The 72,089-nt window shown below is 33.2% G+C and overlaps 2 protein-coding genes across 4 annotated transcripts; one reads left to right on the top strand and one right to left on the bottom strand.

Moving 5' to 3' along the window:
- Positions 1 to 34,652: 34,652 nt before the first annotated feature.
- Positions 34,653 to 44,426, bottom strand: LOC127851572 (uncharacterized). Of its 3 annotated transcripts, none has more exons than XM_052385408.1 (6): positions 40,381 to 40,393; positions 38,776 to 39,071; positions 37,400 to 37,614; positions 35,788 to 35,890; positions 35,341 to 35,440; positions 34,654 to 35,133 (listed from the first exon to the last, which is right to left on the bottom strand). In XM_052385408.1, exons 1-6 carry the CDS (start codon positions 40,385 to 40,387, stop codon positions 35,081 to 35,083), a joined length of 774 nt encoding a protein of 257 aa, XP_052241368.1. In that variant the 5' UTR covers positions 40,388 to 40,393; the 3' UTR covers positions 34,654 to 35,080. The 3 variants fall into 3 exon arrangements, with proteins under 3 accessions (XP_052241369.1, XP_052241368.1, XP_052241367.1); XM_052385407.1 differs by lacking the exon at positions 40,381 to 40,393 and adding an exon at positions 44,304 to 44,426 and having other exon boundaries at positions 34,655 to 35,133; XM_052385409.1 differs by lacking the exon at positions 40,381 to 40,393 and adding an exon at positions 44,304 to 44,426 and having other exon boundaries at positions 34,653 to 35,440.
- A 1,418-nt stretch (positions 44,427 to 45,844) lies between these two features.
- Positions 45,845 to 60,207, top strand: LOC127850505 (uncharacterized). The gene is made up of 11 exons (XM_052383594.1): positions 45,845 to 47,490; positions 48,001 to 48,590; positions 49,614 to 49,735; positions 50,400 to 50,491; positions 51,296 to 51,336; positions 52,285 to 52,446; positions 53,203 to 53,319; positions 54,025 to 54,630; positions 55,355 to 55,418; positions 55,724 to 55,780; positions 57,417 to 60,207. Exons 1-11 carry the CDS (start codon positions 47,193 to 47,195, stop codon positions 57,689 to 57,691), a joined length of 2,424 nt encoding a protein of 807 aa, XP_052239554.1. The 5' UTR covers positions 45,845 to 47,192; the 3' UTR covers positions 57,692 to 60,207.
- The last annotated feature ends 11,882 nt before the right edge of the window (positions 60,208 to 72,089 follow it).

The raw sequence follows: 72,089 nt of genomic DNA, 5'->3' as shown, positions 1-72,089 counted from the left end.
GCCCATGGGGATTCCATATGCTTTTATATTTCGTACCGCTGAAAATTACAATTTCATTTAATACATAAATAAAAACAAGAGGGTGGATACAACTTATACGACCTTATTTGCTTGTTTTTTCTCAAGTGCGATCAAGTAAAATTATATAGTCCATGGTTGTGATAAGTTAAATCTTTCAAATCATATGTTAGATGTTTTATAATTCAGGTCATTCTCCATTAACATTGATTCAATTGGCTCAGTTAGTATTTTCCGGTATAACTATGTTCAATGAGTCACGTTCTGAGAAAACTAGACATAATGCATGTGCGTAAAGTGTCGTCCCAGATTAGCCTGTGCAGTCCGCACAGGTTAATCAGGGACGACACTTTCCGCCTAAATTGGATTTTTGCTAGGAAGAGACTTCATTTTAACGAAAAATGGCATAAAAGCGGAACGTGTCGTCCCTGAAAACGATGTGTGTTTGGATTGATCAGTTCTACAAGTAGCTTAATAACTTAATTTAAAACCAATGCTCTGTGTTAACCGTATGCGCTGTAAAATGTTGATGCTGCATTGCTTAATATGTATACGAAAAATTGTCTTATATGTAAACGTTCATATTTTATAAAAAATCGACGTTTGTGATCATTTATGCCGAAATTCATCTTTCAAAATATATATTTTATATAGAATGATGTCATATCATATGTATTTTTTGTATGAGTATGCATTCAGCTAGTCAATAAGACAATTAAACGCGTAACCCTGCGTTGGAATTCATATGGTACTCTATTCTATTAAAGCATGCCAATGACAGATAAAACGATTGAACGTACTTTACTTTTTAAAATTAGATACCCATGAAGTTTGTAAACCAGTTAAAGTTTCTAAACAATTATATAGACAATACTGTCATACATCTCAATACACTCCTATTTTATTTACGCATGCCAATGACAGACAACACTATAGTCCATTGAACGTAATTTACTTTTTAAAATGAGATACTCATTATGTTTGTAAACCGGTAAACGTTTCTAAAATAATTATATAGACAATACAGACATACACCTCAATGTTAAGTAAATATTGTCGAGAACAGTAATTGAACAAATAATACTCCGGGCTCCTCTTGATTTTTCATTGAATTGTTCAAGTTATATTAAAATGTGTATAGTATGGCTTTATATTGCCCAATCGGACAACATTATTAAAGATACAATGTCGCACGGACATGTGATGGTCTAGCAGTAAACCAGATGGGGGAAACAAGTGATACTCAAGATGGCGATATGCCCCTCTGTAAACTGCCACTGGAAACTGGAAAGTGCTTCCATTGGTTTATATTAGCCGATGGGCATGTTAGAACCCGCACTGAATACGAGTGCATCATTCATCGGTTGTAACTGCCAAATCACGTGAATAAAAGCTAACGAGGGGAAACCCCCAATAATGGAAAGATGTTCTTAGCCATTTAATAATATGTTAAGCATTTTTATCGGCATGTTATTTTTTAAATCATTGAAATGTAAAATTGTTTACACATGGCATACTGTCAATGAATCATCCAATACTTAAAGTATAAATATAACCAATGATATTTGCGGATTATTGTGTCTGTATTGGGACAGCACACTTAACTATAAACCATGTATATGTACATAAAACACAAAGTATAATGCATCAGTTGGTTGAATAATTGACTTCTATCAAATCATTTCAGAGTGTTAGACACTGTGAAAGGCGGAAACGTCTAAGTTGCTTTTAAAGTTTATTTCCGTTTTGTGCCTGCCAATCGGAAAGTGATTTTCTTTGTTCTTTAATTTAAGACACGCTACTGCGACCATCCCAACTTATAAATCTCGTATAATTTAAACCGCTGTTTGAAGTGATGCGTAAATATCCAAGCATGAATGGCGGAAATGCACCGTTTTGAATTTACTTTTTTCTTCAAATTACAATGTGATCGTGCCATTTCACTAGAGATTTAATTTTACTTGTATGTCACGAATGCTCAAGATATATTTATTTGGAGAAAACTTAAATAATAATAAAAATGTGATTAACGATATTTTAATATTAAAATATACGATGATTAACGCAATAATGATTATAAAAATACGCGTGATATTATAGACAATAACGTCATTTATTCAACAAATCAAATGGGGCGACAGTTTTTAAATATATTTATCACAAGTAAAACAATATTATATAACAATAGGTCATATATTCATATACGCCGTCAATTATGGTTTGTATGTGAATGCACGTGATATTGGTTACTTAATAAAAAAAAGTGTACATGCGTTCGAAAAAAAGTATGTATACTAAAACGTAATTTGCATGTATATATGTGTTTCTATAGACATACTCATATGCATACACGTATTTCGTATACGCAGTTTTGGAACACACAATTGTAAACGTATATTTCTGGTTTCGTTCATTGACATTATTCTATTCGCATGCCCTACGTATTATATATTTCGTTAATTTTACATCTAAAACGTTTTTAACAGAGGTTTAATAATGCATTTTCATATGACAATTTACATTAGGCGGTATATGAGATGGAAAGATTTGATGGCATCGTTGTATTAAAATAATCCATACACCGTATCGTATTAAGTAAGTTACAGTTACGGCATTATGCACATGGTTACAAGCATTCGTGTTTACTTTAACAAAAGCATTACGATTGACTTTATATGGCATTTAAATTGGTTCTCTCTCATATGAATTCACAAAGGGTGGCGGATTTGGCATTTCTTAAATTACATCACACGAACATAAGGGATCAACCTTTTTGTGCACAACGAGTCATTTTGTGTATGACAAGTCGAGTGCCTCTTGTGTTAGAAGAAGAAAACATGGTATCAGATTCCAACAACTTGTAATTACGTTTTCCCAAAAGTAAAAACAATTGTTTCAAGAAAATTGTTTTAAGTAAAGACATCATGTGCTGTTCACAAAGAAGTGGGATAATGTTTATAGGCACAGCTTTTTTACTTATATCAAATAATGGCAATAGGCGTAAATTTATGCCAGAACCGGAGAAATACACTTAATTGTCCATGTATTTAATCTCGAACGTTCGTATTATCCTTCCTGAAAACAAAGTGTTTGTGATGCTATATTTTTGTTCTCTTGTTATTGTGTTTTTGCAAGAAATGTTTATATCAAAATATCAAACAAATACATAAATAACATGCAAATTAATACAATCATGTTGTGCACTCAAATATATCAATCGTGTATACAACAACTATTTAGTAGTATAAATACATTTTTTAACAATACTTTTAGAAGATGTAAATTTTCGTGTATGTTATACGATCTTGAGGGTGAAAAAATACTTTTGCTAAACAATTTTCAGGCTAGAGCATACTAATTTTGGTTACAGTTTAACATAAGTTTAAGGTACATAATCTGTTATCACATTGAATCAGGTGCACACTTCAATTATTACACAATTACATGTGATTTTGTGTTGGAATAAAAAAGAAATAGAACAAATAAAAAGAAACAAAATACATTCCCAAGTGTGTGCAGACAAAAAGGAAAATATGTGTTGTAAAAACAGATGAAAATGTCATAATGAATCATTTGCTAAAACAAGTTAATAAAGGTTAAAACACATCTTTATTGGAGATAACATATCTTTAAAAAAAACGTAATTTCTTTACTCATTGAATCAGGTTACTTTTAGGTACATAATTTGTTATCTCGTTGAAACAGGTACACTTTAAGCATAACACATTGGCATGTGGTTTTTATGTTGAAAGGAAATAAATACACACGAAAAAACAACAAAAACAAACACACGCACAACACACAAATCCCAGTTTGTGTATTAGTGTTAAAAAAGTAAATATGAACACAGACTTAGTTAAATAATCAAGTAGAAACAATGTCATATTAATGAAAGGAAAATATTTTCCTGGTAACATTTCGACAATAATTGCTTAAGATGTATGCCATTCCCAGAAAACACGTTCTAAAGTTTATTCATTTTGTTTGCAAAATGAATACAATGGATCATCTGTAAGTTTTATTGTATTCAAAAGATTATTTGTGCCAAGTATCCTTTGAAGTAAAAAGTATTGGAACCACTGCACCGTTACATCATTTTTTATTACAACGGGTATCTCAAATATACAAATATATGACTGCACTTGTATATCGTGTTTTCTAAAAATGTAACTAAGACCAAAAACGTATAAGTGTGGTTGGTATTTCTAGCTGACGTGTATTCAAGAGACATGTTCAGCCTTTCACGCTTGGATAAAGACACGCTTTGTTTGTTAATAAGCGTGCAGTGTTACAGTTATTTTAACATTCTGTTATGTGTTATTTCATTTGATTTTAATCATCAAAAATGGTTCGGATCGGTCCGTTTTTATTGTTATAACATGACACACATTGTATGTCACGCACAGAATGTTGTTCTATTTATGTTATTATGACATGTTTAGCAATTAATTTAATATTTTTTGAACAACGAAGTGTCAGTTTGAAAATCAATTGAATTGCATTTTTCAAGCTGAACTTTGATTCTAAATTATATTTTGTTCATAGTATGTATTTCATCCAATTGGTAAAATTACTGCCTTTATGTCAAACGGGTGTGACTCTAAAGTAAACTTGACAATTATTTCCTCATTGTTTGAATCTAACTTTGATGCCTCAATCCAGCCCAGATAGAAACCCAAACTTGAAAATATGGACAATTGGGTCGGATTTGGCTAGATTACTAAGACACATTTTAATTCATCATATATTAATTGAGTCTTCGATAAGAATGATTTGTTAAAATAATATATGACCTTTGAAAGAAGTATAACTTTGATTCGTATCATATGATTACTCTTACGGCACATGGGTCTATAATGAAAGTTGAACAAACACGCTCGATACCCTAAATGCAGTATTATAATCCAACACTCAATCTTACTGCGGTTATAAATAAGTAATAAAAAAAACTAGAAGAAAATTTACTCGGCATATTTAGTACTTGTATAAAAATAACTACGAGTGTGCCAGCTAAAATCATCTGCACTAAGCACTCAAATGTATGCGTAACTTATGTTAACGTGACCTTTTGAAATGTTATAAGGCTGCTGATACTTTATGTCAATGTGGGTATGAAAGACAATTAATTTCGTAAAAACCCATACGTTGGTCATATTTATTCTAGAAAAAATGCGTCTTAAGGAATATAAAATATGCAGTGTTAACATATTTTTAAAATATTTTAATTTATTAAATCGCACTCATAAAGATAAAAAAGTAACGTTTTCAACATGATTTTAACTTAACGTAAAACATAAAAAAACAATATAAAATATAAAATGAATATCGCCGTTTTACTTCAAATTTAACTTATGAAACTAATCTTATAAATCCGTAGCTTTTAATAAACTGCTCAAGTGATGATAGATGCAAACACTTAATGTCGGATAAAAAAATCTTATTTTGTCAAAGTAACAAATCATGCAGCTTAAAATTCAGGCTTGACCTAGGGGTTCGGTCGTTTGCCTGCGAAGTTGCATGTCGAAGGTTCAAGTCCCAAGAGGGACAGGTTCTAACAGTGCCGATTACGGGCAGATAGTGTTATTAATGGGCACCTAGCGAAGCGCCCGGAACATTATACGAATCGGTAGTAAAGCTATAAATCGGAAATTGTGTCTAATAAGTCAAAATAGGCTGGCTTTTAATCGAAAGGGCTTGACACAATAATACGAAACACTTTTATTCCAGAGTAAATGAAATAAAGATAATAACCATGCATTACAATATAACCGATTATTGAAACTATTACACATGTATTACTATTAGGTCGTGATATACCGTCGAAACCGGATGTCTCGGAGTAGTTTAGCTCGAAATGCCTGTTGTATCTCTGTAAAAAATGGTGTTTGGCCCGAATTCTCCTCGTAGCACCAATTTTTATTGAGATATGTTCACATGAATGTATGTCGTTTGTTTCGAATTCAACAGGGACGCATCATCGAATGGCTTGAACTATCATATTTTGTTTGTTTGTTTGTTTGGCTCGAACTTGCTTCGAGTCGCATATAGTTGTTTATCGATTAGGATCACTTGATTATTACCATGCTATTATTCATACATCATCAATTGCAAACTTATTGTCCATACCATAATTTATTGATCGAGGAAAATATGTCATCGACTCAATTGGTAATGTAGCAGAAAATATAGGGGCAGGGGATACTGCTTCCGCATGCTCAGATGAAGTAGGCGACAGCCGACAAAATATCTTATCAAAAACGTTCGTGAAGTCAGCAGTGGTAGTGATTCATATAATCCGTCTTTTTTCTAAAAGAGTGCGAGGCCTAACAAAATCTTCAAAGTGGATTGCATATAATTTCAAACTTCATTTATCGACGACATAGTATCAACACCACACACACTGAAATCATATAAGTATAAAAAAACTAACGAACACATAACAAGTGATGCGTAAAAATAACGATGTGAAGTATCTCTGTGCTATTTCGTACATGTACCCGTCCATTTGCTTCGCAAAAACAAGCCGATCTAATAAATATGTATATTATAATATTTGTTTGATGTATGATTAACGTTGTTTCTTTTATTTTTTATTAATGAATGTATAGAGGATATTTGTTGAATTCGATGGAATAGCGATTTTAATTTACGAGTGATTATAGAAAATATGTTTTTCTTTTTCTTGTTTACACATTCATGTGAAACATTTAAGCACATATTATTTCCTATCGAAATGAAGTAAAAAAAATCCAGATATACACATACATATGATGTATATAAAGTATACGAATGAAGGATAGCAATAACATTTTAGATACGTCTATTTCCTGCAAGTGATTGCCATATATTCAGGATAAATCACTTGTCTATTTAAATTCAAGCAGCTTAATGACTATACACTTAAAGGCACAAGAAATTCAGAAATAGTAATGCTAGACAGGGTGCACAAGCATAGACGTTGAAGATATCATTATATGCCAGACGGCTTAAAGAGGATTGTCTGATCGCACACGTGCTATGAATGCCGATGCCATTTCAATATACTGCAGAAAACAATTTCGTTTTATAAAAGACGTTGTTTAGATTCGCGGTCGTAGACAATTGTATCACACACATTCAAAAATCCCTGAACGAATATCAAATTAAAATACGTATTAAATGCCTTTTCCACCGAAACAAATTAATGAAAGCTTAAATGTAGTGAGCTGCTATTGAGAAAGTTGGTGGTTATTCACTGAACTATATGTAAACGCAGTAGCTACATTATTTTTGTTTTCGAAAAATGAGAACAATGCAATTCCAGAAAACTTATCAGCAGAACAATACTTTTCCATTATTCTCTATTTAAGACAATGTTTCCAGTTAAATAAAGTGTACACTTGAACGTTAACCAAGTACGAACGTATCTGCACAAACGTATCTTACATGAGCCGTTCTCTGTGAAAATCGGGTTAAATGTATGTGCGTAAAGTGTCGTCCCAGATGTGCATGTGCACGCCTTATTTGGATTTTTGTTGAGAAGAGACATTCTTTAAACAAAAAATACCATTATAACTTAAAATGTAGTGCCTGATTATCATTTGAGAACACAGAGCGCAGATCATTTATTAGTTATTCCCAGAGGCATTACACTGTATTGAATAGACAATGAGCAATTATGTATTACACAATTGTAATAATTTTACCATTCGACTTTAATGCGATTTGTCTGTTGTATATTTTGATCGGTAAGAGGCCGTAAAAAAAGATTAGTTTAAAGCGTACTTTTGATACGACTTAACATATTAGATTTGGCAAACTAACTTTAACCGTTTCCTTAAGATTGATTGACGGTCAATCTGAATAATGAGAGAGTAAAATTAATCGTTGATAAATGCGGGTTTTAGATAAAAACATATCATTTGGATTTTTAACATTTATGTATTTTTTATAACTAATGATTAAAAATGACATATCTGCAGTGAAATTACAGCAGTGAAAGTTAACAAATTATTATTTTCAACTGTGAACAAAACACATTTTCGGAACTACTTTTTCTATTTTTAGATAATGATATAAAGATTTTCTTCAAAATTTATATATATATATATATTTATTTATGATCACGTGTGAATTAAAAACGATATTCCATCGAATCAAACAAATATTCTTTTTATTTTATTCTTTTTTACCGTAAATTTACATTGAACAACAGTTTTACTGGAGAATTTCGCTGGTATAATGACGTCATTTTGTAAATGTATTGAGGCACGCCACTGGAGAAAGGGTAACTTTTCAGCGAAAGGGAAACAGCGGATAATTATTTTCTTGAAAAAGGGGCATAAAAGAAACAGAAAAAGTGGTTCATGTCATTGTAAGATCGTTTGTTAGTTCACGTGTGATGATAGAAAATTAATATTTACTCATTGCTGCGCAACTCGTGAAACTATTTTTTCTATGATCACTCGAGAAATAACAAACGATCTTACACTGACATGAACAAATTGCCTTTATGTCTTATTTTTTACTCTTCACAGAACATACAAACGTAGCACAGTGTGCTATTCAATTGACATATTAGACGTACACCGTAATGGCCCCAACATTCACATCTTAGTGCGATCTAAAGGGTTTTGTCATGGCAGTGAAATACATACAGGACAATACTCGTTCAAACGTATATATCGTCTCATTTAAAAAAGAACGTCTTGGTCTAGACGTTTTGTAATGAACAGGAACATTAATGAAGCATAGAATTACACATTTAGCTGAATGCGTGGATTTTGAAATAAACCATTATAAACGTTATTTCCGTAATATAAGAGAGTCAAACAATCAGACAAATCATTTCATCGTTAGCAACGCATTTCACTTATATTCCGATTACGAAACATAAATGTTCTTTACAAGATAGAATATAATTGTCACTTTTACCATCATCACAACGCCTATGTGCATTTCGAAGTGATATCGGAAACTAACTATTGATTAAGAATATGTCATTAATGCGGCACTTTTACGAAGCATTACTTGATTTTGTCGGCCTAATTTGCGGAACGATAGCAAACCAACCTCTACTAATTATGTACTATATAATTCAGTCGATGATAAATATTGCTCGGCTTTTCCTTAAAGAGTCTATACAAATGATATTTTACGTTTGCAAATGATTTGCTTTTATTTGAAAAAAAAAATCAAGAGAAACCACTTGCGGGATCAATACATGCATTGTCAATTATGTTTGGTTTCAATGCATCTTACAAGGGAATACATGCCACTACAAAAGAAGTACGGATTCATGTATATCTTGTTCTGCAAACAACAATTTAACTGAACTCGTGGGTCACACACACTTTCAAACGCCCGATACTGATTACGTTTCTCGTTTTACATTAAAGGCCGAAACGAAAACAAAACTGCGTAAGACGTATTGACTATTTGATATAATTAAATATAATTAAATCATTTCACTTATAAATGATTTTGAAAGGAACAATTAACCGTATATATTTTTGAAAGTTATTATTCATGTATAATCCCGCTTTGGAGTATTTCAGATAACATTCACTGTAACGCTTTGTCAACATTTGTTAGGTTTCAAGAACTAAAATATGTAATTGAGTGGACACAAAAAAAAAACGATGACTTTGTAGAAACATACCGATTCGATGATTACAATTTATCTTGTAGAGTTATATAAGGTAATTCTTTCCTTAATAGTTTTAGCGTGAACAACTATGGAATTCTTTATCGGTTCTCTTATGCCTGGAGTATTTTAAGTTGTTTTGTTGTTACACAGGTTTATTTAATAGTTGCACTATTTCCAATACATTTTTAAACATTTACACTGAAAGTCTTATTTTTTTTCAGGGGATATTTCTTAGAGATTTACATAGATTATCGTTACCAATATCTTTTTCAGTTTGTAAATATGCATGGTCCAGTTTGAAAGCACGTATAATTCGACCTTCATTCAACCAGTTGATAGCCTAATTATTGCAATGCAGAACTAATCACTAATGGTTTTCCAGTTCGAGATTCGTAAGTGGCACTGTTTATATAAAGTATTTTAATTCGAATATACTATGTACACTGATTCAACGACTTTTTGTTGCAAATGATGTTCAAATATGCGCCAATAAACCACATTTCCTGGTATGATAATTGTCCATATGTTGATACTACTTACATGAATTGTAGCACTGAGATACAAAATGAATGAGACTTCACATTATTTATTTTCTTATGTGTTAAATTATGTGTATAAACAAAAAAGAATAAGAGGTTTTGGAAAGTAGTTTTTTTTTATAAAAAGACAATACAACAAATTACATGTATTGAGTTGAACCCAGTATTATGTGTATACAAATAAAGAACGACCCACTTAACCGTCATAGGGCGAGTTGTCTGATATATGGCATTACATCTTTACCACCTAAACGGAAGCTCATGTCTTTAAAGTGTCCTTTCTTGTGCGTTAATCTACGGAAAATGTCCTTATATCAGCGAATATTAAAGAGGGCCCGGATAAGAATATCGAATCATATTTAAAAAAAAAACATGTGCAGAATTTTTATTTACAACTTTAAGTTTTGTTAACATATATGGTCATTCTGATATTTGAATCTACTTTTTATGTCCCCCATTCCAGTCTATACTGGGGAACATATTGTATTTGCCCTCTCTGTGTGTTGGTTTGTTGGTTCGTTTGTTGGTTGCGTCAAACTTAAGCATTGGCCATAACTTTTGCAATATTAAAGATAGCAGCTTGATATTTGGCATTCACGTGTAGCCCATAGAGTTGCACAGTTTGAGTGTTGGAAGGTCAAGCTTACGGTAATCCTTCAAGGTCAAAGGTCAAATATATGGGGGACATGTTAGCTGTTAGCAAAAAGGTAAGAAAGAAAATGACACAAAGTACACTCTATTAAGAAATGGGATCAGCAGAATTCGATGTCTTAAGCTTTTCTTGTCGCACAGCATGCTATAAATGGACATTGTAAAGCTAAATGTGTATCTTGATAGTTAAATAATCCATATTAATAGTTTGAAGTACACACGAGAAAAGAATCTAAATGCGGGTTTTTAAATCTCTGTCATTTCACCAAAGAGCGTTTCAAATGATTTTAAAAGACACATTAACAGAACGGAAGCTGGGTCATACAGCGTAGATTTACTAGTATCGCTCGATATAAACGGAAACACAAATTGGCAAAATATAATTTAGTAATACACGTAAAAAAACAATTGAAATGACCGGCGAAATTGAAATACTGACTGAATGACAACTAAAATATAGATAATCTTGCTATGCAACAATAGTATGTTCGTCAAACAGGATACTTAACAATGTTATTTATGAGTGCATACCAGTACTGCCATATTTAATGGCGTAATAATAATAGTAACTCAATCCTTCAAGTGATATGTATATAAACAAATACATGTAATATTATGTCATATAGGTACAATAGGCACATTAATGAAAACATAACACTTACATGGCAAACGTATTAAATAAACAGCGTATACTATTCAGTTAAGCATTGTCCATGACTGTATTTTTGTACATGTCTGCTTGGTAAAATATGTATATTTAGTGTGTGTGTGTGTGTGTGTGTGTGTGTGTGTGTGTGTGTGTGTGTGTGTGTGTGTGTGTGTGTGTGTGTGTGTGTGTGTGTGTGTGTGTGTGTGTGTGTGTGTGTGTGTGTGTGCGTGCGTGCGTGCGTGCGTGCGTGTGTGTGTTTTATAACATGCAAGTTGACATTTACACATCTCCATTAGTTGCAAGGACGGATGTTAGTCTAAACGATGTTTTTTGTTCAGCACACCACATATAATAATATTCTTTATTTGTGTCTAGTTAGATGCCTTTGACCCACATTAGACAATGTAGAACATCCGCGTGTATATGTTATGGTAATTGACTTGGAAATGTAGCGAACTCTGAATGTATTCATTTGACAACATGTCATGTTAAAGATATTCACATTATTCAAATGATCCGGTCCGCACACAAAGTAATCTGGAACGGCTTTTCCCAACACATCTGATGTTCATGACTTTTCTAAAACAATTTGCAATTCTGTCACAGCGGCAACTGTCGTCTCTAGTCTATTGACTGCAAAGGCAACTCTAGACCGATACTCAGCCTTCATTCGTTAAGCTCGGTTTCCAAATATGCCATGCAGGACTAATTAAGTGCCTGGAAGAAGAATCCCCCAGGACTTTGTGACTGGTTGAGCATAATATTGAAGGACACTCCATATTTTTCCGCGCATTAGACTTTAATATACTCCAAAATAGATATTGCTGGGTTTGCGTAATAAACGTGTGCTGCACACTGCAATTTAATATCAATATTGATTTTACACCAGAAAACAACACACATTTACAACTTGAATAGGACATTTTGAATGCATTTGATACAGGGTAAAACAGAAGACTCAATACGTTTTGCATTTTAAGTGGACTTTTTAAAATGGTTGTGCACTTCTGGAAAACGAAATTAACTGTATGTACTTGCAAATGTATGTGCGGATAAGTCATTTATATTGCAAGAAAGAAAGGCAAATATGAAAAAGGCCCAAACCGTAATAGAACCTGTGACCATGGATAATATAATCTATCGCACTACAATTGGACCATTAAGGCTTTAAAACTTATGATTCAAACGGTGTGTTACGAATACACGTTCATTGTAAATCATTTATATATATATATTAAAATTGATATAAAACTAGGAATTCCACGATGAAACTAAGCAAAAAGTACAAACAGTTGGTTGTGTTTAAGTTCACATGGCTATAAATCAGAAAGGTTTGACAGCAAACCGAGTAATATGAGAAGTTTGTCTTTTTTGTATTTTAAGTAGGGTTGTATCTGAAGTCTTCATAAATCATTAAAAGAGTTGATTATTCAAAGCAAAAACAAAGACATAATGGCCTCACATGCACGTAATAAATTGGAAATAATCGTGCTTGTTATCGATAGGCAAGTTTGTAGAAACATCGCAACTAAATCATGCATATTTTAGAAATACCTTACCTGCTGTTTCATCATGTTTGATATCTTAAATATTTATGCAATTCACTAATCTCTAAGTTTCATCGATAAATGAGATGGGTAACAAAGCAATCCGAACGTGATCGCACTGTTAACGGCTCTAATTAAGATCGGCGTTACATTGTTTGAATTCCATTATTAAATAACCACATTTATATCTCAGTTACAAATAATCCGGTCGTCGGCTGATCTTCGATCTCCAGGTGTCGGAAGGACTGGGCACGTTGGAGTCGTCCTCCGTCCGATGAGTGACACAGTTTAATATCTCAGTCACAAATTGATTATTTTTAAACATCTGATCCAGCATTTGTAGAAATATAACACGATATATACATTTCTAGGACGGCAATTCATTTCTGCGTTGTATAAGACCAAGATCGTGAAAATCGCTGCACAATTAATGAAGTTATGGCTGTTCAAAGCGATGCATCCCGAAAACGATTTTGAGTTGGATACCTTGTTATAAATGTATTTGATAGTTAAATTATGTTTTTCAGAAAAGTTGAATTTTCGTTATAATATGATTATTTACCATTCAAAATGATGTTTTCACTAATTAATATCATAGCCACACGCTAAGCACCTGTGAATGTCTTCACATGTTTTTCGTTCTTAATGTAAACAAATATCACAGTTATATGGTGTCCAACGAAACCAGTGCTATTGATTTACCTCAATTTAATCGAATATTATTTTTATATAAATAGTGCAACAACAAACAAAGTTATTAGGCGAGAAATTCCTATTTGCTATTTTATTTCGGTTAAAGTAAACGAACATGTGCAAATGTATATATGCACTATTAGTACTTGAAAAACAAGATTAATATATTGGCATTTCTCTTGTTAATATTTAAAGTGGATTATTCTTAATTTAGCTCGTCAGCAATATATCTTCCGTTTTTTAAGCTATTCGTTTAATTTATTTGCATTCTTTTAGAAAGTTAAAGTATTTTATTTTTTATAGCAGAATAAAAACTTTCCTCAGTTATAAACGGCAAATAATATTGATTAAACGTTTAAGAAAATCACGAGTTTGTGTTTCTTACGTTTGGCATGTCTATTTGTGTATGCACATTCATAGCTACGTCTTAGTATCTCTACAGTGAAGGTATCCTGCTTTTAGGATAGTTTTGCAATTATGAAATCGCATTGCACGATTCAAAATGATAATGGATTGTGTGTTTGTTATCGATAATTAAAAAATTGTTAGCACTAAGATACAAAATTCGATTTCCAAAACTTTCATTTCTGGCGAAGATGATAACCATGCGATATAAATCGTGATTTAACGTTTTAATTCATTTATCCAGTCAAGAGTTCCAGTTATATTCAGAAAATAAATTAATTAATTTAGGCCTGTGATGTTAAATGTAATTGTGCGGCAGCAAAGGCTGTGTATGGTAATTAAGTAATACCTTTGACAACGACTGAAATCAGGAGCCATTCGTGTCTTTTCCGAATTAAAGAATCCCTCCGCGGTTACTTTTATTATTTCGGCCGCCCAAAATAATAATACAAAAACAACAACATGCGCGCACAGTAACAACATACACGTATACATAAACAGGAAATTTGCGCACTTTATCTAATATAACATATAAAAAAATAATTTCAAAATATGGAATTCATTTTATTTTGATAAAGGATCTTTCGATGAGTACATATATTGATATGATTATTTTGTAACGCAATTTATTTTGTTAAAGTGTATATTGATCGAGATAGGCGATATTACTATACTGCTTTGACGTGTATTACGTGAGATCTCATTAAACGTAAGCCTCAAACAAAAATTTATGAGAAAATCATTTTGTTTATGTAATGGTAGTTATCTAGGAAATGGAAAGGCGCACGGAATGCCTACATTTGATATACATGTTATGTCATGTTTTAGATATTTGCATAATGGAAATATGTAAAACAAGCCAAGAGCACGACCTTTGCTTGGACAACATAAATTGATATCTTATTACATACATTTATATTTTGTGCTAATTAACTAATGCTGTATTCGTTATTATAAGTCTACCTGTGTGTGGTCATTTACACAATTATATAGATATATTAATGAAATCAGGAACCATATGTCAATTGCAATTCGCACTTAATTAACGCTCTAAATTTGCGATCAAATACGTAAATGCTTTATTGAACAATCATTCAAGCAAACATTTTATAAACAACCTACTTTCCCTATTTCAAAATCGAAATTAACATCATTTCATGGCAAAGACGGATAACTGAAGTCAGTGTCAAAATTATTATTCTAAATATAGAATTCGTTATAAGGCATATGTTATATTCCTTTAAAAAAATATTATGAAAAAAACATGTGTGTACATACATATATTACAAATCTGATTTGGAAAGATACTGATAGAAATTATTGACAATTCCGTTCTAATGCGATACATACGTACATACCGACTCACTTACATGGGAGTGTACATATTGTAAGTATTGTATGATTATTATTAAATGACGTTAATGTAGTTTGGAAAAAGAAACATACATCCGACCATGGCGTTTTTACCATAATCTTTAATTAAAGGTTGTTGCGGCATTTTTTGTGAAATATATCCCAACAGTATATATTTCTTGAAAACGTGTTTGCAAATACTGTATAAATATACTTTAAGAAACAATAACTAAAAACATAGAGTCACCGTCCTTGTTTTGATTGTATTTCCATTGGCGTAATATACACTTTTGTATTTTAACGGCAATATTTCACAATTTAACAAAATCGTGAAACAAATTAGAATGGCATGTTTTTGTTGTTTTGAAGATTGATTACACTTATTAATATTCACATGAAATGCATTTCTTTACAACAATATTAATTAATCGTCATTTTATATATTTAAAACGACCGACAGAACCGATAATTGATTTATATTTCAGACAAATAACTGAGATTTATTTAAGTCTGTAATGATGTAATTACCCCATCGTGTCTAATATACTTTTCTTAAAATTCTTATATTTAACAAATATTATAATATATAGGTCATCGCATATGTTTTTGTAATCAAAATAAAAATGGTAGCACAATCCACCACTCAAGTGTCTCAAAATACCACCATTCCGCCTTTTAAAATTCACATTTTTAGGGATTTAATTCCCGTATGTTAAATAAATATCATAGTTAGACGATATTATTACATATTTTACAAAAATACACCAAACCTGACTAATAAAAAAAAACAACTAGCTTTACAACTACTTTCCGGACATTCCTACACGTCCGTAATATGACTTATTAATTTCTGAATATAAATTTATAATATTCATTTTCGCGGAAACAAATGGTGTTAACTGGTTTCTATAGATACGATTACGGAATACTTTTCTCTGTTTCGTTATGAAACGTTATGTACGGATTGCCTCGGCCGAGTTCGTTAGAAAAATAGAATAACGCATTGTCCGTACCACGTGCTATTACGTCATTCCTCCTTTTGCAATTGACTGTGTTGGTGTTCAAATCGTTAAAAAAACTTGTACAATGTTTATCTCAAGTACGCTTCAGAACAGCCTCGCGGCAGAAAAAGAAAGCACGCGGAAACTCTTGAGGAAAAATTGGAGGATAATAACACATTTCTGCAACCCGATCAAGGTAGTCATTTTATTGATTTTGAGGAGATTTTAAGTGCTTCAAAACTTGGTCCTATTTATACACAAAACGATGCGGGGTGCGGTGTAAGTGGGAAATCTGTAACAACATAAAGTCTTCATTTGGCAAATAATCTGGGTGGAGAATAAATTTGTGAAATTGATTGTGGTTGAAAAGTCTGTTTGCCAGGGGACGGATGGGCATGCGCATTTATTCTAAAACATTTATCTAAATGGACTATGTGACAACAAGCGTAGTATATCAACCTAGTCATTTCGGGTAATTCCAAGTTATTAAAGATTAAGCTTAAAAATAGAAGCAATACCGTAGGGGAAAAACGTTCAGGTGTCAAATCGATGGTTGAGCGATTAGTGGTATTTTAATGTCCGATTAAGTATGCGATAAGGGGGTATCGATTGTTGTAAACGTGTGATCGCAAGTGTACCGATAATTGATATTAAAAGGGTCAAGTAAAAGTGTGAGCGCAAGTGTAGCGAGTATTGATATTAAAAGAGTCATGTTAAAGTGTGATCGCAAGTGTAGCGATTATTGATATTATTAGGGTCATGTAAAAGAGTGATCGTAAGTGTAGCGATTATTGATGTGTGATCGCAAGTGTGGCGATTATTGATATTAAAAGAGTCAAGTTAAAGTGTGATCGCAAGTGTAGCGATTATTTATATTATAAGAGTCATGTAAAAGTGTGATCGCAAGTGTAGCGATCATTGATATTAAAAGTCATGTAAAAGTGTGATCGCAAGAGCGATTCTCAATTGTCAAACGATTGGCAGAACTAGGTTTAGCCCAGTCAAGTATATGTTTTTCCTAGTTCGGTCGCTTGATGAGCAACAGCATTTTTTTATTTTGGGCAGGCGGTGTTGCTGCTATAACGGCGTTACTTTATGTCGGTAATTTTAACGTGTGCTCATCCACCTCCGGTAGGCATATTTTTTCAAGTAGCAGGTTTCCACGAGTGAATAGCCGATCTTTAGGGGCTCATGGTTAACACCGGCTGTCACGTCTGTAATTTTAACGTGTGCTCATCCACTTCCGGTAGGCATATTTTTTCAAGTGGCAGGTTTCCACGAGTGAATAGCCGATCTTTTGGGGCTCGTGGATACCACCGGCTGTTTTTTCTGTTTAACGCTGCGGCCTTTATATCCCACTTTTTACATTGTTTTCTAATTATAGTGTTCGTGTTTAAGTACGACATTCATGTTTTATATGTTGTTTTGAATTAAATATCATTATTCCCGCAAAATGAATTCGGGCATTTGAAATCAATGGCCGCTCAAGACGAACAATCGCAAGTAAACAATAATCAAGATCATAAAGTGAAATCATGTTGTTTGTTATTTGCTAAAAACGTGTATTTGAATATCACATTAATCACATACGAACTCGCGATTTATTTTTGTTTAAACAGGCAAAATGAACATGGCTTGCTATGCAAAACAGGAAAACACTATTGTCACAGCTGGGATTAAGATAAACCTTACAACCAGCATAATTTAAATTGTTTCGTTTTTGTTCAGATTTGTAGTCGTGGGAAGGATGATAGAATATGAATTTATTAATTTAAATGTATAATATTTTATTTCAATGTCGAAAATTCATAAGCCCTTTTTTAACATAAATATTTGTTCCGCTATGTTTTATTTTGAATATAAAAAATGCAAAGGTATTTGAAGTTGTTATGATGCGCCCATAGTTATTGCCTACTATAACTCTTAGTGTTCGTGTTCCTATTGTGATCTTTTAATTCATAGTAAGTTTGAAAGCAAACACGTAACAAATTCATATTAAATAGCTCAACTTACAATTTCACTTAAAATTAGAATGATTGTTATTTCGAACGTGTGTCACCAATACAGGAGTGCTGTTTAAGTAAACGGTTTCCTTTTTCCTCACGTGAAGAGTGGATCATACAAAAATCCAACTATGTATAGCTATTTTTTATTTGAAAATCGGTATCAGTACACGTTGGGCAGCTTTATACACACTCAGCATATGCAGGAGCATTATAATTTTAGAAAAAGAAACTTTATGAGTATATGGCTTTTTAAAACCTACTTAAAATGTGCATTATTCCATGATATCTAAAACAAATAACGACTATTGGACCTCCAGACACAAAATAAAGAGACGAATTCGTGTTATTGCTCACGAGTTTTTTACTGCATGCATCTTCAATATTGAATCCACATTAAACAGCAAATTACAACCATTAATAATGCAAATTATTTTTAGGAATATTGCACCATTAATTTTAATGTCCTGTTATCTGCATTTGTGTTCATGAAATTAACAATTCTTCTTCTCGAGTTTAAATTTACAAGCGCTGTGTATTTGTTTTTATGTCTGTTAATGCTTTAAGTCTATTTTATAAGCTCAATTACAAAATCCCAAATGTTACGGTACATGTATTTATGTCACTCTATCGCCTAAACCATTTGGTAAAGGTTTACTGGGGTGTTTTTAGAATATTCCTTTTTACCGAAACACGTAACGATCGGTCATTTCTTGTCCTGTCGTGTTTTAATTTCTCAAATTTCTAACATAAATCTTGTTTAAGTACTATTTGACAAAATATATGGTTGCGTTTCTATAGTTCGCCTATGGAAAGACTATAATAAACAATCATTATTATGATAGTTTTGATATTAAATGCGCCCCCAAAAAGAACAAACCTCCATGCAGTTTTTAATTCGCCTGACAGGAAATGGAAATTTTACTTGTTTAGTTTTTTTCCTAGGTTAAAAACCTCGCATGTAACTCAATAAACAGGATCCTGAACTGTTTCTCCAATATGTGCATTTATGTTGCAGTGCCAGTTTCACTTGGTTTTGTTATAATTACAGTTTGTAAGACACGTAATTTATTACTTTAAACGCAAATTCTCTTTGTTAATCTCTATGTATGAAGCACAAGTATACTTTGTATATCCTTTGACTCTAGCTCGTGTAAATTGGAATAAATCAGTATGACTGCTGATATCATTGCTTCATTAAATGACTGAATTCGAAAATGGCATAACACATACACGAATACAATCAAAGAACTGACAGTACTGATGTGACGATGCTTTTGAAGAGGTTGGATATAACAGCATCAATTTAAGTTTATTTACATCACCAAAATTGTGAATGTGGGTACGAAAATTTTGGGAACGAAACAAAAATAGGTACGAAACTTGTGGGTACAAAAATTATGCCCTAAAAAATTGTTAAAAATAAATTTGGGTAGGAAAACATATTTGGGTAGGAAAACAAAATTTGGTAGGAAAAAAAATTGGGTACGAAAAAAAATTGGGTACGAAAAAAAATTTGGGTACGAAAAAAAATTGGGTTCGAACAATTTTGGTTAAGAAAAATAGTTTAGGGGTACGGGAAGTAGTACCCGTGGGGAACTTGACCCATTCAGCGAAACTGGGAGGCGGGTTACATTCTCGATCAAATATAACAATAAATATATTTAAAAAGATATTCGACGTGTATTTTCTGTACCATTTATCTTAAAAACGTTCTGTTACAGTAAAACTTTTGTGGGTTATAACATTACGATTCAGCAGATATATTCAAAACTTGACATGATCTTTAATTACACCATGCTCTTAAATTTATATATGTATATCATACCAAACTTTATATTTCGTTGTTTTCTTTTTTAAGTTAATGATCTCATGTGTACGGACGTGATTTCACATAATTTTTCTCTTTTGATTATTGTTTTTTCTCTAATTTAATAAGCTTGGGCATGTTTGTTCGTTAAGTATGGCAATAATTGCAGGATGATTCCCAAAAGTGGGTATGAGCACATAGTCGTAATAGTACTTGAATACGTGAGGTCGCCCATGAACACTAAGGTTGACTAAATCTCCGCGATACGACCTAATATGTGTTTAAAACAGCAAACAATATCAAACAAACGAATGAATTATCAAACATAGTATGTGCACTAATGTGGCTCTGTAATTTCTCTTTGAAAAGTTTAATAAATATGCAAAATGAAAAAGCACGCATAAGAGCGAGTTTCATAGATATTATATGGCTTATATGCTAATTATATACCATACTCGCTACAACGTTTACAAATGGCAGGTTTGAAAGAATTCGTTTTCTTTACACTCATGATTGCGATAAACGTTAATTATACACGTTTTTATTCGCAATTTATTTACAGAATCACTACAAATGTCAAATACAATACAGAAAATGCATAGTTGTTTCATTGATCTATAAACATATAATTGATTGAATATAACTGATTTAAAATAAACGTTTTCATACTATTTTTAAATCTTTTCCCCAGAATATGCTGTGCTATTTATATCTGAGCTTCTTTTACCTTTATCAATGATAATCAGCGAGGTATGCCGATTAGAAAAATCGAGCTATCTCAATCGGACTGGCTCGGTCTTTTACATAGGTCGCCATTGTGAAGAATTTTTTCATGGTATGATAACTTAGACGAGCTACTTCGCAGCATCGTCAAGAATTATTCCGACCACACATAAAAATAAGTCACAGGTAAAGATTAATTGACCGGTATTTGTTAACTTTGTTTTAAATCAAAATGGTTCGACTTACACTTATCAATATTGAATCTGGTATGTATATATTGATATGTACAACCAAACAATTTAACGCCTACATCCATATGAATATCATATTACAGCAAATACACTTGAATCGATATGAACACAAGACAGGCAATTGTACTATCACATAAATCAACGGTTACCATATTACGTGCTTGTAGATGAGTTTACACATTATGTTTCATTTTTCACGGCTTTGGATACATACCTATTTTGAATCAGTTAAAACTATGAACACTCATGTTTCTGTATTTGTTTTAAAATAGTAAATATGTTATCTTAACATTTTTACTTTCTCATTATGTGAACACAATTATGTTTCAAAACATAAATAAATGCAAGTGCTTCTCGCAAATAATGCTTATATAAAAGACGTTTTGTTTAATTATTTTTTTCAAAGCAATCTGAGTCTCGTTAAAAATAAAAGAAACAACCATAGGAACTTTATGCAATAACCTTTAAATTATACTCGTGAACAAAATATTTGGTTCAATGTAAATGTGTTGCTAATTTTAACAATTAACACGTATCAACGTCTGTTTCGGACTGTTCAATATAATATATAGTCAATATTATGGAATATTATTATCCTGAACGTAAAGATGACGATGCGATAATAATACTAGATGTAATTGGGATCTGTGCATTTTCGGCGTATCTTTCCATTTAATAGGTTTGTTTACACTGCAAGACATCAGACCAAAATCCTATCATATCGAACGGAGATCGTATCGTCATTATGCATTTGATACAATTAAATTACGTAATATGACGCTATCTTGAAAGATTCGCATAAACTCCCGTATAAGCTATCACGAAAACAGTATATATAATCTATATATTTCAGATTGCATTTCACTAACACGGAGAGAAACGTAAAATCAGTTGGTGGTATACGGTCGCACGCAATACCACCCTAGGTTTGTTTATGCAATAATCATTACGCAGCAAAAGATTTTACGACTCACATGTTATTAAACAACTATTATTAATGCCAATATCGCGAACAAAATGACACGCGAATAAATGTGTATGGTTTTATTTTTTAGGTTCCGGAGTATCGGTTGTAAAAGTACAGAGAATGAAAATCAATTACCTGCATAATGCATTACTTTCGTATAAATGCGTCGTTGTTTTCTAATTACCAACGAAATGCTAAGTGCATACGTTTAAACAGTAAACGATTTATGATATACATTATTTGACGGATAAGTTTAACTTCGCTCCATCTTTTGACTTTTGTTTCTACTTAGTTTCCAACTGCATATGTATGGTTATGTTATCCTTCAATATTTTCCTCATTTCCGTTTAATATTATATACATGTATGTTCGAATAACATCATTATATGAGCGTTTGCATGCCATTGCTCGTAGATTGTAACTGCCCAAATATGTAAGTAAAGTTTTTTTAAATAAAAACAATAATGAAAACTATTTAAATAATTCAAATTGGCGATTGACGTACAACCTCATGAATCGTGTGAGCAACATTTGTATAGCCATGTTCATTATACATTTCATAAAATACACTTTTGTTGTGATCGTGGTTATTACCTCTTGTCACTTCTCACATAATACATGGCAAAGTGCTTCAAAATTAATTATTTCGAATCACATTCACGTTTTGGCTAAGACAAAACTTTAAAGTGCCAAACAATTCACAATTACCCAAACGATAATGTTGTGATGTATTTGAAGATAAGGTGCTCGTGTGGTTTTGAAAATGCGAATGGAATGCATGTTGGTTTCGATTTGATGAACTTGCGACCTCCTGTATCATTTGACTTTTTCCGTAAATTAAGAAAATCAGTTCAATACATGATTTCTATTAGCTTGAACACCTTGGATTACTCCAGACATTATTAAGTGTTTAAATGATCGTGCTAGTGCTTTTCATTCTTATAGGAAACACAAAACTGAAGGGAATTTTGTCAATTTTAAATCACTTACAAACAAAACCAATGATTGTATTGTTAAGGCTAAAATAATTATTTTAGTGAATCTTTTGAAAATCATAAAAATGATTCTAAATCCTTATGGCAATATTTAAAGGATCATGGTCTACCTTCTAAAAAGGGCAATTCATCAACTTCATGCAACATTGGTCTGAAAATAGGTGATGAAATCTGTTTTGACAAATTCAAGGTTGCTGAAAAATTTAATATGTTTAACTGTACTTTTGCATCTAATCTTACAGCGAAACTACCTGCAGCATTGAACAGATTTTGCAAGCAGTTTGCATCTAATTTGTATTCATCATAAAGCATTACACCTAGTAGTTATTCTTTTTCATTGATGTCAGAAAATAGTATTTTTAGTATTTCAATAAGGTAGGGGAAAATAAATGTACTGGCTTTAATGGCATTCCATCTCGTTTTGTAAGGGATAGTGCAACTATTATTACTTTTCCTTTAACACATATTGTAAATTTGTCACTTATACAACGTACTGAGCCGGATGATGTGAAGGCTGCTAGAGTTGCTTCTCTTTATAAAAAAAAAGATGATAAAACTGAAGTATGTAATTACCGGCGTGTTTCTATTTAAAGAATTATTTCAAAAGTTTTCGAAAGAGTTGTATATGATCAAATGTGTACTTATCTTAAGGAAAAAGATTTATTATATAAATTTTAATCTGGTTTTAGAGGTTGTTTTTCCACAGACACCTGCCTTATTCACTTGTCAGACTTTATTAGGTTTCATATGAATAAAGGTTACCTTGTAGGTATGATTTTAATGGATCTTCAAAAAGCTTTTGATTCAGTAGACCATTCAGTTCTTCTTATAAAACTAGAAGCCATGGGTTTCAGTCCTGATGTTCTTCAATGGTTTATGTCATACATTTCTGACAGGCAACAACTTGTTGATTTAGTCTTCTAGTGGTAAGGTTACTTGTGGTGTTCCCCAGGGATCCATCTTGGGGCCACTACTTTTCTTAATAGATGTAAATGATATGCAGGCAGTGGTTAAAAATAAACTTCTTCTGTATGCTGATGATTTTGCCATTTGTGTTGCAGGTAAAATCGGGTCTTTCATTGAAAAAGAACTGACAGATGAATTACAGTCTCTCAGTCAATGGTTAATTGACAATAAACTTTCTCTTCATTTAAGCAACACAGAGACAATTCTATTTCTTTCTAAACCTAGGTTAAAGTCTGATGCTTCTGTCAATGTTAGTTGTAATGGTACTCATATTCAGTCAACTTCTACAGTCAAATATCTTGGTGCTACACTTGATCAGTCTCTGTCTGGTGATTACATGGCTAGTTCTGTTGTTAAAAAGGCAAATACAATGTTAAAGTGTCTGTATCGAAAACGTGATTTTCTCTCATTCCACACTAAGAAACTTCTGGTCATGGATCTAATCCAATGTCATTTCGATTACGCATGTTGTTTTTGGTATCATGGTATTACCAAATTTGGGAAAGATAAACTTCAGGTCACACAAAATAAATTAATAAGATTTGTCCTCAATCTAGGTCGTGGGTCACATACAGGTAATGAACATTTTAAGACTTTGAACTAGTTACCTGTTCAAAAGAGAGTGGAGCAAGCTACCCTATGTCATGTTTTCAAAATCAAAAATGGTTTGGCTCCTAAAAATACGAGTGAAAAGTTTGTTCCCTTTGACACTCTTCACACATACAAGACTAGGTCAAGATAAAGTGGCTGCTTTATTTTACCCCAAGTCAAAGGTTTTGGTGCTAAATCCTTTGCATATAATGTTTGTGTTCTTTGAAACAAACTACCTTCTTCCTTAAGGAATATTACAAGTATAGCTAATTTTAAGTTGTCAGTTAAAACCCATCTTCTTAATATGTATTCATTCTTTTAGATCTATATAGTTAGATTTCAATTGATCCAAATTTTAATATATATATATATACCTTTTTATGCAAATAATTGTCTTTTATAACTCAAATCTCTAATATTTATATCATGCCTCTCTATGTCTCTACCATCAATATCCAAGGTCCACAATGAAAATAAGAGATCAAGTTCTCTTTTTTGTGTAATCCTTGTTACAATGTTATTGGCATGGTTTCATTTCTCATGCATGCTTATTGTTTTACTATTTTACCATGTATGTAGATATGTTTTATCATGTTGTATCATTATACTGAAATAAATTTATCTATAAATCTATCTAACATAAAATACTTTCACTGAATGTTCTCATTTGTTATCACGTTAAATTATAAGAATACTCGTTATTACAACAGGCATCAATAGACCAGGTCACAGTAATTGCTTGGACACAGAATCGATGTCTCAGACTTTTTGACAGCCTGATTGCTTAACGTAAATGTTTATTAAAATGCATAGAACCGGCATGCACTTGAATTGTGTACGATTGTTTTCGTGCAATAAATATATATAAAAAATCAACAGAATGTCCAAGCAAAACACTCTACGGTTATTAATTACCTGTCTCTGATTTAATTAGGGTGCGTTTAGTAAATGCCATGTTTTACTATAGCACTGAGTATGGTAAACCGACTAGGAAAAATGTGATTTTGTTATATGATGTTTAGGATGTGTTTGTTATAATTGATTTTTATCCTATTACCAGATGAAAATCGATAGTATAACAACGATCGTATAAACATGAGCTTTATACTATCGCTATTTTTAGACCATATGTCTATATGTTTCAATGTGACGTCATAGCAAATGATGACGTTGAAGTAAACAAACACTTCGGAGTCAACTTGGAAAACCAGCGCTGTTTCTTTTAATTTTAAAGTATTTTTACTCTTTTTTAACGATAAACGACCACAAAATAATAGGCAAGCCTCGCGCTACATCGGTTCTAAGCCTCGCATGATAAACTTGATCTTTATCCAAAACTCACATAATATTCTCTATATATTCTTCTTCAACTTGCACCATTTTATTTAACGGTGTGTTGTTCTATAAATATATTCAAGGCTCTGATATATAAGGACACAGATGGAGTTATATAAGAGTTATTTAACGTGTACTTATCTTTAAAGATATGGATGAAAGTTACATTCATTGTTTGTATCGGGGCTTTGTCTTTTTCTTTAGGCGAAATTTTTGTTATTTTAAGTATCACATGTATCAAGTAACCAGTATCTATGCTCTGAAAGTGTTATTTCTTTGTTTAACATACTATGTAATAATTTTTAAAAGCGTTCGTATTTTAAAATATTTCCGCATGAATATTCTTGAAATCGGTCATATCGGATTGCTATATTATAACGTCTAGACATACTCTATGATCGGACATACGTAAACTGAATTGCAAATGCCATCTGCATAAGAGTGCGATATGTATATCATTCGCATAAAATACAAAGTGTAAACCAATTTTACAGACTCCTGCAAAGTCCATAATATTGGCCTAGCCACTGTCTTCAAATATATCTCTGAAAAATGCGAATGCCACGCCCAGTGCTGATATATGGAATGCATTATAATAGTGTCGAATCATAGTTTAGTTTAGCATGTGCATTGTCTACCATTGAATGTTGGAATTCCATGTCATAAGAATGAAGTTTTAAAGTAATGCGGCCCAACATAAAATGGATGCAGGTGTTTAAGCTGACCGTTCCATTATTGCTGTGCACAATCATACTCATGCAAATGCTTCAGAAGTATAATAAAACGACTGTATGTATGCATCAAAATCAAGCGTTTCAACGGTATCCACAGGTATTCTATCCATTTGAATTGATGAATTAGATGTAATGTACCTATTACTTAGATTCTTAAAAGTTCAACGTAGGTCGAAAAATATAGCTTGATTTTTATCATTTTTTTTTATTGTTTAAGTCACTACGGAAGAAAACATTGCGATTAAGATTTTCTACCCAGTTAGACACGTAATGACCCGTAGACAAACCGGAATAATTTGCATAATAGATTATATACTTCATTATCATCAAATACGTTTGAAACTGACAGCCAACGTATACTCAAAGTCTCCTAAAGTAATTTATACGAAAACATGCTGAAATAATTCCGCTTATTTCTCCGTAATATTTTATTCTCAAGTATATCGTATTCGCTCATCACACGCTTACAGACAGTTATACACAAGGCGTTCATAAACCGTTGCTTAATGTAGTATTTATTTCGACGAAACTATTTAAACATGTAATCGCGGGCCAAAGGATAAACGATTTACTGTCCCGAATGTGATCGAGATACTTTATTAATGGCACGATCATGTTGTGTACAATTGCGGAAGTATTCTTATGATACTTCAAGATACTTCAAATTCAAGAGCGTCCCAAACATATCGCGTATATAGGCCACAAGTTCATACGACTTTGGAGTAATTATTTTTAACCGTTGCTGTCATTTACGTTCATGTACCTTACAGTATTGAACATGACATACGACTGGTACTCGGATGCTAACGAGCCGATTGCGTAAGAGTTTTTTGTAAGTGATGTTTTACTATACATAGTATTTCACTTTAAAAAAACAAACAAGCTAATCGTTTTAATTAAGATATTTATACAACCTCTAGAACTTTTAAAGAATCGGTATAAGTCGATCGCAAATTGTTTATCTTGTTTATTTATCAAATTTCAGCGATGTTTTAACATAAATATCTGAACATGCTCATAAGCTAGCCCGGTGAATGTACCGGTATGCATAGCAAAGTACAAACCAGAAACATTTGTATGAGGAAACTCTAGGGATTGACTGGTTGGCATAGGTTGCCTCTACTGCGATATGTATTACGGATGTTGTGTACACGTCATTATAGATATGGCTATATCAATGTAAACAGCAATTTAAATTTATTAAAAGCAGAACGGTATACGCTTCAGTAAGAAATATGTTTTATGTTCAACAGTGGGCATGTTATATTCGCATAACCAAAATATTAATCAAATTGATTTACATATACCACCTACAGTCCAACCTGTCCCAGCGACCACCTTTTAATAGAGACAACCTGTTCATAAAGACCACAACGATTACCTGCGAATAAAGCCCACCTGCGAACAAAGAACAAGGACCGCCATTTTGCATTCCCAAATGTCCATTTTGATACATAACAAAGACCACTTCAATCATAACAATCAACGATTTCGCAACTTTCAATATCAACATTGCCACCATGACGCTGTGATAGTCACGTGATAAACATCCAACCAGTAGACTCGTCAGTCGCTATGGAGATACTGGCAAGTGAAAGTTTACTGCACTCGAGAGTAGTTGTTTGTTTACTTAACACACATTGCTAATTGGTAGACGCCTGCTTCTTTTATGCATTAATCAGTTTGTCGAAAGGGTAAGACGTTGCCTTTGTGTTTTAGTGACTCGTGATTAATGTACTAATTGACGAAAATATAAATCAAACGTTTGGGGCTTTCATCGACTCATTAAGGAAATTTACGGTTTCGTTACAATTACAATGCCAATTACAATCATACATTTTAATATTTATCCATTTCTTTAACTGCTCCGTGATAAGACGTGCAAAGATTATCGATACGGAATTTGTCAGTTCAAGTACATATTCATGTATGTCAATAGTTATTTATACATGTTATGATAAATGAAATAAATAATAAAAACATAAGTAAATTGAAATAATAAATATAAAATCAAAACTGTGTTTTCAATACTTTATGACATTATACATGCATTAGTATTCAACCATTTAAGCAATAGAGAACATACATAGATAAGGTACCTGTTAAAATCCTAATAGCATATTTTGCAAAGTTTCAATCGACCCTGCGAATAAAGACCACCTGTGAACAAAGGCCACAACTACCAAATCCCTTAAGTGGTCTGTATTGACAGGTTAGACTGTATATCGTTGTATGCACAACGTTACGTACTCATGTATTGAAATACCCGATACGTTGAATTAATTGTGCGAGATTAAAATTAATAAAACTGTCATTGAAAAAAAGATACACCGGCAACATCTCGATCAATCAATAAGAAATGTTCATTTATATTAAGGGGTGTATTTTAAGAGTTTATTTGACAATCAAATCGTTTTCTTCTCATCATTTCACACTTATATCAGAAACACACTTTCACATGGATATTTTAGTGTCGTCTTGGTAATTTTCAACGAGGTTTGGCACTCGGAAATAACTAATATTTATTTCCGTGGCAACGTGATATAATCCACGCTTGATTCAGAGTGTAACAATCATCAGTTTGTTACTGCTAAGTAAAAAAGAATCTAATGAATAAAAGCCAACAAGGCGGAAGAGAGTGTCATGGAACTGTGTTTAATCAACACATAGAACTGTATGGTTACTAATGTATACATAACAAATCCTGTCAAGGAATCATTCGATACAACACACATACACGTTACTTGTGCTACTATTTGGTGTTTATAATGTCCGTACACGCAATCAATTATCAAATATAAACATGCATTCAGCACACGAAATAATGTATCAGTTGATTGCAGTTGTTGACACATTTACGTGTGGGAACGTCTTAGTTCGCTGCCAAGTTAAGTCCGATATGTGACTGTCATTTAGGATGTGTTTTTCTTACTTCTATATTTTAAGTCATGCTACTGTGACGATCCAACTCTCTTAATATCGTTTTAATAGTCATCAGCCGCAGTTTATTATTGCGCGTATGGTACGAATGCAAGACTAAACGCTAAGAATCTACCAACAAGGATGCTTCCATATAAATACGAATTAGATCTACGATATTTGAGGATAACAATGTATGATTATTCACATATTAATGATAATATTAATACGCGTTAAATTGAATAAAATAATGATATCAAATCAAAGAGGTGCGTCATTTTCCACGTATATTGTGACACAAATAAAACAATATTAGATTCGAGCATTGCATTACGAAATAACACGTCTTGCCTTTCTAATGAAAACGTGTTTAAAACGAAAGAAATGTGTACCTTACATACGGGGTAAATATAATGAAAACCTCAGATATAAATGAAGTAAGAGTTACTGTTCGTCTGTTTTATGCAGAATGGCTTTCACGTTTAATTGTATTAAATAGTGTAATAGTAGAGCAAAATTAACTAAAGAAATTAACTATGTAAGTAACTATATGTAACAAGATAGTAACTGTATGCAATTCATTTTTAATAATACTCCTCAATAATATATTAGGTGCAATTTAAATGTGTTGTTTATTTTAATATTTTTCACGTATTCACATCTGTATCGGCCTGTTTAATATAAAATAGTAATTAGCATGGAATAGTATTATCGTGAACGTAAAATATAAAGATGTGATCACATCACTAGTAATAATCGTGATATATGCATATTTGGCTAATCTCTCCGTTGTATCGTTTGGTTAACACTGCAAGACATCAAAACAAAATAATATAATATCACATGGGGATCTTATTGTGGATATGCATTTGTTATAATAAATGACGTTATAGCACGCTATCTTAAAAGATTCGCATAAAATCATGTATAAGCTTTCACGGAAACATTATATATTACCTAAATATTTCAGAGTGCATTTCTCTTACACGGTGAGAAACGTAAACCAGTTGGAGATGTACTGCTGCGTGTACACTATGTTCCCGTCGACCACGGCAATCACGTTTAGGGCCACCATGGAGGAAACGTGATGAACGTGAGGCAACGTAGGGGAACGGGATAGCCAAACGTGACACAACGGGGTTGCCGTGGTTGCCGTGCCATAATTTTAAAATGTCAAACAATTTGCCACGGCAGCCACAGCGGAAATGAGAAACGGCATAGAACTTTTTTAAACGCAACACAACTTGACAGTACGTAGCAGGCCGTTACAGAACCCGAAAAGGGTCCGAACTCTGACGGGAATCCTATTCATTCCCCGACATGTAAAGTTTCTATCAATGTGTGTTACGTTTTGTTACGTTTTGTCAAGATTACCACGGCAAGCTAGGATAATTGACAGCCGTTTTGCTACGAGTTTATTCCGACCCGTTACGGTGTGTTGCGTTTTGCAGGTAGATGCGTTACGGCCAGTTGAGTTGTTGTACGGTCTGACACGATTCGCGCGGTCTGAAGATGAGTATATAAAAGCCGTGCTATTTATGAAACTTTCATTTCAGTCTGACCACTCGGTCAGTATAATGCCACCAAGAAAGCACCGAACAAAGGCTCCCCGCGCTGCAAAGGACACTCAAGTTGAGGAGCAACCTGAATTTCCATGCCTACCACCGCACGAGCAAGAAGAACCCACTGCTCCTGTCGATCCGCCCCTTATAAATGAGGAAGAAGAAGCAGAAGGAGGTGAATGTGCTAGGAAGAAAACAACCCCTAGGGTCATAACAAGTGACGAGTAATTGTCCCCTGTAGCTAAATGCCTCAGAGTCAGTGCCAGTTTCAAAACAGGTGTAAGGGCAGAGCAAAACTTCGTATCTTGTGTCTAGATGACTTGAGATATCCTGTCAAGGATCTCGTCGAATAGTTCTGGGCGCATCCTCAGATAATTCTAAAAGGTGTTGATATCTTCGTTGCTGAGTTTCCTGGTAAGAAATGCAGCAAAGTGCCCTTGCTGCTGCCTTCTAGCTTTCGATAGCCATGGACGAACCCACAGGAACCTTGGTTTCCTTCTTCGTTTTTTTCCCGGACTTTTGTGCTTCTTTCAGCTCTTTACAACGCAAAGATTTAATAAATAAGCTGCGAATAAGCAGGCAAACACAAAATCATCATCGTTGATCACATCCATGTCACTGGAATCATTTTGTTATAATAAATACTCTTGTTTGAGAGTTTTCTTGTATACCGGGAGCACAATCGTGCCCGAAACCTCTCGGATGTCCACGTTTGATCCGCACGTTACCTTGAAAGAACGTGACCAATGAATGACAAACGTGTACAACGTATCAGACCTGCATGACAAATGCAAACAACGTGCGGAAACCTAACAGAACGCATCGTACCGTGAAGCAACATTTATAGATCCGTGGCAGACCGTGTATAAAAACTAAGCGCACCGTCGAAAGACCGCGTTTTCGCTTCGACGGCACGTCACGGATACCTTGATAAACCGTTAGGAAACTTAGCATAACATAGCAAACCTCGGATTAAAGGCCAAACATTGCAACAGTCACACGGCGCGATACGTTTCGGACAAACGGGACTGTCGTGGCGGCCGGGAACATAATGTAAACGCAGCAGGCACTACCACCATAGGTTTATGTTTGTGCAATTATCATTAAGAAGAATAAATTATTGAATACTGATAGGTCATTAAAAAATAATATTAATGACAATATCGCGAACAAAATGGCACACGAATACATTTGTACATTTTTTGTTGTTGATCGATTTGTGTTGCTGTTGTTATTGTTGCTTTGTTCCGGAGTCTCGGTTAATAAAGGTATGTGAAATGAAAAGCAATTACCTGCATGAATTCGTCGGTTTTGTATCAATGTCATAAGAATAATAAAACAAATATATGTATGCATCAAAATCAAGCGTGTTAAAGGTATTTTATTTCGTTGTATGATTAATAAGATAATCACGGATCCATTTGGTAAGTAGGCTTCTGTAACCGAACGTTCATTACATAGACAAACGCTAAAATACGGTTACACTTTGTAATCATAATAACTCTAACCGGATGAATGAGTCGAATACTGGTTAACGAATGTGGTACTGCGTTGCATTCTGAAACAAAAGAGTATTTCACTTTAAACAAACAAACAAGCTAATCGGTTTAATTCAGATATTTATACAACTTCTAGAATTCGTAAAGAATCGTTATAAGTCGATCGTTCATTGTATACCGTAATTTCTCTAAGTTTTCTGTCACTTAAAAATAATTTTGTGTTCGTGTCCAAAAATTTAGATACAAACACTATTCAAAAAGTATGAGTGTCCGAAAATTTATAGACTTGTATGTTATGTTTGTTTGTCAATTATTATATTGAAATAAAACCAACCAATAAATGTTGTACACTTCTTTCTCTGCTTATGTGATCATAACACTAGTAATAATTGGGGTATATGCATTATCGGTGAATCTCTTCGTTTTATTGGTCTGTTTACACTGCAAGACATCAAAACAAAATGATATAATATCAGACGGGGATCTTATCGTTGATATGCATTTGTTATAATAATAACGTTTCAGCACGCTATCTTAAAAGATTCGCATAACATCCTGTATAAGCTTTCACGGAAACATAATATATTATCTAAATGTTTCAGAGTGCATTTCTCTTACACGGAGATCAACTTAAACCAGTTGGTGGTATACGGTCTCACGCAATACCACTCTAGGTTTTATTTGTGCAATTATCATTTAGTAGAATAAAATATTGAATACTGACATGCTATTAAAAAATATATATGAATTACAACATTAAATCGCGAACAATGTGGCGCACGAATACATTTGTGTGTGTGTTGTTGTGTTTATTGTTTTTGTTGTTCGTGTTGTTGTTGATGTTTTGTTCCGGAGTCTCGGTTAATAAAGGTAAGTGGAATGGAAAAAACAATTACCTGAATTTTGCATTATGTTGGTATAAATGATATCGTCGGTTTTTAATCAGTGTATAAAAACAAATATATGCATGCATCAAAATTAAGCGTGTTAAAGGTATTCTATTTCGTTGTAGTAATAAATAAAACCAATGTACGTATTATTAATAGTCTTTATATTCAATGTAGGCAGAAAACTTTATTTTCACTTTGATCAAATTTTAGATTTTTATTGTGTAGGTCACAACGGAAAAATCCCATCGCGATAACGATTTTCTACTCAGTTAGACACGTAATACGAGTTTTCAACAAGGTCCGTATATATCGGAATAATTGGCATAATAGAGTGTATTCTTTATTACCATAAAGTACGTTTGGAACTGACAGCCTACGAATACTCAAATTCTGCTGAAAAAAACAAATAAACGAAAAAATGCTGAAATATTTCCGCTTATTTATTCATAATATTTTATTCTCAATTATATATTATTCACTCAACACACGGTTGCAGACAATTATACTCAAGGCGTACATAAATCGTTGCTTACTGTAGTATTTTGTTCGACAAAATTGTGTAAACATATAATCGCGTACCAGATGATAGACGATTTATTGTCCCGAAAGTGAACAAGATACTATATTTATGGCATGATCATGCCGTGTAGAATTACAGTAGTATTCTTATGATACTTCAAGATAATTCCAATTCTCAATTGACATAAAGTCAATGTATTATTGTTATTGTTTTTATTGTATATTAAACTATGCATTCGATTACTATATGCAGCAAACATAAATAGCATAAGTGTTATATTATTCTGGTCATGATTCTAAATACCTAAAATCAAAATATATATTTGAAAAACAATTTATTTACAACTATCAATATATTTCTTCGACCCGATGAAATTTAATAGAAATATATTACAGAACATGTAAAAACAAGTGCTGTTTGTAAAACACGCATGCTCTCCAAATGGGCAGTTCATTGTAGTGGCAGCCAGGCCATTGTGACCTTTAACTTTGACCTAGTGACCTTAAAATCAATACCGGTCATCTGCCAGTCATGATCAATGTACCAATGAAGTTTCATGATCAAGGCCTAAGCATTCTTGAGTTATCATCCCGAACCACTGTGACCTTGACCTAGTGACCTGAAAACAATAGGGGTCCTCTGCCAGATGGACCGACAAACCGACCAACAAACAGACCGACTGACATGTGCAAAACAATATTCCCCCTCTTCTCCGAAGGGGTGCATAAAAATATTTATTACATATAAATCAGGATAACTCACTTTTGATCAAGTGTCAATGTATGTCAACTTATATCTGATCAACTGTCACTGGTGTCTCAAACAGGGTCTTTATGAGGTTATTTGGTACTTGAAGCCTGGACATTTGTGTCTATGCCTAATAACTAAAACTGCATATTCAGGTTTAAAAACATTGAAATATTAGGCAAATTAATGGGGTTGGCATAAGAAGATGTGTGTTCACTCAAAGTGGTCTTAAACCAGTTTTTGTGAATTATTCTAAACTCTGTAAGTCAAGAAATAGTTATCATTTATAAAAAAGATCCATTCATTAAGTGTTCAAGAATATTATTAGAAATATATGCACTTACGCTCTGTCAGTTGACGCCTCAATTCTGAGTTTTCCGTTTCCAGTTTGGAACATTTGTCCTTCATCATTTGAAGCTCATCAACTACCTTGCTGTACTTCTCCTAGAAGTACAAGTTAATATATTGATCTATGAGCAGACCCTTTTTCTGCCGATTTTAATAGTAGTTTCATGTTCCCCCCAAAAAAAAAATTCTGAATTTTTTTTTTTTTTGCCATGCAAAAAAACTTTTTTTATTCTCACAAGGAAAACTGAAGCACAACTTCCCAATTTCACAGGTAATGTTCTCAAAATGCTTTTTCAGGCTATTTAAAAGATCAAATACTTTTTCATTTTAACATCATTTACCTGATTTCCAATCAAACACAAGGCCTTTCTTAATACTTGCATTATTTATTTATTTAATTGCTCATGTTTCTGTTACACAAAAAAGGAAATTAATTAACTTACAAGGAGTCCCTCAGAAGTGTTTGAACATTCCTCATTGGCATCATCTTCCAGGTCAGTTTGCTTTCTTTTTTTTGTAAGTGGTCTGGATCCCAAAAATTCCTTTCTAAAAAATATTCAAAAATTAACTTCAAATATATACAACACCAACATGTTTTACATTGTCTGTGGCTTCAGGGCTTTTTTTCTTTCTTTGGGACCCACGGTAAAATGGCCCTTTCCCCTCGGATTTTTTTCCCCTCAGCAGGCAAATTTTCCCCCAGACTTGATTTTTTCCCTTAAATTTTTATTTTTTTTAAACTTTAAATTCATAAGTTAACCTGATCCAGTGTAGAAATTAAAACATATTGCATAATTAAATTATCTGTTGCCTTGAATTTGTTATAAAAACAGCAAAATATGTTAAATTGATTATTTAAGACTTTCCTTATTTCCGCCAAAATCCGGTGTTTTGCGTGATTTTTCCCCCAAATTCAGCATTTCGCACGATTATTTTTCCCCTCAAAAAAGGCCAGGCCCTTTCCCCAAAGTAAGATAAAAACCCCTGGGCTTTAAAATGTCCCGCGACACAGGTGCCTCAACATGCTTGTGAAATTATAAAAATGAAAACAGAGCAAATATAACAACCCCTTTTTTAAAAGGTACATAAAGGACATACAGAGAAAATACTTATTAAAACACTGTTTGGGGTTAACCAATCAAGCAATGTAAGAAAAAACTTACATACACAGTACATAGTACTGTAAAAGCGTTTGAGCACCTGTCCCAAATTAGAATTAGTAGTATTCATAACTCGCACAAAAAAAAATCATTATTTTTAATTCTACCATGGCAACTTCTTTGCTATTGACATATTAGGAAGTTTTGTGGTTGATTCTGCAACAAAACACTTACGGCTTTGAATGCTTTGAAAGTAGGTTTATAAATAACCCAACATTTTATTTAAATTGTAATGGCATATTCATGTATATATTTAATCCGCTGAAATGGAGGATGGGGGCTTATATAAAAGTTCTCATTTATTACCTTGAAATACAGGTTAATTATAAATACAAACCGGTAAGTATTTAAATAATCAACAATGAATTGTTCTTAATTTGGGTTACACAAACAGTGTGTTGTTCTGTTGTTGCAATCAAGCCACTCATGCAGCACCGTAAGGGTTTAATGTCTTTGCATCATTACTGCAATAACTAATGCCTACCAGTCTATTATTTCTTTAAAAAAATTAATATTCACATTTACATTCTTTCCTATAATAATTCAAATAAGATGATACCCTTCAGCTAAAGACATTGAGTTTAAATAAAATGCAGTAAATTTGGTTGATTTTTGACAAAGCCACTGTCAAATTATTTCATATTGTGCCTACTAATGACAGAGTAGCTCTCTAGACAAGCATTGTCCGGATTAACAGCACAAAAAACATCAAACAATCATTGTGACAAATATGTCAAGATCACACAAGGCAGGTCTGACAAAATTATGCCTGAAAATCATCAATTGATAAATAAATAAGCTTGTTCCCATGACACCACTCCCACTTGCGTTATAAGAAATACGATGAAAATTTTAAAGTCTGTTACAGTTTTGTAAATTCACAATTAATTCTTACATTTTGTTGTTATATTCAGCTAATCCTTTGCTTCGCAGAATGTTCAGACACGACTCAATATCCTCGGTTGATTGAATTTTCAAGAGTGGTCTGAAGAATTTTTCAGTGATCTTCACTGAATCACCCGAAACTTCCTCCACAATGGCCCAAACTCTCTGTTCAAGCCGAGCCATCTTAATATGCAGTCCATACGAATTCTGGAATCTTCTGATGTCCTGTAAATCATGAATAATGATAACCATTCAGTATACAAAACTATAAATAATAACGCTTTGCATAATCACCTTAGAGGACTGTCCAATGTAAAATATTGGATATATTTTTTTTATAAACAACTGGTAGCAAGATGAGTTGCAGATAATTGGTCAGTAACCACATTTTAACTAACTCTTTTGACCTGTTAATTCTTTCAACAGTGAACAATGCCCATTATATTACTCCAAATATTGTACACAATTGGATAGCAGAAAAGTCAAATTTGAACAAGAGTGCCAAACTGTCACAAGATACGCCCGTTTGTAGGTTTTGGTCACCATGCTCAATGCTTGAAATGCAGTAAGTGACCTCTAGACCTATTTATTGACCCGGCATGACCCTTTTTTGAACTTGACCTAGATATCATTTAGATGCAACATCTGACTAAATTTGATGAAGATCAGATGAAAACTACTTCAATAAGAGAGCGGACACCATACACATGAAATGCACTATGTGACCTTGTGACCTCATTTTTGACCCAGCATGACCCATATCCGAACTTGACTTGCATATCATCTAGACACAACTTCTGACTAAATTTGGTGAAGATCAGATGAAAACTACTTCAATTAGAGAGCGGACATCATGCTTAATCCTTGAAATGCACTAAGTGACCCGGTGACCTATTTTTTGACCCGACATGACCCATATTCGAACTTGACCTAGATATTGTCTAGACACAACTTCTGACCAAGTTTGGTGAAGATCGGATGAAAACTATTTCAATTAGAGAGCGGACACTGCTGTGGATGCCGCCCGCCAAGGGTTAAACTATTATAAAGTCTCTCAACGTGCTTGCTTTAAACATAGGATTGGTATTGCTTTTTGCAGACAATTTTAATGTGCACCAACTATGTTAAGATTATAATATTGTCAATGCCTACATAAGTACTTTTCATCAAAATGGTGTTTATTTATATTTATTAAATGTCAAATCATTCAACAGTCATTCATAAGTTAGCAGGTAGTCAAATGCCAATCCAACTGATGCCTCTGTTCATTGATTCAAATCTAAATAATTCAAAGAAAAACTGTTTAAAAGTGTCTTGGTCAAACCATACTATATAAGCATGAGAATGCACATTTCAGACCCTTCCATTATATAAGAATAACTATACCTTCACATGAAAGATGGAAGACAGAGTTTCTTTCCAAGCCTTCATATCCGTTGGTGACATGTGCATTGATGGGCGAACTTGTCTCATAAGCCTCACCTTGTCAATGAAGCTTAGAGGCTTTTGCTTCTCCTGCAAGCAAACATTGTGCTGCCAACCCACCGTCAAGGCTGTGCATGTTGACAGGGCTGAATAAATATTCATTTTGACTGTGGTTATAGTTGCGAGACCACGCCTTAGAAGACCCTGAAGGGCTTCCCTTGTGTGATTCCCTCCAAGGGTCTCAACCTGTCCGGCACCTGCAATTCCATGATATCATTGTAAGTTGACAAAATGCAATGTACTAGTTTAACAGAATAAGATCACCAAGCAGCATTTAGAATATAAAAAAATCATTATTTCACCGGTCTCTAATAGTTAAATACTGTCTTAAATCTGCTCATCATAAGTATATCTCTATTTTTATATTTAACCCTCTATAACGCTCAAAATCAACAAAAATTAGTAAAGTATTTTGTAAAACCAAAACAATCAGTGTTCCTTTAAGCAATAGCCAAAATTCAACTCTAGATGTGGTATAATTACATAGATCTTTGAAGAAACAAAATGCTTGTTCTTATTTATTTGTGACACAATTTATTCCTTTTTTATTTTACTGCAAATAGATCTATTCTTAGGAAACAGAAACACTTAAATGGTACCCTGTTAGTGTTTATGTGCGTATGAATAATACATATTGTTGTGGGAAATGAAGATGGCATTATATATGCAAAATAATAATAAAAACGAGCATCTATTTTACCAGACCACATCTGGCATTGAAAATTCGGCAATTGTCTAAAGTAAAAATGAACACTATGTTTCGTTGTTTATTATACGTTATTTTACGAAATATTATACAAAATGTTCGTTCATTTTCAGTAGTAATGGGACTGTAAGTCCATGGAAGTTACTAATCTACTCTTCAATTTTGATAAATAAAGGGGGAAAAAATCTGGAAGTACCAAGGCTATCCCAACATAATTGTATGTGCACTATTGCAGTATATCACATATCATTACTATAAATAGTAACAAAATGACTTCGCGACAGGGCCGTTATTCATCTCTAGCGGGCCAATATAAATTATATCAGCTATAAATAGCTCTGTCGTGTGCTATTGTCTAAATAATACACATTTATTTTAAGTTTCGTAAAATTACATCCAATATTTAAACAGAAACAGCTCTGGACACAAAAAAAAAGGTTTTCAAAATTTATTGATTATATTGATTAAAGTCACAGAAGGGGGCATAACGCTGAAGTTATCAGGACAATCTTTACAAACTTTACACATGCAAAACTGCAGTACAATGTATGATGATAGACATTGATTTAAAAGCTTAAGGAAATTGGATGCAATATTATAGTTATTGAAATATCAGCTCTGGACGGCAAAAAGTTGACAAAAATAGATAAGTTTCAGTAAAAATATGGGGCATAACTCTGGAATTACAAGGTAAATCCCAAAACACATCTGATGAAAGACAAAGACTTGTCACAATAACTCACACTGTGAACTTTGTACTGTGGTGAGCTAAATATATAAAATAGTGCTCTAATATATACCTTTCATCTTTAATTTCGAGGGGTCACAATCGTCAGGGACCATTCCCACCAGTATTGTAAGTTGTTGAAAAACTCCACTTTGAAAAGAGTCCATTAAAAACTTCACGTGTTCAAGGTCCAGCAGTCTTGATGCTCTTTTTGGCGAAGGTGGGATGAGATTTTCAATATGGACATCAAATATTCCTAAAAAAATGTTGATGAACAGTAAATTCAAACAAGACATTCATGATTGCATTGTCACTTGCCTGTAGTGGTGCAACATTTAATTGATTTATCGATAAATCATGATCTTAATTCCTCAGATAACAATGCATCTATAGCAAACTCATCTATTTATCACTGGCAGTTTGCTAGACATTTATTTTTAAGTATCATGAAATTCCATACAAAAGTTACTGAGAACAGCTAAGAAAAGTGTGACAGACCCCAGTTCAGACAGTCAGAATAATGGACGGAATGAAAATACCAAACAATATCATTATCACAAGCTCACTCCAACATTATATATGTTATATACATTAATTGTTCTTACCCAAAAACATCTTTTGTGCTTCATTCTCATAAGTGTCTGAAACAAAGTAGTACTTGTTAGTGTTACTTATTGTTTTTCAGCAAATTGTCATTGTTCATTGCCTAACAAGTTGAAATATAAATTACAAGTAAACACAGCATTGTCGAGATTTCAGAAACTTGATCTTACAAACTTTTCAATAGCCAGATTATGTATGGTAGAGACAGAAGCTAGTGTTATTTTTCCTTCTATGGACAGATACGGTAAACGGACTTGTTCCAAATGACCTATGGACCCGTTCCCAAAATGAACCAGACCCATCCCAATTTCAAAAAAAACTGCAACAAAATCGAGTAAACAATTCCCCGAAATCGCCAAATTGACGTATTTCGAGACTGTAAAAAAAATTGTTACAATTCACAACTTGATTTTACCCAATTTGGTGATTTCAGGGCGCGAAAATTTCCGAATGGCAACGGACATGTTCCCAATTGGGTGAAAAAAATAACTTGATTCACAAAATTATCTTTCTGCCCAATTAAGGAAGCTCTGATTGAGTGTATAAATCCCAATAGTTATTTAATTGCAGTAAATACGGGTCTTAATAGATCAATTTCTTTTAAACAACGGTGATTTTTGGGCTGAACTGATTTGGTAATCAGATTTTCTTTGATTAAAAGAAATTAAAAAAAATCTAGTGCTACAATGCAAAATCTATATTATTACTGGTACCTTTCGTAGAAGAATCCTGTGCCTTTATCAACGTCTCAACTCCATCATCCAAAGAAAGCTCTGGCACATCAGTTAAAGACTCTGTTTAACAAACTATAGAATGAATACCCATTCACTTTACGCCCCCTCACACCATTCATGCATTTTTGTTTATTTCGCTCGCTAGTTTTATTTTTTGAGGACAAATATTCAATTTTTTTGTATCTTTATGGAGCAGACAAAATATTTTTTAAATGCAACTGTGTGGGGTTTTTTGCATACATTTATGTGCTTGAAAAATCCAGCACAACATTATGGATGGTATGAATACAAACTGTTAAAATAAAGCAATTTTGAAGCACACTTCTTTATAAATTTAAAACTATCTGCAATGACACATGTGGTCAAATCATGGGTCACCATTAAACATATGCTTTATTCTTGCAAAAAAAACATTAAGTTCATTTAGCAGTTCCTTTGTTTGTAAATTGAAAAATTATAAAAATAAATAATTCAGTGTAAATAAAAGAATTCAGGCTTTGTTCAGCTGATTTTATAGCCACTCTTAGCAATATTATCAATAGCAAAACTCATTTTTTCCCAAATCCCCCACACAAAATATCCCAATAGGTTGATTTGAAAAAGTTTAGAAAATATGAGACTTCCAGTGTATATAAAGGACTTACATGTTGAAATTACCAATAAAATCATTTATCAAAAACAATTTATCCATCAATTCATTTAGTTTTACTAATATTTTCCCAATTTGGGGTAAATTGACACTGGAATTATCAATTTTAAAGGGTAAAGAACATGTTTCCAAAGTTGCTAAAAAAAGCCCTGAAATTATAAAGCATACCAGTGAAGGAATCATCACTACTTGGCATATTGTCCTCTGAATCTGATGTGGTTGACTGAACTGCAATAAAAACATTTTATTGTAAACTACAGAGCCAGATATTGTGATTTTATCTTATTTTGTGAAGGAGTTCATTTAAAATTGAGTTGTTTAAGTCTGAACAACTGAACCTGTACACGGACACTCACTGCATATAAAATAACTGAAAAATGGAACTTCATTTGGTTGGAATATTTTTTAATATGATTCCCACATTTTTCCAATTGTTTTTGATAAACAACTAAGAACATATATTTTCAACGAGGTATGTGTCTTTCAGAATCAACCAACAACAGTTGACAAGTTTTTTTTTCCTTCTTTGTGACCCGCCGAAAATTGGCCCTTTCCCCTCCAATTTCGTAAACAAGCCTTATTTCACAATTTTCTCAAATTCAAGGGGAGTTAATTCTGGACTTTTTACTCTGATGTAACCCATTTTCGATAGGGTTAGAGTCCTCATTAATATCAACACACTGGACAAGTTTGAAAAGAATCGGATGAAAAATGTGGACTTTATCAGATAAACAAGAGAAAGTCTAACGCGCACACAGACAGACAGAAACCATGCCATCCCATAAGCTCTTCTGGCCTATGGCGAGTAGAGCTAAAAATACAAAATAACGTTTTATTGTACAATTTTTTAATGTTACTGTAACCATGAAGCCATTAATATGATTAATAGGCTGATAGCTTTGTAAACTTTTGTTTGAAAAGAATGAAAAATATTTTACCATAGCTGGACCATCTTTTTAAGAAAGCCGAACAAGTTTTCTTTCCTTCATTGGTGTTATCTTCCAAAGAGAGAAGAAAGCAAGCTGTTCCTACTTTCACCTGAAATAGAATTCAGTCAAAATCTTTTTTTCTTACAATTTTGGCGACATGTTATACCAATGAACTTTATGCTTGAATATCCTATTTCATAGGAATTTTTTTTTATAGGTATTTCTATGGTTCAAAAGTTGAATCAAAGATGAATGTATGTGTCTTTTATTTTCTCCTCGTGTTAAGTAGCAATAACTTTACTCTTGACTTGTTCTTTTTTGTCACAAGATTCATAAGGCATTTTAATGAAAATTTTGTACAATGTTAAGTTAAGAAAGGTAAGGTTGTTAACTCTTGGCAAATCTTAAGGTTCGTTTTCCTTCTGAAACATACATATCAGGGATGGAAATTAGTGGTTGCCTGTGAGCCCAGGGCCAGTACATTTTGTCCTGGGCAACACAAATTCAAAAGTTAGTAGTCTGGATGGGCAAAAATGTTACCGTTTTTCATGAAACTTTCGTTTCAAACACAACTATGAACACTTTTACTGCTATGAACATAGTTATTATCTGATAGATAAATGTCTGAGCTATTGTTATACAGTTTTTTTTGGTGTAATTATTGCTTTTGGAAGCGATTTTTTTGCTATTGTTCAGACCATGATGTTGTGCAAAAAATTTGACAGTTGTATCCCTTGTATATATGTATATACTATAGTATAATAGAGTATTTTTTACCTAAAGATCCCTGTGAATACAACAGCCAGGACAGATTTTGAGGGCGCGCAAAGAATTTAGAGGGATTTAATAAAGGCTATATTCTAAGGAACCAAATATTACCAATATTAAAGGTAGCTTTATTAGTTATATTTTTAAACATGTTGGACTAGAATCTAGACAGACTCAGACTGTCAGAGACGAGCAAAATTCTCTATCGATAAATCTTCCACCATTTTGTTTTAGTCTTTCCCCGGTTGAACGCCCCAATGTAAAAAGTTACTCAAATATGCATCAAGCGAAAACGTGTTATATTTAGTGTTACCTTTCCTTCGATTTTTATCCATTTCAAATGTTATGTTTTATTAAACAAGTTCATGATTGCTCTTTTTTAAATGGCGTCCCAAAGATATTGATTGGTCGCTTAAAGGTTACTCAACACGAATAGTTAAACGAAACCCCTGACCATTCTCCTAGCAGATTTGTCGTTCGTCCCCTAATTCACCGCTGTGAAAGAGAGTGACCCCTGGCATTACGTTCTACACTAAAGCTTATATTTTTTAGTAACAAACCACATGATAATAAGTTTCACTATAGACAAATATATTCACATATTAAATACTACATATTCAAGTAATATACGAAAATTAAGCTGGCACACAATAGTAAACAAACTGACATGCTAAGTACAAGAGATAGAGATTATCATGCATTTTTAAAAGTAAACCATGCGTGTTTAAGTCAAAGAAAGTAAGATATAGAAGGAAAATATAATTACTAATTTAAGTAATAAAATTTAAAAGATTATTCAATCATGTATATTTCACACATAAAACATTATAATGAAAGTATCTTTTACTTAATAATGATATAAGTTACATATTAAATAATTTCCTTAGATGGAAAAATAGCAGGATAAAAACTTATTAAATTGGGACCGGGAGGGTGTAGGACATTATGCGCAAATGTCTTAATGAGCTCCCTCTTCATAGTTCCACTTTTGGAACGTTGTGCGCTCTGTTTGGTACATTGTGCGAAATACAAGGGAATGTGTGAAGCGGTGGTTTGGGGTGTTAAATACATGTATATTTTAATAAGCAGCGTTATCTGTGGTTAATTAACCTAAGCGGACACATGCCACACTGCACCCAATACCCAAACTGTGATATATACTGGTATGATTTATCAAGCAAATTCAATATTGATTTTAAAATATTTTTTATTCATACTAAGAAAACGTAATTATATCGTTGAAAACAATGGAGGAATATTACTGTATTATAATAAAATGTCAATATATTTCTAGAACAAATAAAAATTTTATTAGTTCAGCATTGTATAATTTAATTTCTAGAACAAATAAAACTGAATTTGATCAGCCAGCAAGTATATAATTCTATTACAGTTACAAATGTGGCCCAATAGAACGTAGTTTACTCACTTTAATCATTCATTTACTTTTGTTTGGCAAAGGTGACAGAACTTTTTTAATATGTTATTATGAGATCAAGCTATACAACATACCTTCAGCTGTGAAATACTGTTCCTTGAAGCCTTCAGTCCAGATATGATGCCTTTCACTTCCTCGTTGACTATCAACAGCAAAGTCATCGCACTCAAGCGAACAGACCACTCCATATTTACCAATTATAATAGCAATGCTTATAAGTTATTTTATAACAGCACGAACTGAAACTGTAATTAAGATACTAGTATGTTGGATTTATAATGTGTTGTGACGATTATGTATTATATCATATCAGTTGACGAGTGATGTAACGCGCACCTGCAAAGGAAAGGATACGAGGACACCAGAGAACGCTCTTTTCAAGAGCACTGGTGTAACGATCGACCGTCTTAATTTTAGTGACTGATTAGATGTAATTGTATTCACTACGATTGAAACAAATGTTCTGCTTTACTATGTGTAGCATGTAAGTGTTAAAATGTTTTGATTTGTTATAATTTTGGTTAAAAAAGTTTGGGCATGTAAAAAATATGTTGGGCATGTAAAAATTCTTAAGTTACTGGCCCGACTGGCATGTAACTTTTCAAAGCTTATTTCGAAGACTGAGCAATAATCAGCATGTATTGATCTTAGTACCATCAGAATATACTTTGTTTACCGTGCAAATTTACACTGGAGAGCGCCGAATAATGTTTTGATATTGCCGGAGAATAAATGTGCGTATTTTCAAGATAACAAATTTTCACGATGTGGAATTTCATTCTGGGGGTGGTTGAACCTGTTACCTCCGCCTAAAAACCCTAAAACTAATGAAGAGAAGCTTGAAGTACAGCAATTTTGAAAAGGACGAGAGATATTTCAGTAGATAGTATAGTTTTCTTTTTATAAATGCACAATACATTGTGGATAGTCCGGAAAGTTAATTGAAATGTAGGTAAAATAACATAGATATTGTCGGACCACTTAAAATCTTGGAGGACCAGTAATTTCTGAAAGCTGGTGGTCCTTTGGGTCAGTAGGTAAAAAAGTAAGTGTCAAGCCCTGATTGCTGTGTGTTCAACGCTAACAAAAACAAGTATGAACTATTTTTCGAAAACCCATGCGCTCGAGTTAGCAAATCGACCAATCATAAAAAAAATTTAAGTTAACATCGCTCAGTGATCTATTTTTAGAAAGGTATAGTGACAAATTGTAAACAGAATAAACTTGCGTCATAAATTAAACATTTTAATTCAAGATTAAAATTTGCCAATTGGCATTTTATTTACAGTTGGCTTTCGGTCAACTACTTACTTTTAAAATGGTTGTTCAATGAAAGGTTTGGTTGCCCGACCATTGGTTTTTATTATCATACAGTTTTTGCCTTGTTAGGCTGAAAGAAGGGTTTATGTCTGGGAGGGTTTTTTTCCGGATACCCAGTAACTTGTAAGGATGGGCAATTGAAATTGTGATTTTATATAATTATATTCCTAACAGGTTGTGCACAGTATTCATTCTTGTAACTTCACAAACAGTCTGCACGCTAACTATAAGCCCGACAGCCCAGGACTGGTTAAATGTTAATCGGGCTACTAGAAATTAATAATTTATATAGTCGGGCTATTGGATTCTGTTTCCAATAAAGCATCATAATTCGGGCTAGTGGTTAAAATATATTACCGTGATGACTGTTCACAAATAATTTATGGTGGAAACAGTTACAATTAAATTTTGTTTTTATTTCAGTGTTTGTGTGCGGTTGTATTCATGCAGCCAGAGCTAATCCAGGTAAACTGGAGTAGCGATGAAGAACTGGTACAAGTAAGGTGGTCAGACTCCGATTCTGGGGACCCAGTGAATTGTTCTATGACCACATTACAAGACATTACAGGATCTGCTGACTGTGCTGTGACAGATAGCGAACAAGTACAGCGCGATGAGGAATATTTAGACATTTGGGATAGTGATGAAAGCTTAATGTTTTTGTCTTCTACAGATTCTGAACATGACATCGAACAGGTTTTAGCTAAGCCGAAAAAGAAAACAGAAAACAAGTACATTCAAAGTAAGTACAGTACAACTTTGAGGGAAATTTTGCCAGGCTTTTTTGAAATTTTAGCATGTGCGTTTGTTTAATAGTGAATTTTGTCAATTTTTTACCAGTTTGGAGCTGTTTCTCAGTAACTATTGCATAGAAGGGGAAAATGTATGCTCACTTTGCGTTGTTTTTTCCCATTGTCAGTGTTGAATTCGACATCTAAGGCTTCCGAAATAGTAATGGGTCAGAAATTGGCATCGCTTAAGTAGTTGTTTTAACTTTTGATTTTGATGATTTTTGTTGCCCTAGTCCCTTAAAATTCAATAATTAATACTATCCCAATAAAAAAACTAATAAAAATATGTTTCAGATTTAGACAAAAATGTGCCATAAACCCACACATTACAACGTTATTGCTAAAACTAATTTAAGGAACTTAAAAAAAATTCTTAGCCTTTCTGTTTACATTCTAAAACACCAGTCTTAATGCTAGAAAATAACCATTTGTTATGCCTTGGTTTTAATATTTGTTTTCAGGTGAGGTAAAGTCAGAAGGAAGAATGAAATTAAAAGCATTGAAGTTTCTTAGTATTAAGACAGCGCTTACCACACCCTGCTATTGTGGAAAACGGTGTATTATGCAGTTGAATATTAATTCTGTCCGTGATATTCGTGAAAAATTCTGGCATAATCCAAAATTGACTAGGATAACACTGCTGAAAGCATCATATGAAAAATCTGAAAAAGTCGGAAAATACAGGTACTTTTCAGTACAGTCTAAAAAACAAGAAATACAATTATGTACAAAAGCATTTTTGGCTGCATTGAGAGTTAACAAGAATACATTAACTACAGTTGCTGATATGTGCATGAATAACAAGGAAGCTCCAACTGGGAAATCCCCACGTAACTGGGACAAGAGCACTCTACTTTTGATTGCTTGGCTGGAGGATTACTTCAGATTTCATGGCGAAAGAATGCCTCACCGAAACGAGATTGTGATGCCATATGGAACAGTGAAAAGTCATATTTATGAACAATACAAAATGGATGTGGAAAATCCAGTGAGCAAAAGCCAGTTCTACAAGAAATGGATTGACAGCTTCCAGTTTGTTAAAACGAAAAAGGTAAAATAATGTGTTTTTTGTGGGTTACAAACAATTTTATGCTGATATGACGATTTTAAACTACAAAGTCATGTACCTGCGTTAGTTGTAATACATGTAATTTGGCATCGTCAAATTAGAATCTATAGCTATATGTGTTTTTATAACAGCTGTCACATAATGAATCTTGTGTTGAGTATATCCTTTGAATGTCTGCAGCATTTGTTACAAGGTGTAACACCAATATACATGTAACCTTTTTTTGTCAGTTACTAGATATAATAATATACAGTTGAATCAGATTCTCTCGAGGTCAACGACAAAGGTCAAATATATGGGGGACATAGTGTTTTACAAACACATCTGGTTAAAATTTAAAAATGAAAAAATATGCTACACAATCAAAAACTTAACTATATTACATTAAATATGTTTTAGAATGAGGCACACATGTACAATAGGCGAAAACGCATACATAGAAAGGATATTGCTTCAAAAAATTAACTAGAAAAAGTAGAATTTAAGATTTTCTCTAAAAACTTTCTGGAATGCCAGCCCTGGTGAAAACACCATTTCATTGCCTCTGTATCTTGAAAGAGCCTGGCCTTTCTTAATTCTTTCTCAGCTGTTAACCCTTACAATGCGGGAACCGAATTTTTAAGGCCTTTGCAAACAGTTTGGATCCAGATGAGACGCCACAGAACGTGGCGTCTCATCAGGATCCAAACTGTTTGCTATTCTGATAGTATTCTTTGAAAAAAATCGAAGAAAATGCGAATTTTAGAAATTCAGCAGACGACATTTTAGCAGACGACAAATTTCCCAGCATGCAAAGGGTTAAACTGTTACAGTGTAAAACGACAATTTTCATGGACTTTTCTAAGACTTAAAACCTTCATTGTGATGTATCAGAAAGGATACTCCAAAAAGGCATTGGTAATTTATTTTCAGGAATTTATTTTTGAAATGGGTTGTAAACAACAACAAAAATGAATCAGTTATCTGGAGCTGTGTAACATAAGCAGTGATCGATGTATGTTTCAGACCAACAGCTTCAGCAAATGTACAACTTGTGTGACATTAGAAAGGCTAATGAGCAAAACCACCTCTTTCGAGATGCGTGCTTTCTACAAGAAAAAGAAAGAAGAGCATAATATTCGTCAAATGTAATTTATGTATTTTCATTTCTTTTATTTTTCATTTAATTTTGTAACCAAATCTTTAATGAATTACTCCCTTACAAACATGGTAAGAAGCATTTCTAAAGTTCAGAATGCAAATCAGACTGTGTATTATTAGGGGAAAGATTAATGACCAGAAAAATTTACTGGGTGCTGCTAGATTGAAAATTATAAAAAGGTTCACGGTGAAAATTTTGGACTAACATTGACAATTTCTTGCAGGGTGCAGCATCCTCCAATTTTGCTCTATATCTTTCCCTAAGGCTTATTTTATATAACCACTGGTAATTAGTAAAATTTATTCAGTTAATCAAGCTCATTGACTTTTATCTTAAATTGAAAGGACCTTTAAGCCCCATTAATCCTACATATGTATTGATATCCCAAATTCACCTTTACTTATTGAACATAAATATGTAGTTTTATAAATGTTTTTAAACATTCAAAGTGAAATAGGTAGAAAGGTGCTATATCCTGCATATTTTTGTTTCCTGCATACTGCCCATTAATGATGGTAAACAAAGAAATGATATACATCTTTCAAATTTAATTTAATTTTGCCTATTAAATGTTTGATGTCAAAAGAAACAGATGCACTTAAAACTATTAACTATTTGCAACTTCAAAGCTCTTATTTAATGATATCCAGGTTAGAAAGGAAGTACTATTACAACAAAAAAGACCAGGCACAACGCAATCCAAGCCAGCACATGTCCATAATTATCGATGGTATGGATCAAGGTTGGTATTTAAAGTGTCCATACACTTTAATTTTGACAGGAGCAGTTTGAAAATCCTAACTAGTCATAAAACATATTCCCAAGTTCCAGTGTTCTGCCTTTGACGGGGCCTTGTTACAATGGCAAAAACAATTATTTGTCCTGACCCGATTTCTAAAAATAGGTCACCATAATAAGGATTTCTAAACATTACAATGAATGAATTTTTTGTTGAATGTGTAAACTGTAACAGAACAAAATCTTTCATTTTGTATTATGCCATTATAAAAAATAATTCCCATTATTTTGAAGAAAAAGCCTTTAACTATAGGCTATATAGAGTTTTAAATGTGCATTTCTTTCTCCATGCATATATACATGTTAACCTTTTCCATAATTATATATATATATATATATATGTCATAGAGGATATTTGTTGGATTCCGTGTAAGATTGCATTATATTTCATGAGTGGTCACCGAAACAATATTTTCACAAGTGAAAATAACGAGTTTCTGTTACAACCCATGAAATATATATTACGATCTTACACTTTGAAATATATAGTATTATGATTTGTCATTAGTAAATCATGTTGTTGTTCTCTTGTTTTTTTTTACGCTCTTTCACTGAAAAGCATGAAATACTGTAATTAATTTAATTTCCTGTCCAGACTTTTTTACTACATCCACAGTTGCACACAGGATACAATGGTACCAAAAAGGAAAGCTTTACATAATATGTGATTTAATTTTTTATATAACAAACATACAAACAGTTGTTTTTTAAATTTTTATTGCATAAATCTATTCTCTATTTTTTACAGCAAAGACCAATTTGCCACATTTTGCTGGGAGGAACCCAAAGGTAGGATAAAGGAGGTTTTGTGCCTTCGGTGGTAATCTTTTTTGGCTCACACCTGTGTGTCGTACTCTGTGTGTCTTAAGCTTTCAATTTTCTTTACAGAATGTTACCCATAAAAAGGGCATATAAACAGTTTGTATGGTATATTTTTTTCTGAAATAAATGTTTATCCTATTACCAAACGAAAACCAATAGTATAACAAGTGATCGTATGAATATGAGCTGTGAACTATAAATATTTTTAGACTATGGTTTCCAATCTTTATTTTTGGAACAATATATATTTCAATGTGATGTCATAGCAAATGATTATGTTTGAAGTAAACAAATACTATAAGCAAAATTGGGACACCAGCGTTATTTTTTAGAATTAAGTATTTTTACTCTTTTTGAACGATAAACACCACAAAATAATGGGATAAATAGAATATCATGTGAGTGTTGGAAAGAGATCAAGTTTATCATGCTCGGCTCAAAAATTTTGTAGCACTCTGAAAGTCTAGCACTACATGTTTCTCATCCTATAAACTTGATCTCTATCCGACAGTTACATAATATTCTATATATACATTAAAAAGCATTTATTTAATGAGTTCCTAAAATACATATCTTGCCATTCAACCATTGATGCAAAATTTATTAATTTATATTTAAAGTTGTCTCTAGGACACTTGCGGCGCTTAAAAAAACAAAAAATAGTGAATAGTTGTTACTTAGTATTATATTGTGGTGGTACGCTAGCAAATTTTGTTAAGTTCAGGTCAAGAATTATGAGTTTGATTGAAACTAAAGGCTTTTTATTTGGCAGGTGATAACAATTAATCAAATATGCTTGTTAAGTTTTAGGAGACGAAATACACAAACAAGATTCAGTATTTTGTTTGTTTTTGATTTCCAAATTTAAATGATGTATTGTGCAAGATTTTGTAACTGTTATGTGAAAAATTACAGAATCTGCATGCAGTGGATCTTCTGCATACTCATGTCACTGGAGTGCTAAGTCACGGGCATGGAGGGTTTCATGCCTATGTGGACATTAATGAATATCCTCATGATCCCAACTTGACAATCAACATCATACTTAAAGAGCTACTACGTCAAGCCAAGGCAAATGTGAGTAATGTTTGTGCACATGTTATCTTACATAATTATACTTGGAAGACAAAAATTGTAAGCAGGCCATTCAAGCACCTACATTTCTGAAAATAACCAAAGCCCTTGACACTAATGAAATACCACATGATGGCTTTTTTGGTAAAGATGGTGATAGTACAGTCAGTATTTTCAGGGGTCTCAATCTCTGGTTTTTGGGGTTTAAATAAGGCCATATTTCCCCAGCAAAAAGTATACAGTTCCCCCATTTCAGATAAAAATGCAAGACAATTGAATGCCCTAGACCCAGAATTGTCAAGTTCAAGTTCAAAATGTTTCAAACTAAATAAAATTGATAGATAAGTGTTAACTGTTAATAGATTGTAGTAAAAAGGACAAATTAAGTGATTAAAACAAATATTGTAATGTTTCTTATGTTTTGGTTGAAATTCTCCTATGGAAAATGATGCCTGATTTCGCCCGCCTCGGTGTTCCCCCAAACCAGAGTGAGACCCCTGGTTTTATGAATTTGTATAGAGGATTATAAATTCTTGCTTAGGTTGGTTAATAGGATAGATAACATCAGAATACGAGTCATACAAAAAGCATTAGTATGATAACACATTTTCGCCAGACTAGCTATATTTGTGTATGATCATGTGATATAAACACTGACCATCTTACTTTTATTGTTTTCCCTATGTTGTAGTTTTACTTGTTGTTTACTCTAGAGAACAACACTATTGTGCAATAATTTTGTGGATGTTTTTATTCCAGAACAACTTCCTGCCTCCAAATTTGTTTATCCAAGCAGACAACTGTTGGAGGGAAAATAAGAACCGTTATGTATTTGCATTTCTGGAATTGTTAGTGGCAGAACAGGTTTTCCATGAGGTGAGTGTTGATTTCAAAGATCACAGTGTCTGTTTTACGACAGTCTTTCTTAAGGATGAGTATTCAAATAATTTCATTTTCATTAACTTGATTATTTGAATATTCATGTGCACTACTTACAATTATTCAACCTCTGTAGCATGATTTAGTAGAAATGCTTATTATGCCCCCCTTCGAAGAAAACGTATTCACACAATGGCTGCTACTACAACTTATAGCCCATATAGGGGGCATGCATGTTTTACAAACAGCCCTTGTTTACCAGGTAATCGATAACGTCGCGGAAACACGTCTATTCAGGGAATCGATAGGGATCGTAAAAGCATGTATCTATCAGGGAAAGGATAGTTACTATAACTAATTAACTTTAGACATGTTATTGTTGCCAACTACTGTGTATCATATATATCACTAAAAACATGATAGTTTTGAATCCTGCAATGTTTGTTTTCAAAATTATGGAATTGCATCTTTTTGGCTTTTATTTCAGGTAACATTTTTGTAGCCTTAACATATAAATTATTTATATTTGATTATTAAATGAATAGTTTTTCTTAGTATTATTCCATCTTGTAGTTTATGCATTTTTTTCAAATAAAATTATGATAAAACTTGGGAAAGGCATTATCTTGTTCAGCCATTGTCGACTTTATTGACTGAAGGTATTTGATTTGTCGGATTTGATAATCATATATTATATTTCAGGTTCATATGTCCTTCCTTATTGTTGGCCACACGCATGAAGACATTGATGCAAAATTTAGTGAGGTGTCCAGGCTGTTAAATACTAAAGATGCTGAATATTTTGATGACTTTTTAAACGTTTTGAAAAATGCAGAGCGTATCACACAATTATTTGATGTTAAGTCATGGATTGAGGGTGATTTGAACAAAGCTGACCACATCACCCAACCTTTGCACTTTAAATTTGTTTCTGTGGACGGTGGTGTAAAAGTGTTTTATAAAGGGGTTCAATCTCAGCCGTGGTCAGCCCTTAATGGGAACTTTTTGAATAAAGCCCCAAGTGGAAAGCCAGAAATATTGAAGCCAAATTTTAGTAAAATTGAAATAGATAAAAATGTTAAACAAATTAAAGCTCTGAAACTAATTTTCAAAAAGCAGGATAGTACACAAAAGTGGCTAGACTTTTACGAATCGCTCAATTCCAACATGGACAGTTTAGATTCTGGAGTACCGGTATTTCCTTTAACACTGCTACCAAGACAACCTATAAGGCAGTCCTTTCCACCAGGACAAGGAATGGTTCCTGAAGTTCGTGAACTGATTGAAAAGGAAAACAGACAGCCATTGGTGAGCTTTTTCTACAGTAAGGTCATATATTGTTAGCTAACCTGAGCTCACCGTACTCAGGGTATAAATTTCCCCCCCAACTGATTTGATAATCATCCATATTGCATTTCTAGCATATAGTATATACTCTGAGAATATACATGTTGAGTTTGTAAATCTTAATCAACCACTCGGCTAATCTTAATGAAACTTGGCAGGAATGTTCTTTGCATAACTCATATTACCATGGAAATGGATAGGTTTCCTTATATGTATATAGTAACATCTAGAGCTTAGAGCTCTAATATTTGGCATGAAACATCATATGATGAACCTAAACAGTAAACAAGAATGTTAAAATTATGCCTCTTGGGTCGGAATTTGCCCCATACCAGGGGCCAAATGTTTTTTCCTTAAATGTATATAGTGAAAAGTTAAAAAAACTTCTCTTAAATATTAAAACTAAAGCTTTGATATTTGACATTAAACATCGTCTGGAATACCTCTACCAATATTGTTCAAATTATGCCTTTAAGGGTAAAAATTGGCCCAACCCTGAAGGCAAATATGTTTTCCTATATGTATATTGTAAAAACTTCTTCCCTGAAACCACAATGCCAAGAGCTTGGATATTTGCTTTCAAACATGGGCTGATGGACCCTTACAATATGTAATTTGTAAAACAGTATGAGATACATGTATAATAATAAAATACAATATTGAGGTGTAATTTGTATAATTCAAGGTACAGATAAAAAAGCGAAAAACTGGAGACGAAGCTTCTGACCTCAGGGTTGCCAAAAAGAAGAGTAAATATATATGATATTTATTATTATCATAAATCTTGAAAATATCATTAAAGTTATCTTTTTACATTCGTTATAGAGTTGAAATTCATTTGTTATGTATTTAGTTTGAATTTGACAGGATCAGGAAGAACAAACTTAAGTTTAAGTATGTTTTACAGTAAAAATGTGACAATAAAATAATTATGAACATTATTTCATAAAAAATTTGTTTCTACTTATCCTAATCAAACCCATCTGTAGAAAATTATTGTGTATTTTTAGTGTACATGTAATCCATATGAAAATATTCCATTGAAACATTTCAGATGATAACACTTCTGGTGGGAAAGGGTTTGGCAAAAGGAAGAGAAGATTTATATATGGTTTGTATATTGCTCTTTTTTTTCTTTGAACATATAATGGTTTTTATAAGAAATAAGTAATAATAGTATTAAAACTGATTAATATTAAAGGGGCCTTTTCACAGATTTTGGCATGTTTTGTAGTTTGTCTTTAAGTGCTTTATATTGATAAATGTAAACACTGGATCTAAAAAGCTCAAGTAAAAAATCAAGAATAAAATTTAAAAAAAAGGAAAAAAAGTAGCCCCCATCAGGGCTCGAACCAGTAACCCCCAGAGTCCTGGAGTAAATGGGATATGGGAATCACGACCGTCCATCTGTCCCAAGGAGCATAAGTTTGTCATTTATAAAGCGAAATTCCTTAAACTTGGTACAAAAGATCCTCATCATTAGACTGTGTATGCTTAAATACCAGTTCCCTACCTCCAAGGTCAATGTCACTATTATAGGTCAAATGTCTATATATAGTACAATGCTGCATCCTGTTTGTGTCCAGAGCATAACTTAGTCATGTATTGAGTGAATTTTATTAAACTTGGCACAAATATTTTCAATCGTGTGTCGCTCTTTCTGTTGCCTAAATCTAGTGGAAGACAAGGTAAAGGTTAACTTTCATCCATTTTTTTAAAAACGGAATTCCCATGCCTTGAAGGAACACAACTTGAATGATATTTTCTCGCAAAATAAACTCGATACTGCAACTAGTGTTCTACAGATATTAAAGCATTAATTAAGCCTTTATATGTTTTGTTAACATTTCTTGTATTCTCACGTTTTCAGCTTTTCAAGGTTTAAAAATGCATTTTGTTTGAAGTATTGTTGAGTAGCCTATTAGGCATTTAAAATAAAAATAAATTATTCTACAGCTTGATTTTCAGTACGTTACAGGACGGCATATAGTGATTGCACTGTCCGTCCGTTCATATGTCTGTCCGTCACACTTGCGTTAAAGTGATATTATGGGCATCTAACAGTTAATAGGTGTCTATCGCAACCGTTGTTTATTTTTGGTGTTTTCACTTCATATATACTTAGATTTGTTAATGCAGCATCAACATGCTAAAACAATATCCCTGAAAGAGAAAAATAATGCATTTGAATTAAATTGAATATAAACTGTACTTTCGTTTGACAACTGGTCATGCTTGTACGATGTGTACCTAAATTTAGTTTTAGTGCAGATTCGTTCATACGACACAAAGACACAATTTTGTTTTACGGATGGCTTACAGGACTGGGTGAGTCACGTAAGATATCGAATATAAAATATATTTTTAATAACAACTGGTAGCAAGATGAGTTGCAGATAATTGGTCAGTAACTTCATTTTAAGTAACTTGTTTGACCTGTTAATTCTTTTCAGCTCAATTCAACAGTGAAAAATGCCCATAATATCGCTTAAAGGTTTCGAAAAATGCTCATAACTTGTATGTCGCTTCAGATGTAACCTTTATAATTGGTATGCATTTGTATATGGACAAGGCCTTTCCATACGCACACAAATTTTGACCCCTTTGACCTTGACATTAAACTTAGGGTCCGCTTTTAGGTTCAAACTCTGCCTTTAGGTTTTGAAAAAGCGTTTTTTGGGGGCATATGTCTGATGGAGAAAGCTCTTGTTTTTGTTTGGCATTGATATGTGGTTTGTTTATTTAAGACACAACACTGTGCAGATCACGACTGGTCATGATTACAGATGAAGAAAGGAAGAAACATCTGTGGATAAAATTCTTGATGGACCTGTATACTTCATTTATGCAGTATATGCACATCTTGTTGCTCATTTTGTATGTGTTCTGCTGCCTTTTTGAAGGATATATTTTGTTTATTTTAAGGTTATTGCAAGAACTTCTGCGTCAATCTTTACTAGAACACATGGGTTTATTCCAACCCAGAGTTTCATTTTATGGTGAAATTGGATCAGTCAATTAAATTTGTTTTAGCAAATATACGTCTCTGGTGGGCAAAAATAAGACACTATTATTGAGGTGTAGTGTTTAACAATTTGTATCCAGTCAAATGTTCCTTATTTCGCCAGTTGTCTTTATAATCCCCCGAAAGTATTGAGTGAGATGTCCTTTATAAGCTATTGTAACTGTACATTTGTTCATGTGCATTTTTCTACCAATTTTCGATTTCGGTTTAGAAATGCTTTGTATGAACTTGTCTTCACATAAAAATGCTTTATTATGTCCCCCTTCGAAGAAGAGGGGTATATTGTTTTGCTCATGTCGGTCCGTATGTCCGTCTGTCCACCAGATGGTTTCCAGATGATAACTCAAGAACACTTAGGCCTAGGATCATGAAACTTCATAGGTACATTGATCATGACTCACAGATGACCCCTATTGATTTTGAGGTCACTAGGTCAAAGGTCAAGGTCACGGTGACCCGAAATAGTAAAATGGTTTCCGGATGATAACTCAAGAAGGCTTATGCCAAGGATCATGAAACTTCATAGGTACATTGATCATGACTCGCAGATGACCGCTATTGATTTTCAGGTCACTAGGTCAAAGGTCAAGGTCATGGTGACCCGAAATAGTAAAATGGTTTCCGGATGATTACTCAAGAACTCTTATGCCTAGGATCATGAAACTTCATAGGTACATTGATCACGACTCGCAGATGACACCTATTGATTTTCAGGTCACTAGGTCAAATGTCAAGGTCACGGTGACCCGAAACAGTAAAATGGTTTCCGAATGATAACTCAAGAACGCTTATGCATAGGATCATGAAACTTCATAGGTAAATTGATCATGAATCGCAGATGACCCTATTAATTTTCAGGTCACAAGGTCAAGGTCAGGTGACTTGAAACCGCAAAATGGTTTCCGGACGATAACTCAAGAATGCTTACACCTAGGATCATGAAAATTCATAGGTTCATTGATCATGACTGGCAGATAACCCCTAATAATTTTCAGGTCACTAGGTCAAGGTCACAGTGAGTCGAAACAGTAAAATGGTTTCCTGATGATAAATCAAGAATAATTAGGCCTAGGATCCTGAAACTTTATAGGTACATTGATCATGACTAGCAGATGACCCCTATCGATTTTCAGGTTACTAGGTCAAGGTCACAGTGACAAAAACTAATTCACACTTTGGCTGCCACTTCAACTGACAGCCCATATGGGGGGCATGCATGTTTTACAAACAGCCCTTGTTAAAATAGATTTTGTGAATTTGTGATTGCTAATGTTTAATTTTTATGTCTCCGAAGGAGGGCATATAGTGATCGGACTGTACGTCTTTCCGTCACACTTTGCGTTTAGGTTTCGCGTTTAGGTTTCAAAAAATGCTCATAAATTCTATGCCCCTTCACATAGCAACTTGATATTTGGTATGCATGTGTATCTCATTGAGCTGCACATTTTGAGTGGTGAAAGGTCAAGGTCATCCTTCAAGGTCAAAGGTAAAAAAAACATGTATCAACGCAGCGCAGTAGGGGGACAGTGTGTTTCTGACAAACACATCTCTTGTTTTATGTTCTATAATATGTTTGTATGTCAGGAGAAACAATAAAGTTTTGTTTTTACAATACATACTAAACTTGTGGCAGAATTGTTTAGTAATGAAAATACAAATTGCAGCAATTGCATCTGTTAAAGAACTTTGAATGGTTATAATTGATGTAAAGATTGTTTTATTGAAATATTTCATTTTTAAAATGACTTCACATGTTGAAAAACATGTTATGTATTTTTTATAAAAAAATTAATTAATTTTAGTTAGTCATAAAAAAATATTGAATCATTCACACTCTTTTATAAATGTTCTGACCTACTGACTGGTGGATTGCGAACATAATGGTATACCTTTGTGTGTGTTTGTATTTATTATTACATGTTTTATAATTAAAAAATAAATTAAGAATTATACATTTAAAAGTCGTTTACCTTCCATTTTTTTCAGTGTGATTTTTTCTGTGTGATTATGCATATCTGGAAGTGTGTACCGCTGGCTTAACATTTTCAAAGAATTTATCTCTCTATGTTATTATGAACTTTAGGGAGTTTGTACCGCCGGCGTAACATTTTCAAAGAATTATCTGTCTGTGTGATTATGAACCTTAGGGAGTTTGTACCGCCAGCGTAACATTAAGAAATATCTGTCTGTGATTATGCATAGTTTGTACCGCCGGCGTAACATTTTGTCATTGTAGAGTTTGTACCGCCAGCGTAACATTTTCAAAGAAATATCTGTCTGTGATAATGCATAGTTTGTACCGCCGGCGTAACATTTTGTCATTGTAGAGTAACATTTTCAAATATCTGTCTGTGTGATTATGAACCTTAGGGAGTTTGTACCGCCGGCGTAACATTTTCAAAGAATTATCTGTCTGTGTGATTATGAACCTTAGGGAGTTTGTACCGCTGGCGTAACATTTTCAAAGAATTATCTGTCTGTGTGATTATGAACCTAAGGGAATTTGTACCGCCGGCGTAACATTTAGAATTATCTGTTTGTGTAATTATGAACCTTAGGGAGTTTGTAACGCCGGTGTAACATTAAGAAATATCTGACTGTGATAATGCATAGTTTGTACCGCCGGCGTAACATTTTGTCATTGTAGAGTAACATTTTCAAATATCTGTCTGTGTGATTATGAACCTTAGGGAGTTTGTACCGCCGGCGTAACATTTTCCAAGAATTATCTGTCTGTGTGATTATGAACCTAAGGGAATTTGTACCGCCGGCATAACATTTAGAATTATCTGTCTGTGTGATTATGAACCTTAGGGAGTTTGTACCGCCGGCGTAACATTAAAAAAATGTCTGTCTGTGATTATGCATAGTTTGTACCGCCGGCGTAACATTTTGTCATTGTAGAGTTTGTACGGCCGGCGTAACATTTTCAAGAATTATTTTGTCATTGATTCTGAGAGTTTGTACCGCAGGTGTATTAAATTGTGATTATGATCCTCTGAGAGTTTGTACCGCCATTGTAACATTTTCAGTAAATTTTTCTGTTGAAGGATTATGAACCTGAGTTTGTACCACTAGCATAACATTTTTTTAAAGCATTTGGGATGGTTGTACCGCCAGTGTATAGAATGAACCTTTGGGAGTTTGTACCGCCAGCGTAAATAGTAAGAGAGTTTGTACCGCCAGCGTACCATTTTTTGTTTAATTTTAAAGTGGAATGAATGTGATGAACATTTGGGAGTTTGTACCGCCAGCATAACATTTAAGTTAATTATTTGTTGATGTTATAATGAACCATTGGGAGTTTGTACCGCCAGCGTAACATTTTGTTGTTGTAGGGTTGTACTGCCAGCATAACATTTGTATACTTTGTTATAAAAAGTTACAAAAAAATGGGTTTATTTGTAGGAAATATCCTTGAAAAAGGCCATTTTAAAAGGGATTCTGTGGAAAATCCCTTTTTAAAATATACTGCTTTTTCACTTACTTTTATTAACCGAGACTCCGGATCAAAACATCAACAACAACACGAACAACAAAAACAATCAACACAACAACACACACACAAATGTATTCGTGCGCCATATTGTTCGCGATTTAATGTTGGAATTTATATATATATATTAATAACATGTCAGTATTCAATATTTAATTCTACTTAATGATTATTGCACAAATAAAACCTAGTGTGGTATTGCGTGAGACCGTATACTAACTGGTTTAAGTTGATCTCCGTGTAAGAGAAATGCACTCTGAAATATTTAGATAATATATAACGTTTACGTGAAAGCTTATACAGGATGTTATGCGAATCTTTTAAGATAGCGTGCTGTAACGTCATTTAATATAACAAATGCATATCCACGATAAGATCCCCGTCTGATATTATATCATTTTGTGTTGATGTCTTGCAGTGTATACAGACCAATAAAACGAAGAGATTTACCGATAATGCATATACCCAAATTATTACTAGTGTTATAATCACATAAGCAGAGAAAGGATTGTACAACATTTATTATTGCACATTTATTGATTGGTTTTATTTCAATATAATAATTGGCAAACAAACATAACATACATGTCTTTTCATTCTCGAACACTCATACTTTTTAAATATTGTTCGTATCTATATTTTTGGACACGAACAAAAATTATTTTTAAGTGACAGAAAACTTAGAGAAATTACGGTATACAATGAGCGATCGACTTATAACGATTCTTTACGAATTCTAGAGGTTGTATAAATATCTAAATTAAAGCGATTAGCTTGTTTGTTTGTTAAAAGTGAAATACTCTTTTGTTTCAGAATGCAACGCAGTACCCCATTCGTTAACCAGTATTCGACTCATTCATCCGGTTAGAGTTATTATGATTACAAAGCGTAACCGTCTTTTAGCGTTTGTCTATGTCATGAACGTTCGTTTACAAAAGCCTACTTACCAAATGGATCCGTGATCCTTTGGCGACATCCTCTTGTTCTGCGCGTATTTATTAAGAAAAGCAAGATCTGCTGAATAATTACTACAAAACCCAACTTTGTCATAATTTTGTAATGTGTTACATTACGTAAACACATGTTGATATGCTATCTTTGAACAATACAAAACATATGAAAGGAACAATACAGAAAGATAAATTGAAGTTAATGGCAAATTGGCGGAATATAATTTACACCGGACTAGCACTAGATTAAATAAAACCTCAGCAATAGACTATTACTACAACTGAGGCTTGTCGCGGAGGCGACCGGAAGAACTGCCCTAAAGATAGCCCCAACCCCAGTTGCACTATTGATTTAGCTTCTCGTTTATACAATCATTGCCACCAGATTATGCACCGCATTCCATGATAGTTCGCAAGTGCTCCGCAACGTGCTTACATTTATCTATGCAAATCCTATTTCAACGAACACCTGGCTGGCTTGGAAAAAAAAGTGGTTTAAACATTTTCCCTACCAAAAAGTATTTAAACATTGTCAGCATTCACATCCCTAATAATGAAATAATTAATAAATTAATTAATAAAAAAAACATGTATACATCTATATTCCATTTCGTATGAAATTGTAAACCTGAGCAAATAAAAAGAGCAACTCTTATTAAACCAAGAGAGCAGGGAGGGCTAACACTCACTGATATAAGGGCTCTAATACATGCAAATAAGGTCAGCTGGGTAAAAAGATTAACTGACATAAAAAATACAGGGCAGTGGAAAAGTTTCTATCAAAACGAACTCAATACATATGGTGGAAATATTGTATAGATGAATGTTCACTTAATGAAAATCATATTGTTTCAAACTTAAAAAATATATTCCTCAGAAATGTTATTTCTTCTTGGAACACTATTAAATCAAATGAAAGAGCAGGGCATGTAAATAAAACGACTATATATATAATTTAACAATAGAAAATAACCAACATGCCTTTTTACGTAAAATGGTTTAATAGGGGAATTAAGTTTTTAGAACATACGTGTATATATGACTTTAAGTCAAAAAAACTAATATACATTTGGAGCTTTTAAAACCCTATAAGAATTAACCTTAACATATTTTTTTTAATATTACACACTCATCCAAAGTATCCTAATAGCTTACAACCAAAAACTATCCGAAAAGGCATTCGTCAACTTTAATAATAACACACTACTACAAAATGTACACAAAACAAAAAAGTATGTAAATACTTTAATATCTACAACAAACCTCATACGAAAATAAAACCAAAAACAAGAAAGCAAATGGGAACGAATAATGTCCTCATATCAACATAGCATTGACTGGAAATATGCTTATCTGACATCATTTAAAGCAACCATAGATAATCATTTACGCAATTTCCAATACAAGATTATTCAGTGCATATTATCCACTAATGCATATTAGTATAAATGTAACTAAGTAGCTTCAAGTCCCTGCCCTTTTTTGCGCAAGTTTTAAGGAAACAATTATACATGTTTTATATGGACTTATTTCTGTACAACCCATATAGAGGGAGCTAACATTTTTTTTAATCAGCAAACAATTACAAATTGATCTAAATGAAAATGATATTGTATTTGGAACCACAAAAGGAGGTACAACTAATCAAGTAATACATTATATTATTATTCTGATGAAGTCTTACACATTCATTACTAAATAAAGAACGGAAAAGCCAAATTTCGAGATTTTCGAAAATGCTATAAGATCGAAAAGTTATATTAGAGAAGCAAATTGCTTTTGTAACATATAAACTTGATCAATACAATAAAAAATCGATTTTTTTTGTATTGACTCCTTAAAGAATCTTGCCTATTGCCTTTTTTTCTTACTAGAATACTTCTCTTTTAGTTGTGTTTATTCTTGTCTCCTTCCTCTTTTCTTCTTTGAAGTAAATCTTATAACTACCGAAAACAAGTGCGTATTTTACGCGTACAGAAAGTCAGTGCATTTTTCTCTAAAGTAACAAACATAGCGTGTCTTTTGAAAGTTTTTTTTCTTAAATTATCCCCCCCCCCTCCTTAATTATTTTAACTAATCGTCTCCCCTTTTTTCAATCTCTATACACAATTGACCAGTCGCGAAAAACGCGATCGCTCCGCCCACTAATTGGTGATTTTTTATAAAACGCTTATTCTAATACTCCGACAGTCTTTGTTTGTCGGACCATGTGACCGCAATAAACGAAATCTGATTGATAATTACGTGAGTTTGATTGACAGCTGGCGAGTGGTCAATTTATAGCATCACCGAAATTTTATTTTTCTGGTAACGATATGAAGCATAAAACATGGATGTTTAATCACATTTCGATAGCATTGTTGTTAGTATAAAACTGAATAACTTATGTGTGCATTAATTGTGAATGTAAATAATACTCAAGTATATATGTAACTGACGAAATATGTTATATTTGTTAATATGTACAATCATGATGTAATTGAGATGCATGTTGAAAATAAAATAAAAAAGAAAAGAAAAGAACAGCCATACCAATTTTGAAAGCATTCCTGCCATCCTCACACAGACTAGCACTACGTTACAGATGATATAGTTACATATTTATACTTTTAATGCTTCCGATCACTTGCAAGGAAAATACTTTTTGCCTATTAAATGACATATAAAATGAATTAATAATGTCATATAAGTTGTGGTGTCAGATCGTCATAGATCTTAAGAATTTACTGACGTGGTAAAAATAATATCACCTAATTATACGGCAACAAAATTATCTCAAACATTTTCTACACTTTCAGTTCGTTTCAATACGGCACACATCATAGCACTTTTAAACGGCGCGTTAAGCAGAAGAAACACGTAAACACACTGAATAACACTCTTTCCGAATAATGTCCATATACCGAAGTAGCGTCCAAGCGACATCCTGGACATTGACCTACTTCTGGACGGTGGCGGTGTATAAATGCCATGGCGCCGCCGCTTTCCACGGTTTGAGGCCCGACGATTCAGTCAACGTGTTCCTCAGGAGTCGTGTACAGTTAGTGCATTTAACCCGAACGTGTGCCGTGGTTGCTCGCAACAGCATTACAATCGAACATAACACAAAGGTTTAACATAATTAACAGCAACCTCTTTGGGCGGATGTGTGAGGGTTTTCAGCCAAAGCTATTTCGCAAAAGGACGAGATATGTGTAACCCGAGCTTACATACCGTATTGGTGACGTCAGACAGTCACAACTGAAATCGATTTCTCGCATTGATTATTGTTGTCGTCTAATTATATTATAGTAAAACATCATTTAAAAAAATTATAACGCAATCGGCTAATTAACATCTGAGAACCATTCGCATACCGTGTTAAATAATGTAACGTACATCAACGTAAAAGAAAGCAAATGTCAAACATAATTATTCCAAAATCTTGTGAACTAGTGACCTAGATATATGTAATATGTTTTGGACGCTCTTGAAAACGAAATATCTTGAAGTATCATAGGAATTATATTGCAATTCTATACGGCATGATCGTGCTATAAATATAGTATCTTGTTCACATACGGGGCAGTAAATCGTTTATCATCTGGCATGCGATTATATGTTAAAATAGTTTCGTCGAACAAAACACTACATTAAGCAACGATTGATGAACGCCTGGAGGAAACTTGTCTGTAACTGTGTGATGAGCGAATACTATATAATAAAGAGTAATATGCTATGCTGAAATAAGCGGAATTATTTCTGCATATTTTCGTATAAATTATTTTAGGAGAGGTTGGGATACGTCGGCTGTCAGTTCGAAGCGTACTTAAAGATCATAATGTATATACTATTTTATTCCGAAGTGTATAAATCTTGATGGAAACTTGTATAACGTGTCGTACTGGGTTGACCATCAATTATCGCGATGGCTTTTTTTCCGAAGTGACTTAAACAATAAAAGTATTCAATTTGATCCAAGTGAAGCTATATTTATTTACCTACATGGCACTTTTAAACAATATAACTAATAAGTACATTACATCTTATTAATCATACAACGAAATAAAATACTGTAACACGCTTGATTTTGATGCACATATATTTATTTTAATAATTTTATGACACTGATACAAAACCGACGAATTCATGCAGGTAATTGCTTTTCATTTCACATACCTTTATTAACCGATACTCCGGAACAAAGCAACAATAACAACAGCAACACAAAACAATAAACAAAAAAAACGTACAAATGTATTCGTTTGCCAATTTGTTCGCGATATTGGCATTAATATTATTTTTTTAATTTACATATCAGTATTCAATATTTTATTCTTCTTAATGATAATTGCACAAACATAAACCTATGGTGGTATTGCCTGCTGCGTTTACATTATGTTCCCGGCCGCCACGACAGTCCCGTTTGTCCGAAACGTATCGCGCCGTGTGACTGTTGCAATGTTTGGCCTTTAATCCAAGGTTTGCTAGGTTATGCTAATTTTCCTAACGGTTTATCAAGGTATCCGTGACGTGCCGTCGAAGCGAAAACGCGGCCTTTCGACGGTGCGCTAAGTTTTTATCCACGGTCTGCCACGGATGTATAAATGTTGCTTCACGGTACGATGCGTTCTGTTAGGTTTCCGCACGTTGTTTGCGTTTGTCATTCATTGGTCACGTTCTTTCAAGGTAACGTGCGGATCATACGTGGACATCCGAGAGGTTTCGGGCACGATTGTGCTCCCTGTATAAAAGAAAACTCTCAAGCAATAGTATTTATTATAACAAAATAATTCCAGTGACATGGATTTGAACAACGATGATGATTTTGTGTTTGCCTGCTTATTCGCAGCTTATTAATAAAATATTTGCGTTGTAAAGAGCTGAAAGAAGCACAAAAGTCCGGGAAAAAAACGAAGAAGGAGGTCAAGGTTCCTGTGAATTTGAATTGATATCATTATTTTATTTAATTTAACGCGTATTAATATTATAATTATTATGTAAATAATCGTACATTGTTATCCTCAAATATCGTAGATCTAATTCGTATTTATATGGAAGCATCCTTGTTGGTAGATTCTTAGCGTTTAGTCTTGCATTGGTACCATACGCGCAATAATAAACTGCGGCTGATGACTATTAAAACGATATTAAGAGAGTTGGATCGTCACAGTAGCATGACTTAAAATATAGAAGTAAGAAAAACAAATCCTAACTGACAGTCACATATCGGACTTAACTTGGCAGCGAACTAAGACACTAAAACACTCTTGAGCAATAACACGAATTCGTCTCTTTATATTGTGTCTGGAGGTCCAATAGGCGTTATTTTTTTATATATCATGGAATAATGCACATTTTAAGTAGGTTTTAAAAAGCCATACACTCATAAAGTTTATTTTTCTAAAATTATAAATCTCCTACATATGCTGTATGTGTATAAAGCTGCCCAACGTGTACTGATACCGATTTTCAAATAAAAAATAGCTATACATAGTTGGATTTTTGTATGATCCACTCTTCACGTGAGGAAAAAGGAAACCGTTTACTTAAACAGCACTACTGTATTGGTGACACACGTTCGAAATAACAATCATTCTAATTTTAAGTGAAATTGTAAGTTGAGCTATTTAATATGAATTTGTTACGTGTTTGCTTTCAAACTTACTATGAATTAAACGATCACAATAGGAACACGAACACTAAGAGTTATAGTAGGTAATAACTATGGGCGCATCATAACAACTTCAAATACCTTTGCATTTTTTATATTCAAAATAAAACATAGCGGAACAAATATTTATGTTAAAAAGGGCTTATTAATTTTCGACATCGATATAAAATATTATACATTTAAATTGATAAATTACTATTCTCTCATCCTTCCCACGACTACAAATCTGAACAAATACGTAACAATTTAAATTATGCTTGTTGTAAGGTTTATCTTAATCCCAGCTGTGAGAATAGTGTTTTCCTGTTTTGCATGTGCATTTTGCCTGTTTAAACAAAAATAAATCGCGAGTTCGTATGTGATTAATGTGATATTCAAATACACGTTTTTAGCAAATAACAAACAACATGAGTTCACTTTATGATCTTGATTATTGTTTACTTGCGATTGTTCGTCTTGAGCGGCCATTGATTTCAAATGCCCGAATTCATTTTGCGGGAATAATGATATTTAATTCAAAACAACATATAAAACATGAATGTCGTACTTAAACACGAACACTTTAATTAGATAACAATGTAAACAGTGGGATATAAAGGCCGCAGCGTTAAACAGAAAAAAACAGCCGGTGGTATCCACGAGCCCCAAAAGATCGGTTATTCACTCGTGGAAACCTGCCACTTGAAAAAATATGCCTACCGGAAGTGGATGAGCACACGTTAAAATTACAGACTTGACAGCCGATGTTAACCACGAGCCCCTAAAGATGGGCTATTCACTCGTGAAAACCTGCTACTTGAAAAAATATGCCTACCGGAGGTGGATGAGCGCACGTTAAAATTACCGACATGAAGTAACGCCGTTATAGCAGCAACACTGCCTGCCCAAAATAAAAAAAATGCTGTTGCTCATCAAGCGACCGAACTAGGAAAACACATACTTGACTGGGCTAAACCTAGTTCTGCCAATCGTTTGACAATTGAGAATCGCTCTTGCGATCACACTTTTACATGACTTTTAATATCAATGATCTCTACACTTGCGATCAGACTTTTACATGACTCTTATAATATCAATAATTGCTACACTTGCGATCACACTTGAACTTGACTCTTTTAATATCAATAATCGCCCCACTTGCGATCACACATCAATAATCGCTACACTTACGATCACTCTTTTACATGATCCTAATAATTTCAATAATCGCTACACATGCGATCACACTTTTACATGACTCTTTAATATCAATAACCGCTACACTTGCGATCACACTTTTACTTGACCCTTTTAATATCAATTATCGGTACACTTGCGATCACACGTTTACAACAATCGATACCCCCTTATCACATACTTAATCGGACATTAAAAAACCACTAATCGCTCAACCAGCGATTTGACACCGAAACGTTTTTCCCCTACGTGTTGCTTCTATTTTTAAGCTTAATCTTTAATAACTTGCAATTACCCAAAATGACTAGGTTGATATACTACGACTGTAATCACAGAGTCCATGCAGATAAATGTTTTCGAATACATGCGCATGCCCATCCGTCCCCCGGCAAACAGACTTTTCCGCCACAATAAATTTCACAAATTCATCCCCACCAAGATTATTAGCCAAACGAAGACTTTATGTTGTTACAGATTGCCCACTTACACCGCTACCCGCATTGTTTTGTGTATTAATAGGCACACTTTTTGAAGCACTTAAAATCTCCTCAAAATCATTAAAATGACTACCTTGATCGGGTTGCAGTAATCTGTTATTATCCTCCATTTTTTTTCTCAAGAGTTTCCGCATGCTTTTTTTTCTGCCGCGATGCATTTCTGAAGCTTTCTCGAGATAAAATTGTACAAGTTTGTTTAACGATCTGAACACCAGCACAGGCAATTGCAAAAGGAGGAATGACGTTATATCACGTGGTACGGACAATGCGTAATTTTATTGTTCTAACGAACTCGGCCGAGGCAATCCGTACATAACGTTACATAACGAAACAGAGAAAAGTATTCCGTAATCGTATCTATAGAAACCAATTAACACCATTTGTTTCCGTGAAAATGAATATTATTAATTTATATTCAGCAAATAATAAGTCAGATTACGGACGTGTAGCAATGTCCGGAAAGTAGTTGTAAAGCTAGTTGTTTTTTTATTTTTTATTGATCAGTTTTGGTGTATTTTGTAAAACATTTAATAGTATCGTCAAACTATGATATGCATTTAACATACGGGAATTAAATCCCGACAATGTGCATTTTAGAAGGCGGAATAGTGGTATTTTTTTACACTTGAGTGGTGGATTGTGCTACAGTTTTTATGTTTATTACAAAAACATATGCGGGGACCTATATATTATAATATTTGTTTAGTATAAGAATTTAAAGAAAAGTATATTAGACACGTTGGGATAATTACATCATTGCAGACTTTAATAAATCTCAGTTATTTGTCTGAAATATAAATCAATTATCGGTTCTATCGGTCGTTTTAAATATATAAAATGACGATTTCTTATATTGTTGTTAAGAAATGCATTTGATGTGAATATTAATAAGTGTACTAAATCTTCAAAACAACAAAAATATGCCATTCTAATTTGTTTCACGATTATGTTAAATTTTGAAATATTGCCGTTAAAATACAAAAGTGTATATTACGCCAATGGAAATACAATCAAAACAAGGACGGTTACCCTATGTTTTTATTTCTTTTTTCATAAAGTATGTGTATACAGTATTTGCAAACACATTTAAAAAAAAATTATACTGTTGGGAAATAATTCACAAAAAATGCCGCATCAACCTTTAATTAAAGATTATGGTAAAAACGCCATGGTCGGATGTATGTTTCTTTTTCCAAACTACATTAACGTCATTTATAAAAATTATACAATACTTACAATATGTACAATCCCATGTAAGTGAGTCGGTATGTACGTATGGCATTAGAACGGAATAATTTATATCAGTATCTTTCCAAATCAGATTTGTAATATATGTATGTACACACATGTTTTTTTTTTTTTCATAATATTGTTTTTGAAAGGAATAAAACATATGCCTTATAACGAATTCAATACTTGAAATAATAATTTTAACACTGTCTTCAGTTATCCGTCTTTGCCATGTAATGAAGTTCATTTCGATTTTGAAATAGGGAAAGTAGGTTATTTATAAAAATGTTTGCTCGAATGATTTTTCAATAAAGCATTTACGTATTTGATCGCAAATTTAGAGCGTTTATCAAGTGCGAATTTCAATTGACATAAGGTTCCTGAATTCCTTTATATATTTATATAATTGTGTAAATGACCACACACAGTTAGACTTATAATAACGAATAAAGCATTAGTTAATTAGCACAAAATATAGATAAATGTAATAAGATATCAATTTATTTTGTCCAAGCAAAGGTCGTGCTCTTGGCATGTGTTACATATTTCCATTATGCAAATACCTAAGGAAAGATTTTATTCTGCTATACAAAGATAAAATACTTTAACTTCCTAAATGAATGCAAATAAATTAAACGCAAAGCTTTAAAAACGGAAGATATATTAATGACGAGCTAAATTATAAATAATCCACAAAAATATTTACAAGAGAAATGCCAATATATTTATCTTGTTTTTCAAGTACTTATACGGTCGCCGTGGTGTAATGGATATGGAGGTCGCGGGTTCGATCCCCACCGTGGGAGCGTTCTTTAGATCACCACCAAAGACACCATGTACTGGTTCTAAGCCCAAGAAACGACTTGAGAGCGTTTATATAAGCCTAGAGGCTTTCGATGCAATCGAGCTAAAATAAATAGGTTTAAACTAAAGTACTAATAGTGCATATATACATTTGCACATGTTTGTATTTAACTGAAATATAATAGAGAATAGGAATGTCTCGCCTAATAACTTTGTCTGTTGTTGAACTATTTATATAAAATTAATATTCGATAAAATTTAGGTAAATCAATAGCACTGGTTTCGTTGGACACCATATAACTGTGATATTCGTTTACATTAAGAACGAAAAGCATGTGATGACGCTCACAGGTGGTTGGCGTGTGGCTATGATATTAATGAGTGAAATTATCACTTCAATTGATAAATAATCATATTAAAACGAAAAATCAACTTTTCTGAAAAAAAAATTAACTATCAAGTATATATATAACAAGGTATCCAACTCAAAATCACCCGAAAACGGGGTGCATCGTTTTGAACAGCCATGACTTCATCAAGTGTGCAGCGATTTTCACGATCTTGGTCTTATTCAACGCAGAAATGAATT

This window comes from Dreissena polymorpha, chromosome 11, assembly GCF_020536995.1.
Source record: "Dreissena polymorpha isolate Duluth1 chromosome 11, UMN_Dpol_1.0, whole genome shotgun sequence".
Taxonomy (NCBI): Eukaryota; Metazoa; Mollusca; class Bivalvia; order Myida; family Dreissenidae; genus Dreissena; species Dreissena polymorpha.
Note: the sequence above shows the minus strand (reverse complement) of the source record. Positions and strands in the feature narration are given on the sequence as shown.

Bases quoted from the DNA above. Each gene is read 5' to 3' on its own strand.
- LOC127851572 (XM_052385407.1), bottom strand. From the start codon at position 44,325: ATGGATAAAAATCGAAGGAAAG. The intron at 35,891-37,399 runs GTAAGAATTAAT...AATATTTTTTAG, and splicing joins GCTGAATATAACAACAAAAT to AAAGGAATTTTTGGGATCCA. The intron at 35,441-35,787 runs GTAAGTTAATTA...TTGTACTTCTAG, and splicing joins ACACTTCTGAGGGACTCCTT to GAGAAGTACAGCAAGGTAGT.
- LOC127850505 (XM_052383594.1), top strand. From the start codon at position 47,193: ATGCAGCCAGAGCTAATCCAGGTAAACTGGAGTAGCGATGAAGAACTG. The intron at 51,337-52,284 runs GTAGGATAAAGG...GAAAAATTACAG, and splicing joins TTGCTGGGAGGAACCCAAAG to AATCTGCATGCAGTGGATCT. The intron at 52,447-53,202 runs GTGAGTAATGTT...TTTTTATTCCAG, and splicing joins TACGTCAAGCCAAGGCAAAT to AACAACTTCCTGCCTCCAAA.